The sequence below is a fragment of the Muntiacus reevesi genome, chromosome 2 (assembly GCF_963930625.1).
Source record: "Muntiacus reevesi chromosome 2, mMunRee1.1, whole genome shotgun sequence".
Taxonomy (NCBI): domain Eukaryota; kingdom Metazoa; phylum Chordata; class Mammalia; order Artiodactyla; family Cervidae; genus Muntiacus; species Muntiacus reevesi.
Window position 1 is genome coordinate 282,557,310 of NC_089250.1, and position 70,868 is coordinate 282,628,177.

Here is a 70,868-nt window from a genome sequence, read left to right on the forward strand (position 1 = left end):
TTATGCCTTCCCAGGTGTTCAGCTAACTGGACCCCACTGCTGTCAGTGTTAAGGGGGGAATGAGTACATAGTCTGGGATTCAGATTTGTTTGGAGACAAAATTTATTAGTAGAGGAGACCTAAAAAACCACGAAGGCAATTGGCCTGAACATCTCCAGAACACCTAAGGAACCCTCTGCGGTTTATATCCCTCCTCTCCTGTCATGAAAGTGGAAAGTCTATTTAACAAATAATTCTGTGCTTATCACACGCTTTCTTTAAAATATTTATTATATATTTATTAATTTGGCTCGGCTGTGTCTTAGTTGCAGCATGTGGGAGCTAGTTCCCCAAGCAAATATTGAACGTGGGTCTCTGCATTGGAGTTTTGACCCCTGGACCACCTGGGAATTATCTCCTCATACTCGTGGGGACAGTAAGGGGTCACAGGCCTCCTCTGAGGCCCCCTTAGAGCTGAGGCATGGGGTGGCTGCAGAAATCCTCCTGTGGCTAAGGTGTGGTTTGCTGCTCATGACTCACATACACTCCCTGCAAACAGGGCTTCTCCCCCGTGTGTCCTCTGGTGTCTGATGAGGACGGACTTGTGACTGACGCTTTGCCCACACTCCCTGCAAACATAGGGCTTCTCCCCTGTGTCTGTCCTCTGCTGTCTGATGAAATCTGACTTCTGAATGAAGCTTTGCCCACACTCACCGCAAACATAGGGCTTCTCCCCTGTGTGTGTTCTCTTGTGTGAGATGAGATGGGTCTTCTGACTGAAGCTTCGCCCACGCTCCCTGCAAACATAGGGCTTCTACCCTGTGTGTGTCCTCTGGTGTCTGATGAGGGTTGATTTCTGACAGAAGCTTCGCCCACACTCCACGCAATCATAGGGCTTCTCCCCTGTGTGTGTCCTCTTGTGTGAGATGAGATTGGCCTTATGATTGAAGCTTCGCCCACACTTCCCACAAACATAGGGCTTCTCCCCTGTGTGTATCCTCTGGTGTGTGATGAGGACTGACTTATGACTGAAGCATCGCCCACACTCCCTGCAAACATAGGGCTTCTCCCCTATGTGTGTCCTCTCGTGGGTGATGAGGTGGGACTTCCGACTGAAGCTTCGCCCACACTCCCTGCAAACAAAGGGCTTCTCCCCTGTGTGTATCCTCTGGCGTGTGATGAGGACTGACTTATCACTGAAGCTTCGCCCACACTCCCCACAAGCATAGGGCTTCTCCCCCGTGTGTGTCCTCTGGTGTCTTATAAGGACTGACTTATCGCTGAAGCTTCGCCCACACTCCCTGTAAACAAAGGGCTTCTCCCCTGTGTGTGTCCTCTGGTGTCTGATGAAATTAGACCCGTGATGGAAACTTCGGCCACACTCCCCGCAAACATAGGGCTTCTCCCCTGTGTGTGTCCTCTTGTGTGAGATGAGATTTGACTTATCACTGAAGCTTCGCCCACAATCCCTGCAAACATAGGGCTTCTCCCCTGTGTGTATCCTCTGGTGTGTGATGAGATGGGACTTCCGATGGAAGCTTCTCCCACACTGCCCGCAAACATAGGGCTTCTCCCCTGTGTGTGTCCTCTCGTGTGTGATGAGACTTGACCTGTCCTTGGAGCCTTGCCCACACACTCCGTACGTGACCCTCATAATCCCTGAGACCCCTGCCACCGTGAGCAATGTGCCTGTGTCCTCTGGATTCAGTTTCTGGCTTGTGCTGGGCTCGTCTGTCATTCTCTCATGCACCCCAGAACCCCCCATTTGTCCTCCGGGTGAGTTGGAAGAGGCCCTTGAAATCCTCTTCAGCCTTACGCTTTTCAGCAATTGTTGGGGCCTGTCCTTGGCCTCGTAGCCCTCAGGTTTGTCGCTCGGGCTGTGTGGATTGGAATATCTCCGATTTTGACTGCCTGGGCAGGGATCCTCTAGTTGGAGGCGGTCTCTTTCAGATGGTCTCAGGAAGGTCTGAGAGAAGTGACTACGTTGGATGTGTTGGCTGAGGAATTTCTGGCTGGAGAAGGCCAGAGAGCAGGAGGCACATGGGTGTATCTTGGTCGTCGGTTCTGCTGAAAGAGGAAGCTTTTGGTCAGGTAGCTGGTTTGCCGTGGTCAGGCCTTCCCCACTCATCATCTAAGTGTTGACAGTGCACGATCTGTCGCCCATCAAGTGCCTTTACAGTCCACTCTTCCATTCCACTGTTATGTTCTACATCTACAGAAATCCAGGAAGCGGGTGTCAAGAGCCTTTTCTACATATCACCCAGATAGGGACCTTCCAGCTGCATCAGAGGCAGCGTCTCTCCTGATAGAGATGGATCTGCAGGGACTTTCCCTGCGTGTAAGTGTCTGAAAAGTGACATCACAGTGGCCCCAGGTATTTACCCTACTGAGGGATAAGACTTGATGACTTAGGTGGAATCTCCTGAGTGGCTCCCTGTGAGGGGAAAGGGTCTATTAAGTTAGGGGCGCCTGGCCTGGAGCTCTCTGCATATGGGAGGCAGCACGAGGGGTGGTTAGAGCAGGTGTGGCTAAATCTGACTTTGGTTCCTTGTTCAAAGTGCAGCCTTTGTGCAGATCTCTGCAGGAAGTGGGTTTGAGACTGGATGAGACCGAGCGGCCCAAGTCCCACTGACTACAGGTCTGGCTCCTGCTGCCCAAACTGGTTCACAAATTGCTCCTCTCTCAGTTTCCCATAAATCATAAAATAAAGGCATATCCTTTCTCCAGCCTCACCAGTACTCATACCTCATTTATTTCATTCAGGCTTAATCCACTTAACATGCACTAGGAATCCCTGTTTAAAAATACATGTCCAGTCAGACCCTTCACACCCTCACTCCCAAGCATCTTCAGACAGCCCACTCTCCCCTCATGTCTGGCAATGAACTGATCTCTGAGGGGACTCCCCGCTGCTGTCTCTTCCCCAAAGTGAACCAAAGCATCGTCTTAGCACAGAGAACATGCTGCTTGCAGCTGAAAGCCTGGCGGTTGTTCTGTGTCACCCAGGAGGACCCCTGGGGCCTGCACGTGGACACAGGCCCTGAGGCTTCTGTTTCCCGTCCAGCCTCCTTCCTCTCCCTCTGTGCTTCCTCCTGCGACCCCTGGCATGGCCTCGCTTGCCGGTCCTGGGGCTGCGGCACGGGCTGCTCCCCTGCCTGGAGTCCTTCCCCGCAGGTCTTATCTCTGCAGAGACCCTGTCACACCGTCCTGCACCACACCCCACCCTCTGCTCACGCTGACCCGAGGCACGTTCCCTGCGCTGGTTTTCCTCAGCACCAGCCCCTGTCTGGTGTGAAGCCCCTGCTGCCCCAGGGCAGTGGTTCTGTCTGTTTCGGGGCGTGGATCCCCGTCTGGCACAGAGCGTGAACTCACATGACAACAGACTGGAACAGGAACTGAATGCGCATCACTGTACACGTGTCGCTTAGAAATGGAGGAAATGAAACAGAAACAAATAAAGGGCAGAGAGGTGGTAGGTGCTCGAAATGTTGCTTTTGCTTCTCAGCCTTTTAGCAGAAGGTGATGTTGCACATTTTTTTGCATGAAATATTAAAAATTAGAACTAACATTTTCAATATAAAATTTCTCCTAACAGTCATATGAAAAGAATCAAATTCTGAGGCATTTTAATTGCAACTCAACTGACTTAGGACTGGATTGTCCTCTGCTTCGATATCAGACCACGGCGGCTCCCAGGATGGGGTGGGGTGCTAGAAGAGGGGAGACACTCACCTCTCCCCGCCGCGAGCTCACTCTTCCCCCTGCTGTTCCGCTTGATGCCAAGGTCCTGACCGTACTCGTCCCCGTACCAGACCAGCAGCTCACAGCCCGGCCTGACCACCTGGCAGGTTCGGTAGAAGATCTGCCCGTGATACTGGAAGGCCACCAGGTTCTGTTCCTCATCGTCCCGGGCACAGTTCACATACCTGGGGTCGAGGCCGGGAAAGGGAAAGAAACCTCAGGTGACGAGTGCCCTCCACTGTCCGCCCATGCCCAGCTCCTTGCCTTCCGCCTCTGAGGCCGCCCCTCATGTGGACCTTCTGTTCACACCTTGGACCAGGCCATGTGAATTCCCATGCTTTTCTCTCCTTACCTAAGTAGTCATTTTCCGGAACCCAGTTCCAGACTCATCTCCACCTGGACTGTCCGTGAGGCTGGTGACCTCCAGCTCCTCTAAACTCTGAATTAAGTTCTCTTTCATCCACAGGACTTGGTGCTTCTTGGCTAACATGCAGCCCTCAGCACTCACCCCAGCCTGCCTTCTCTCCCGAGTCTTTCTGCCATCTCCCCACGTGTATCCAGGGTCCTATTAGCTTGCCCACCCCCTCCTTGGAGAGACCTCTGATATAGCTTGAGACACGGAACAATAATAGTGTGTTCACTGTCTGCCTGCCCTGATGAAAGGAGAGGCCCTCAGAGAATGGCCCTGCTCAGGGCCAAGCTGCCCCCCATTCCTTCTGAGGCCTCAGGGCCCGCTTCTCACTGGAACCAAGCCTGAGGAGGTTTTTGCCCACAGAGAGTCAAGGTCTCCTGTGTTAGGTCATCCTGGCGTGTGCACTTACTCAAAGATAGAAAAAATAAGGTTACTGCTCCTAAAATCAATTGGCTAATGTCTGTTTGCAGTATGTTCTCCAAAAGGACATGGGTTGTGTGATCTGCTTCAGTACCGATGTTCACTGTCTAAACTGAAACATAAAGGGCGTGGTAAGTGTCCATTAAGTGAGTTAAAGTGTCCCTGGTGAATCTAGACGCTTCAAGTTGTTTTCAAGTCCACCAGTTTTGTTCAGCATATAGACTTGTATCTTGACGGCACATGCCATATTTTTATTTCCTTCTTTTCCGTGTCTTTTGAAATGAAAGAGCATGATATGCAGGGAAAAGAGGGCAAGAGATGTGAAACCTCTTGAGGGAGCCGGGTTGAGAAGGAAAGGGGCGTGGGACGAAGGGAGTATCAATGTCTACACACCGCAGACTCACTGCACTCACCTCATCCAGTTGGCCCAAGACGTGTCCTTTCCATCCACATACTCGTAGCAGTTCCTCCCTTTGGTGATCTGAGTGTCAGAGAAAGAGTTACAAGCATTCCTCCTTTTTTTTTTTTTTTTTTTTTGGTAGGAAACAACAGAAGAGCTATTTCCCTGTGTAGTCATTGGTGCTTTTCAGCCTGCATGGATTCAACTGCCAGTCGAACCACACGGTAAGCTCCTTACTCATCATTCCAAGTCTGAGTCTCTTGGTTCATTGAAGGCAAGGGCTCCACAAGGGAGGAGTCACTTCTGTGTATCTCTACACTGTGCTCCCACCTCTCCTCTGACCTTAGATAGAGGTCTAAGTGTCTGTAGACTGTGTTCCCACCTCTCCTCTGACCTTTAGTTAGAGGACCTGAGTGTCTGTACACTGTGTTCCCACCTCTCCTCTGACCTTTAGATGGATGACATGAGTGTCTGTACACTGTGTTCCCACCTCTCGTCTGACATTTAGATGGAAGTCCTGTGTTCACGCCCATGGCACACAGTACACAGGGCTGACTGTGTCATTGACGACCATGTTATCACCATCTGCATCCTCATATGTAGACATGAAGTACCCCCCACCACGTACAAGTGATTAGAGGCCAGAGGACAGGGAAACGGGTGCTTCTCACCAGCCAGGCGTATCCACTGTTGGCGGCCTCTTCATCGTCTGTGATCTGGCCCTCATAGGGGCCAAAGTGCAGGCCCAGCGGCAAATCGGACGCCTCGTTCCACACTCCAAGCCCAGCGTCAGGGATGCCCGACAGTCTGATGCTTAACCCAGGGGGCAGCGTGAGGGCTGAGCGGTTGGCATGCCCCTTTTCCACTGCACAGTCCTTTACAAAGGTTGGGGGCCCATGGGCAGCACAGCTGTCGATGAAGAAGTTCTGACACTCCTCACAATCTGGAGGTGAGAACAGGGATGAGAGGAGGTATCGTGATGTTTCTGGTCGTGAAGACCTTCAGAAAGACCTGGGGCATTCATGGCCTTTGACCTCGATCCTGCACCGCAAGTCATAGAGGAAGTGGATGGCCGGGGGACCAAATGGTGAGCTGAGGTTAGTGGACCAAGGCCTCGTAGCCCCTTCTCCGTGAGTGGGCCAGCGGGGTCACTCACAGAGGTAGTCGTCATCCTGGGGCTCGCTGACCTCTTAGTACACGTGGCCCTTTCTTTCTCGTAGACTGTACCTCTTCACTCCAGTCTCCTTTCTTCTGAGTTCTAAGATGGACAACAGAAGCTAAGCAAGGCTGGTGGGGTCTGTGGAGTTAGTCCCATTTTATCAGCAAGTGTGAGATCTCCTACCTGTCCATCTCTACACTTTGTTAAAACTTTCTTACAGGTATTTTTCAAACTTTTACTTTTGTAATTTTATGTTTTCATGTTCCATTATTTATTTCTTGGCCGTACTGCATGGCTTGTGGGATCTTAGTTCCCTGACCAGGAATGGAACTCACACCTCCTGCAGTGGAAGCGTGGAGTCTTAACCACTTAACCACCAGGGAGTCCCTTCTCTATATTTTCTTTCTTCTCCCTTTAACTACAGGTTCAAGAGACTGAGGCTCCCCTGACCACAGATGCCCAGTTCAGTGATAGCATCCTTGCACTTCCCGTTAGTAGGTTTAACTTCCCAACCTTCCTACTTAGGTAATAGTTCATCGACATATCTACTCAGAAAATATGTGTTAAGCGCACATGACAAGTAAGGCATTGAGCAGAGGTCTGGACATGAACACTAACAAAGCACGGTTCCTCTTATCACAGTTGCATTTATTGTACTACTTGTAGGTGTCAGACTTTTGCATTTAATGTAAGGCTTTCAAGCACTGTATGAGTTATGTATCCTTATTCTCACTTTACAGATAGCATTCAGGATCTCAGAAAATGTATAAGATTTTCCCAAGGCCCCAGTGCTAACTTCATGTTTCAGATCAGTCTAGCTGAAACCCCGCCTACCCAAAGTCCATGCCACACACGTAGGCCATGCTTATTAGTTTTTCTACAGGAATTAGAGGAACTAATTAGAGGAACTCCCCGAATTTCTCTTACCGGCTTTTTGTCTGGGGTGCTGTCCAGGGGTCCTTGCTTTTCTGTGATGGGGCCCTGGATTCTGAGCCTGCTTGGAGCCACTTGTCTTCAGCGATTCTGCTGCTCCCGGCAATTCCTTCAAACTAGATTCATTATTTAATGGTGCCCTGGACATTCTCTTCTATGTGAGTAAAAGACAACATGCATTTCTTTAGTTCTTTAGGACTTTATGAAGTGTTTTCACATGCATGACTTTAGTTAATACTTTGACAATTCTTGGAAATACCTGATATGGGGGGAGGGGGTCTGAACACTGGAGTGTAAAATAAGGACCTAGGTGGAGAGTGAATCAAAACTAGAATTCATATCTTAAGGTTCTTCCCCTTCAACTTTCTGCATAAAAGTGAGAGCAAGGCAGGGAGATAAGCTGGAGGTCAGGGAAAGAAGAGGGTAAGGGCTGGTAGAGAGATCCGGAGGTTTTCTCTTAATAGTGGCCCTTTGACGGACGAGGACGTATGGAAAATTACAGAGGGGACAAAACACATGTGGAAAACAAGGTGACAAAGCAGTGAGATTAAGAAGAGAAAAGACGATCGGCAGAAACATATTCAGACAATAAAGCAAATGAGATGAAAGCTGCAGGTTGCCTTGTCCTAGCGACAATGTTTGGAATTAAAGCAGCTGGTCTCATCAGTTCTCCTCGAACAAGGCTGTATGACTAGCTGTTCTACTCAGTTTCCTGATCCATGAATTGGTATACAGGCTAATTCTTAATATTATAGTGGACATGAAATTTAATAACCTTCAACAAATTGTTGTGTGAGGTATTTAGTACAGTAAGAACGTGAGCATACATCCCTGGTATCAATTTATTCCCTAAACTGCATCTATATTTCAAGTGCAGCTCACAGATACTATCTTCAGCATCCTTTGACCTTTCTACTCCTAGATGAATGCTTAAATGTGGAGTCACTCACTCACGAACAATTCAGGGGGCACTTAGGTTCTTTGAGGTGGGCCTGGATTTCTGAGAATGAATGGGTGTGGGCTAGCATCTCAAAGCTCACAACACAGGGGCAGGCTAAACAAATGATTGCAAACAGGAGAGTTGCTAATGAGAGCTCAGTGGAAGGAGTTGTTACTCCCTCCTACAAGAATGAGCATTTGAAATGATGCCCAGATGATGAGTTTCTACTCAAAAGCAGGTAATCTATGTGAAGTCCTTCTGTTGTTCTCTTATTTGTTGCTTTTCAGTCATAAACCTGAGGCTTATCAGGGTTGCAAGTTGCTTCCTCTTATTGGAGTGAGAGGCTCTGAGGTAGGGATCCTGTCTCCTTCTTCATCTTGGAGTGTCCATTCTACACACTGCCCAGCATGTCCGTAAGCTTCCCTTAGTCAGATGTCTTAGCATATCCCTCCCTAGCAAAGCACAAAAAACTGAGGTTGAAAACATCTCTCACATGAATGATATAAAGATGTATGAATAAGCTTCATAGAACTATGGAAGTTTTAATCAGTTTGTAAGGGGTTTAGAGAAAGTGCTTTGGTTTAGTTTGCACTTCCAGTGATACTGTGACCTCAGGTATATAATCAAATGTTTCTTACCTTTTTTTTTTTTTTTTTTTAATCTATAATGGTGATAGTTATGTACCTACTTATAGGTACTGTAGGATTGATTTAAGGTTTAAGTAAGTTTATTCACATAAAATGCTTAAAGTCTGAAATATTATGAAAATAATGTAACAACAGAACAACCTATTAATGTTGTTGTTCTTACTAACTGCAAAGATGGTGATGATATCAGACATTGTGCTAAAGATTCAGGACAGGAAGGCAGCCGTCTCCAGGATCTCTGTGTTTTCTCCTATTCTCACCTGTGACTGGATCCATGAGGAGGATAATTTTGCAACAGGATTTGGGAAATACTCACTTTCTGGTGTTTACTGTGCTCCTCTCTGAAGGGCATCGAAGAAGGTTTATCTAAAAAACGATGAGAATCAGTGTTTTGGTTGGTAAATATTTCCAAACTCTGGGTATTCTAATTAAGGAGACATAATTCTAAGCCAGAGAGTGACAAAGACAATGATTACCAAAGGAGGAATAGAGAATGATTTCTGTATCATCAACTCCCATGGTTCCACTGGGAGCATTACGTAATTTTCTTAAAAAAAAAATATGAAACTTCATCCGTGCCTCATCTGATGTTCATAAAATATCTAATAAATTTAATAGCCTTTCATGACAAAAGTACTCAACAATGTAGGAATAGGAGGAAGTGACTGCAATATAATAAAGGTCATATATTGAAAGTCGACCTCTAACATCATAGTCATCAGTGATAAAGATCAAGAAAAAAAGCCAAGGATGCCTGTTATCAACATTTCTGTTCACCATAATATTAGAACTCCTAGGCAGCGCTGTAGGTTAGAAATGTAAACAAAAGGCTTCCGTTTGGAAAGAAAGAAGTAAAATTCTGTCTGCTCACAGGTGCATGGTTTCATGTGCAGAAAAATCTTTAAATCCACACACAAAATTCCTGCACAGAAAGTTGCATGGTACAAAATCAACACTCAAATATCTTTCCGTGCATGAAGAATGACCATTTCACAAAGGAAAATAAGAAAACAATCCTAAATGTTTTTATTTTTTGAAGCTATAGTTAAGAGCTAGATTAAAAAAAATATTTATTTTTATTTATTTGTTTGTGTCAGGACTTTGTTGCGGCTGTGGGATCTAGTTCCCTGACTAGGGACTGAACCCAAGTTCTCTGCATTGGGAGTGTGCAGTCTTAGCCACTGGACAAAGAATGTTATTTATGATAGCATTGAGAAGAATGAAGTAATTAGGAGTAAACTTAAGGAGATGAGACTTATATGTTGAAAACTAAAAAATATTGCTGAAAGGATTCTGATAGAAATAAGTAGATAGGTGTCTCATGTTTATGAATTTGGAGGCTTCATATTATTAAGCTCTTCATACTACCCAAAGCAATTTAAAGATTCAAAATAATTCCTACTAAAATTCCACGGAAGTTTTCTCGGATATAGAAAATCCATCCAACAGTTAACACGGAATCTCAGAACACCCCAAATAGGCAAAGCAATCTTAGAAAGAACAGCAAAGCTGGAGGTCTCTGATTTCAGAACACACTACAATGGCAGAGGAACCAAAAGAGTGTGGATTTGGCAAAATGTGTGTGCTTAGTCGTTCAGTCTTCTTGACTTTCTGTGACCTTTTGTACTGTAGCACACCAGGCTCCTCTGTCCAGGGGATTTCTCAGGCAAGAATACTGGACAGGGTTGCCATTTCCTTCTCCAGGGGATCTTCTTAACCCATGGACTGAACCCGCATCTCCTGTGTCGCCTGCACTTAAGGCAGATTCTTCACCTTCTGAGCCACTGAGGAAGCTGGCTGGCATAAAGACAGATATGTCAATCAATGGAACAGAATAGACAGCCAGAAATTAACTCTTGGATACATGGTCTAATGATCTTCATCTAGGGTGTCAAGAAAATGGGGAAAGTTTACTGCCTGTAATGAATGGTGCTGGGGAAACAAAATAACCATATGCAAAATAGTGAACATCTTACATCTTGAAGAAAAATCAACTCAGAATGGATTAAAGACCTAAATGCAAGACTTGATAAGACCCTTAGAAGACAAAAAGGGTGAAGCTTCATGACATTGAATCAGCAATGATTTGTTAGATATGGTGCCAAGCGCACAAGGATTAGGAAAAAAGTTAAAATAGACAAATGAGATTAATCTTAAAACCTCTGGGCAGCAAAGGACACTGAGTAGAATTGAAAAGGCCACCTAGAGGATGGTAGAAAATATTTGTAAAATATGCATCTGATAAGAGGTTAATAAGCATAACCAGTATGAAGGCTACCTGTACGCCAGGAAGAGAACCTGATTGACCATGATGGTACTTTGATATCAAATTTTCATGCTCCACATTGTAAGGAAACAAATTTCTGTGGTTTAAAGAATGCAGTCTGTTATGTTATGGCAGTCTGAGCTGACTAACAGTGAGAGAAGGTATCGAATAGACATTTCTCCAGAGAAAATACACAAAAGGACAACAAACACATGAAAAGATGCTCAATATTACTAATCAATAGGGAAATAGAAATTGAGACCTTCTGTGATGGACAATATGTATAAGAAGTCAATAGCAAGTTTGGTAAGGATATGGGTAAATTGGAACACTTATACACTATTGTTGGCAATGTAAAATGTTGCAAGCTTTATAGAAAACAGTTTGGAATTTCCACAGAAAGCTAGAAGTGTTGTATGATCTAGCAATCCCACTCAAGAGTGTGTTTTCATAAAAAATTGAAAGCAAGATATTGACTAAATAGTGGGCAAACGTATGGTCCTTGCCGCATCATTCCCAATGGGCAAGATGTGTGAGCAATCTAAATGTTCATTGGTGGATAAAAGATAAAGATTATGTACGAGATATATGTTATAACTCTTATATCCACATGCACACAATGGGATGTTTTGAAGCCTTAAAAAAGAATTCTGTCATATGCTACATCATGAATGGGCCTTGATGATATTATACTAAGTGAAATGAACCAATCAAAAAAGGTAAATATTGCCTGATTCCACTTCTATGAGGTATCTAAATTAATCAAATCCATGGAAACAGAAAATATAATCATGGTTGCCAAGGGCTATGAGGAAAAGGATTGGAGAAATGTTCCTCAGTGGGTTAGGGCTTCAGTTATGCAAGATGTAATATTTCTACAGATTTGTTGTACAGCATGCGTGTATATATCCCCGGTGACTCAGCAGTAAAAAATCCACTTGCAATGCAGGAGATGCAACAGATGCAGGCTCAATCCCTGGGTTGGGAAATCACCTGGAGCAGGACATGGCAACCCACCACAGGATTCTTGTCTAGAGAATCCCATGGACAGAGGAGACTGGTGGGCTCCAGTCTATGGGGACTCAGAGTCAGCCATGACTGAGCGTTTAGCACTGTGGCCACTAACACTAACGTGTACATAGTTAGCAGCGGTGTGCCATACACTCAGAAACTGTTAAAAAGGTAAATAAAGACGAGCAGGCGTATGGTGAACCGAGGCGTATGTATTCCCTATGAAGAGTCTCTCCTTATGTCAAAACCTTTGCAGACAAACAAATGTTTGATTCTCATGTCCCTTTCCCTAGTTTAAATAACCTCAGGGAACAGAGGGACTTCCCTGGTGCACAGTGGATGAGAATCTGCCTGCCAATTCAGAGGACACAGGTTCGATGGCTGGTCCAGGGAGAGGCCACTGTCTGCGGGGCAGCTAAGCCTGTGTGTCAAAAACTACAGAGCCTGCACGTGCTCTGCAACGAGAAGACACTCACCGCAACCAGAGAAAGGCCGTGCACAGCAACAAAGACCCAGTGCAGCCAAAGCTAAATAAATAATTTTTTAAAATCTGGGAGAACAGAAATCCATAGTTGGGGAATCATAAAACTATCTAAATTGTTTTCTCCAATCTAGGCAGATTAATCCTTCTAAACAGTTTGAGCAGCAGAAGAGGAAGTGAGCTGCTCACTTCTATTTTATAATAAGTGTACTTCATTTAATTTACCTGATGCCATCTCCGGTCAGTGAAATGTGTGAAAGATCATGGAGAATAAATAGTTCTCTCCAAGCCTTTCCCAGAATCAAAATAAAGAATTAGTTTAACCTTAGGGTAAGAAGATCACGGGTTTTGTTTTATATACATACATAAATAATATATCTTGACGTAATATGTTAATGATTTCCTCTTTGAAGACACTTAATCCAATAACCAATAACCAATCTGTTTGGTGAATTTATTTCTAAGGTTTGTTTAACTGCCTTTCACTAAGAATGTTTAGCAAGATAATTCTTTTTTAAAATAATGATAAATTTTGACCATAAAACTTTTGAGAATTACACTGGAACACCTATACATTCATCTTCATTCAGGATAATGTCAATACTCAGCCACAGCCACTTGGGAATGCTGAAAATTATGTTTTCCTTCCTACTGGCTGAGATGTAGTTGAGACCTAAGTCCAGGCTGGTTTCAGGAAGACACGTCCACACCCTCCTGGCCTCTCACCTTGCTGCCTTGGTGTCCATTCTTCATCAGAATCCTCAGTGTCATCTACCTGGAGCTTGATGCCCTGCCTGCGGGGATGCATGAAAGTTGGTCGAGTGGCTCTGAAACCTGGAAAGAAGCAAAACATTTGTTCTAAGAAGGGGAAACAAAGCACAGAAGCAATGGGAAGTGTCACAAAGTCAGGGAATCAATAGGATGCGCTGGGGGAATCTAGAACAAGGCAAGAGGTGAGCTCTGCACTGCAGGTCACCCTCCCTCTGGTACAGAACTGTAAACATTTCCTCCAGGTTAGTCTCCACACAAAAGGGAACTGTGAGCAGATGTGGCCACCTAAGAGCGGGCCAAGTGAACACTGAGGGTGAAGACCTGTTTCATGTTTCCCAGGCTCACAGGTGCCCAGCACTTCCTGTTACCTATAGCAATCAGCGCTTCGTAGTTTCTTTTCACATTCCTATATCGGATTTTTTCCCATTCTCCCATCTCTTCCCATTCTTCCTTGGAGAAGTATACGGAGATGTCTTTGAAAGCATCTTTGGCCTAAGGAAAATAATAGATTTCATCAGTGATTTACTAATCCAAGTCAGACCTTAGAGCTGAGCCTTCTCCTCCACCTTTTGTGCAGGGAGTAGCCTGAAGCTCCTGGATGGGCTGTGTGAGACAGGGATGAAGACTTTCCTTCCCGACTGTGTCCTGCTTAACTGAACAAACTGAGCATTTTCCTAGCTCTCCCTGGACACAGAGCAGTTGAGAAGCTAGTGTCCTGTTTTGTCCCACTCCACCCCACCATCTCAGACAGGACCAGGCATTGCCATCCTGTGTATGGTCACAGGAAAGTTCACTCAGCTGCCAAGGCAAGCAGTCTGTGGTGCTTCAGGGACCAGCGCCATGTCCTTCCCATAGAGCTGGCTTCGAGCCCAGCTTTGCCGCCTCCACCTCTCACCGTGGGCTTCCGCTCTGTTCTCCTGGCATCTCCCTCAGTGCTCTCCTCTGGAGACCTGTTCGGCCTCATGGCCATTGGAGTGCTCAAGGCCAAGGTGCCTGTGGAAGAAGAAGGTGCTGAGATACCCCAGACCACTGTCCAGAGCCTGAGCTGCCTGCCTTGGGTGGAGTGTCCAGGGCAGTAAGGCGAGGGGAAAATCAGGGTGAGGGTATTGGTGGGATGGACGGATCCTGACTAGATATGACAGATCAGCCTAATATGAACTAGATTTGGTTTCTTTGGTTCCCCTACAATTCAGCCCCTCTGAGGGAAGGCACTGGGAGGGATGTGACTGTGGGTGACGGAGGGATTCTCGAGGAGACCCGGAAACCCCTAACTGCTGGACTGGGGTCACGCTGAAATCAGGGCTCTGTTCCAGTGAAGCAGAGGGAATGTTTCTCCAAGAAGGGTTTTGAGGATCACCTCCTGGGGACTCAGAAATATCTGGGCATAACGTAGGTTCTACGTCTAAGGGAGAAGTCGCTCGGCTTGAGGAGATCTGGGTCCCACGGGCTGAAGTACCTGGGGTCCTCAGTCAGAGGGGACTGGGGATCTTTTGTCTGATGTAGAATGCGCAGGGTGAGAAAACTTGGGATCTGTGAGGCTGAGGAAATCGGGGGTTTCTTATTAAGGGACTTTAGGGCTCCGATAGGCAGGACAGTTAGGGTCTTGAGGAGGAAGAGTTTTAAGAGCTCCCAGGCTGAGGTATTCAGGGTCTCCGAGGTTGTGGAAATTTGGTCTCTCTGCGGGTGTTATTTTTAGGGTGCCTCAGGCTGAGGGGAACTGGGGTTAATCTAGGTATTTGAGGGTCGCAGCACTAGGGGATTTGGTGTTTCTGTGGGTGAAGGGACTTGTAATCCCTGAAGCTGAGGAGACGCAAGCCCCCTTCAGATTAGGACTCAGGTTACTCAAAGTTGACAGGATTTCGGGCCTCCTACCCTGGAATTTGAAGCCATCAGGCAAAGGGTTTATGATGGCTGCCCAGGACGCGTTCCCTTCAGCCTCCCTGCTGTCCTGCCGCGCTGCCCACCCTGTCCCCAGGAGCGCTAGAGGTCCAGCGAAGTCCAGTCCTTCGGCGCTGAGGTGAAGTGAAGGGCCAGCAGCCTGCCTGTACCCTGTCAGGCACAAGCGACCAATCGGCGTTGTGACTGAGGCGGTCTGGCCAATAGGCGCCCGGAGGGTGGGGAGCGTGATGGAGGCCCCGCCCCACCGCTCGGGGATTGGCTGCTCTGTGGGCGTGCCTGTCACGCCTCCAGTGCGCAGGCGCAGCTTGGCTGGTCTCTTTGTTTTCAGGCATGGCCTCTGAGGCCTGGATCCTCAGGTGGGCGGGCTGTCCTCAGGCTGAATGTTTCTTTCCAGTGCCCTCAACTGGAATCTCGGGTCCACCAGACTGAAACCGCGCTCCCGGAGTTTATCCTAGGCCCACTGTGCCCTGCCTTATCAAATCCAGTTTTGGCGAGAACTCTTATGTGGTGAGTACTGCATTATTCAAGGGAAACGGTGTAATAACTACATTCTGATGAGACCCAAGATAAACACCGTATGGTCAAAGATTTAAAAACAACGCTTGGAATAAGGATGTTAGAAAAAACTTGGAGGATTTTTAACCTGAAAGTAGAAGTGGCACTGATGAGCCATCTGTTTATTTAATGTGTGTATGAAAAGTCTTCAGAAATGAGGTATAAGTAAAACCTCAAAGCCTTGCAAGTGTTTTCTGTAAGCCAAGGCATCGATCTGGAGGACTGTGGATCCATAGAGCTGAGTTTGCCTGACACCTACTGGTTTCGCAAGATAAAATAGGGACAGTGTTTCTGGCCCTTAGGTAGCATTGCTCTCATAAAAATAATGTGATTTCCATGTATTAGAAGGAAAGCAACTGACTGTAGAATTAGAATGAAGTGGTGGTTGGGAGTCTGGATGGAGATATGTTATCAGAAAAGCGAGTTTACGTCTTGGTGGGTATAGAGCCAGAAGGTACAACGCAGCCAAAGCTCATGGGAAGGAAAAGTGTATTACTTGCAGAAATATGGAGAACACCATGGAGCTTTCCAGAGCAGTGTCTTTGTAAACCACAAAGTTGGGGAAGCTTTAATCTATGAGTACAGGCATGTTGCAGCTTCTGAGGTGACTCAGATGGTCAACAATCTCTGCATTGCAGAAGACCCGGGTTCAACCCCTAAATGAGGATGATCCCAAGAGGAGGGCAGGGCAGTCCACTCCAGTATTCTTGCCTGGAGAATCCCATGGACAGAAGAGCCTGGTGGTCCATGGGGTTGCAGAGAGGCAGACATGAGTGAGTGACTAGCACTTTAACTTGACAGACATGTTCATTAATGGTCTTGGGCTGTGGGAGACTCCAAGCTTCATTTGATTGAAGTCTTGAGAGTCAGAACCAGTCACCATCAGCATCTCTGACATTCCAGCTGGTCTGGTATACATATAGCTATCTATTCTTGGTATAGATATAGATATCTATTCTTCTTCATATTCTTTCCCCTTATCAGTTCAATTCAGTCACTCAGTCGTGTCTGACTCTGTGCAGCCCCATGGACTGTAGCACCCCAGGCCTCCCTGTCTATCAGTAACTCCCGGAGTTTACCCAAACTCGTGTCCATTGAGTCGGTGATGCCACCCAACCATCTCATCTTCTGTTGTCCCCTTCTCCTCCTGCCCTCAATCTTTCTCAGCATCAGGGTCCTTTGAAATGAGTCAGCTCTTCACATCAGGTGTCCAAAGCATTGGAGTTTCAGCTTCAACATCAGTCTTTCCAATGAACACTCAGGTCTGATCTCGTTTAGAATGGACTGGTTGGATTCCCTTGCAGTCCAAGGAATTATCGACCCTTCTCCAACACCGCAGTTCAAAAGCATCCATTCTTCAGCACTCAGTTTTCTTTAGAGTCCAACTCTCCCATCCATACATGACCACTGATAAAACCATAGCCTTGACTAGACAGACCTTTGTTAGCAAAGTAGCATCTCTGCTTTTTAATATACTGTCTAGGCTGGTAATAACTTTTCTTCCAAGGAGTAAGTGTCTTTGAATTTCATGGCTGCAGTCACCATCTGCAGTGATTTTGGAGTACCCCGAAATAAAGTCAGCCACTGTTTCCCCATCTATTTGCCATGAAGTGATCTGACCCGATGCCATGATCTTAGTTTTCTGAATGTTGAGCTTTAAGCCCACATTTTCATTCTCCTCTTTCACTTTCATCAGGAGGCCCTTTAGTTCTTCTTCACTTTCTGCCATAAGGGTTGTGCCATCTGCATTGCTGATATTTCTCCCGGCAATCTTGAATTTAGTTTGTGCTTCCTTCAGCGTGGTATTTCTCATGGTGTACTCTGCTTAGACTTTAGATAAGCAGGGTGACAATATATAACCTTGATATGCTCCTTTCCCGATTTGGAACCAGTCTGTTTCTCCATGTCTGGTTCTGACTGTTGCTTTTTGACCTGCATACAGATTTCTCAAGAGGCAGGTCAGGTGGTCTGGTATTCCCATCTTTTGGGAATTTTCCACAGTTTTTTGTGACCCACACAGTCAAAGGCTTTGGCATAGCCTATAAAGCAGAAATAGATTTTTTTTTTCTGGAACTCTCTTGCTTTTTCGATGATGCAGTGGATGGTGGCAATTTGAACTCTGGTTTCTCTGCCTTTTCTAAAACCAGCTTGAAGATCTGTAAGTTCACAGTTCATGTATTGGTCAAGCCTGTCTTGGAGAATTTTGAGCATCATTTTGCTAGTGTATGAGATGAGTGCAATTGTGGGGTAGTTTGAGCATTCTTTGGTTTTGCCTTTCTTTGGAATTGGAATGAAAACTGACCTTTTCCAGTCCTGTGACCACTGCTGAGTATTCTAAATTTCCCGACAGATTTAGTGCAGCACTTTTACAGCATCATCTTTTAGGATCTGAAATAGCTCAACTGGAATTCCATGACCTCTGCTAGCTTTGTTTGCAGTGATGTCTCCTAAGGCCCACTTGACTTCACATTCCAGGATGTCTGGCTCTAGATGAGTGATCACACCATCATGTCTATGTGGTCCATGAAGATCTTTTTTGTTCAGTTCTTCTGTGTTTTCTTGCCACCCCTTCTTAATATCTTCTGCTTCTGTTAGGTCCATACCATTGATGTCCTTTACTGAGCCCATCTCTGCATGAAATGTTCTCATAAGCGTGTTTTAAGGTTCCTATTGCAGGGAATGGCCACAAGGGGTCAGGACTTTTTCATGCTCAGTTGTAATTGCCTTGAAATTGAAAACCTTGCAAGTTTTCACTCAAGACTGTAATTCAGTATGGAATGTACCTGAAGAAACACCCAAAAGCCTGCGTGTTCTTTCGGGACATTCTTTTTTATTTATTGTAATAATTTTTTTAAATTTACTGGCAGTGCCATGTTGCATGTGGGATTTTTAGTTCCCCGACCAAGTGTCGAACCCTTGCCCCCTGCATTTGAAGCACAGAATCTTAACCACTGGACTGCAGGGAAGTCCCCTTAAGCATTATTTTTTTAAAGTAACGTTTATTTCATATTGTAGTAACAGTGATATACCATGTATTGTGCGTGGCAGGTGAACCGAATGTATTTTCTATTTTGTTTTTTTCAGTTGCCGAGTCAGGTCTTTTGGTCGGAGCGTTCCCTTTTCTACAGGCCCTGTTATACTGGTAAGGCATCTATTTGTATATACATAAGTGTACATAAATGTAAATATCTAGGTACATAGGTATGTAAATGTCCAGAGAGAGAGATAAATGTCTAGGTACATAGATATACAAATGTTTATATGCATAGAAATATACATTCTAGGTACATAGATATATAAATCCCTAGGTTCATTGAGACATCAATATCTATATACATAAACATATAAATATATATGTACATATAGACATAACTATCTATGCAAAACAGAAAAAGAGACACAGATGTACAGAACAGAGTTTTAGAGTCTGTGGGAGAAGGCGAGGGTGGGATATTTTGAGAGAACAGCATCGAAACATGCATATTATCTATGGTGAAACAGATCACCAGCCCAGGTTGGATGCATCAGACAAGTGCTTGGGCCTGGTGCACTGGGAAGACCCAGAGGGATCGGGTAGAGAGGGAGGTGGGAGGAGCGATCAGGATGGGCAATACATGTAAATCCATGGCTGATTGATGTCAATGTATGACAAAAACCACTACAATATTGTAAAGTTATAGCCTCCAACTAATAAAAATAAATGAAAAAAAAAAAAAAAGAATTCTTTTATTTTAAACCATGGGCCCCACCCAAACCCGATTAATGAGAAAATTTTGAATTGATTTTCAGTTGATGGTGATGCACATGAAATTTGGGAACCTCAGTGGCTGTTTTTTAAAATCAACTTGGACAGGGAACCCTCTTACACTGTTGGTGGGAATGCAAACTAGTACAGCCGCTATGGAGAACAGTGTGGAGATTTCTTAAGAAACTGTAATTAGAACTGTCCTATGACCCAGGAATCCCACTTCTGGGCATATACACCGTGGAAACCAGATCTGAAAGAGACACATGCACCCCAGTGTTCATCACAGCACTGTTTATAATAGCCAGGACATGGAAGCAACCTAGATGCCCATCAGCAGACGAATGGATAAGGAAGCTGTGGTACATAAACACCATGGAATATTACTCAGCCATTAAAAAAAATTCATTTGAATCAGTTCTATTGAGATGGATGAAACTGGAGCCCATTATACAGAGTGAAGTAAGCCCGAAAGATAAAGACCAATACAGTATACTAACACATATATATGGAATTTAAAAAGATGGTAACAACAACCCTATATGCAAAACAGAAAAAGAGACACAGATGTACAGAACAGACTTTTGGACTCTGTGGGAGAACGCGAGGGTGGGATGTTTCGAGAGAACAGCATCGAAACATGTAAATTACCTAGGGTGAAAGAGATCAGCAGCCCAGGCTGGATGCATGAGACAAGTGCTCGGGCCTGGTGCACTGGGAAGACCCAGAGGAATTGGGTGGAGAGGGAGTTGGGAGGGGGTATCGGGATGGGGAACACATGTAAATCCATGGCTGATTTATGTCAATGTATGACAAAAAACACTACAATATTATAAAGTAATTAGCTTCCAACTAATAAAAATAAATGGAATAAAAAAGAAATATACATTCTAGGTACATAGACGTATAAATACATAGGTTCTAAGAGGCATAAATATCTATGTATATACAGATATAAATATCTATTATAGATACATATAGAGATAGATATCTATATCCATAGACATGTAAATATCTGTATACACGGAGGATGGTTACACAGTGGACAATGAAGGAGACCACCTTATAGACAAAATAAGTGATACAGATAGTGGCACTTATAAGAGCATACTAGGAGAGAGAAACATAAACAATTTCAAACAAAGAGAACACAGCTAAGCAAGATGCATGTGACTAGTTTTAATCTGAGGGCACTAAACCAACAAGTCCACAGGGGGTCAGTAGATGTTGTCAAAGTCTGGAAGGGTGAGATAGTGAAAACGAGTTAAATGTTTCATCTTTGTTTGCAAAGTATACCTTATACATTTTTGGATTCATACTTTTTACCTCCTAAAGTATGTATCATCCTATATATCCTCATATGCCCACATCCAAACTGTTTCAACTCAAATCAAGCATAAGTCCAACTTGTTTCAACTCTTGTTAGTCAATTGTTGCAATTTCATGAAAAAGACATATTGTGATTCTTTTGTATAGACCAGTAATGGTTAGGATTTCTGTCTAATATTTTTTTTTTTAGTGTCCTTAGAGATCATTTAAAATTTCAACACTTCTCCCTGCTTCACCTTGTTCTGATTCAATTGACATTGGAAAAGTTATGGAAAGAGTGTTTAATATAATCTGAACTCACCAGATATCTACTGTTTTCTGTACATAAAGATCTGAGAAGTAGACTTCAATGGATGTAAAAATAAATATTGTGGATATAGAACATAATTTGAAATTGTGAGAGTCATTTGACCAGAGAGCACTCACAATGGATCCACTTCATCTCCCACACCCATGAGGACAAGTTCATCTTGGTAATAATATCAGCAACTGATGAGTTAAAGTATTATCACTGTGAAAAATGATTATGAAAAGAAATTTATGGAATGTTTTCATAGATAGGATGCAACTTTCCAAGAGGCTTTAAATTTCAGGTGAATGTTTTATTATTTGAAATCTTGAGTGGATTACAGACTCTGTAAGTTTTACAGACTGTTCAGAGTTACATTCTGTCCCATCCCGGAATGAATGCATTACCTTTTGGTTCATGCACTTGTGACGGACTTAATCACCTTAGAGGCAATCTGTGTTGGAGAGTTTTCTAAACCAATGTGTGCGTACCAGCTGCAGGTCTGACAAGAAACATTTACTCTCATGTTGTTGTAGTTGCTGTTCAGTGGCTAAGTTGCGTCTGACTCTTTGTGACTCCATGGACTGCAGCACGCCAGGAATCCCTTCCCATCACCAACTCCCGAAGCTTGCTCAAATTCATGACAGTTGAGTCAGTGATGCCATCCAACCATCTCTTCCTCAGCCATCCCCTTCTCCATTTCCTTCAACCTTTCCCCGCATCAGGATCTTTTCCAGTGGCTTGGCTCTTTGCATCAGGCGGCCAAAGGATTGGAGCTTTGGTTTCAGCGTCAGTCCTTCCTATGAAAGTTCAGGACTGATTTCCTTTAGCATTGACTGGTTTGATCTCCTCGCAGACCCAGGGACTCTCAAGAGTCTTCTCTAGCACCACAGTTCAAAAGCATTTGTTCTTCAGTGCTCTGCCTTCTTTGTGGTCCTCCTCTCACGTCCGTACATGACTATTGCTAAAACCAGTAGCTTTTACTCTCACATATGGGATATCAAATTTGTTTTTACATGTTGCCTGCTATGTTTAGGCTCTTTGTTCATACTTCATGTACCCATGTAGTGTTGCATTTCAATCCAGTTTGAAACAGAGCTTTATTTGAAGAACGTTTTGCCCACCAGCAGCGTTCTATTCTCACCAGCACCTCTTGCCTTGGTGTGACATCTCAAAACTCAGAAATTCTTACATGTTATATGAATATCAATTTCATCTTAGCAGAGTTTAAACAGAGAAGTGAAAGAATCAGGGTGCCTATTTTATCAGGTTTCTCCAGGCAGAAAATTGAAGCTTGATGTGGTTCAGTTGCTCAGTCGTGTCCAACTCTTTGCAACCCCATAGACTGCAGCATGCTGGGCTTCCCTGTCCTTCACCATCTACCAGAGTTTGCTCAAACTCCTGTTCATTATGTTGGTGATGCTATCCAACCATCTCATCCTCTGTCATCCCCTTCTCCTCCTGCTCTCAGTCTTTGAAATTGAAACTGTTAGAAGGCAGAGTTCATATAGCTTATGGGCTCCTTGACTCCATTTTTTTTTTTTTTTTTGCCAAAATTTTCTTATGTACTTTTTCAAATGTGACCTTTCATTCATATAATAGCGAATAACAGAATTAGAAGAAACCAATTTGAAACAACGGGTTGTTTCTACCCTGACAATCTGAACACAAAGGAACCAGTGGGAACTGCAAAGATGTGGGGGCCAAGCTTTTAAGAATATTTTAGGTTGGCAAATGCTAGCTAGTATGCTTTCCCTTTCAACAAGTTTTATTCTGATAAAGAATATTCTTTTCCAGAACGCTTCCAGTGTGGCTGCCTCCTGCTGGAAGCATGGGAGAAGGAATCAGGGCAGTTTCTGTCTGTCTTTACAAGACACTGGACTCAACTCTAAGAAATCCCTAGATCTTCCCTGGATCCTGACCACCACACGGCCAAAGATACTGGTAACAGTTTTGTTTTGCCTGTTAAAGTGTTTAATGACAAAGATTCTTTCGGTTTCCTGATGTGGGTGACATTTGGGACCCAGTGATGATTTTTTCTTTAAGAAACTTACTTGCTAGTTCCCACCTGAGGGTGAGGCCCCTGTCCAGTGATGAGAGACCCTGCATGTGTGTGACCTGTGCCTCCAGGAGAGCAACTTTGCGCTAGTTTAAACCTGGCCAAGTTCTGTTTGCATGGTAGATTTAGACCTCTCTGTCTTGTCTAGGGGCTTCCCTGGTGGCTTAGATGGTAAAGAATCTGCATGCAGTGCAGGAGAACTGGGTTCTTCTCTGGATCGGGAAGTCCCCTGGAGAAGAAAATGGCAACTGAATCCAGTATTCTTACCTGCAGAATCCCATGGACAGAGGAGACTGGAGGGTTCCAATCCATGTGGTCATAAACAGACATGTCTGAAGGATGAATACTTTGACTTTTCAATCCTGTCTGCACTGATTAGGTTTAGACAAGACTGCTTACTTTCTGCAATGAAAATATTGACACCTGACCGTGTTCTGTGTGCACGAGGACGTGGAGACCTGGGTGCGCACTGGGCCTGGCCTCCGTCCTGGAAAACTCCATGCCTGTGTCTGAATGTCAGTGCTCAGAGGTCTGGGGTCTGGAGCTGAGGGGGGCTTCTCTGGGTAATGTGTCCTGCTCTGAGAGGGATTCCATGGCCCTCCCAGGGGTCAGTTCTGCAGTAGGGGTCATAGTCTTTCCTCCTGCCAGGCTCACCTGCCCTGAGGCTCATGGAGACTCCTCAGGTGGGCTACTTGGTAATTATTCCAGTTTTTCAGCGCATTCAGTTTGAGTAGGGAGGCAGGTTCACCTGGCTCATTGATTCCAGGGTACAAGGTTCAGGCAAAAAATCAACGGGCAGCAGGTGAGATTGCTATGTGATCGCCTTCCCTTCAGCCATCCCTGCTTAGCAGACAGCAGACCTGCCCCTCGTGTTCTAGCCCTGCGCCTGGTGTATTTTCTCAACATCTCAGAGGGAAAACAAAGAACGGAGCCTGCTGGAACCAAGGCAGTGTGTTCAACATTATCGTGACAGCTGTCAAAACAGTTAGTATCAGACAGAACCAAAGGGCAGGAGAGGTGGACTTCTCTGGGCCGAGAAAAGTTTCCAGGAACCCAGTCGTTTCTGCCTTTGGGGCCCAGCCATCAGGGACCTGGTGTCCTAACCAAGAGTCATGCAGCCGCAGATGCAGGGTTTGGGGACTGTGTGGGTCTCACCCCATCCACACGGGTCCGGATCCTGTGCCCAGAGACCCCGTGTCTGCTCTTCACCTCTGTGTGTCTTGCCCCTTGGAGATCCCCAAAATCTGAATTGAGTGTCTTGCCCTGACTAACCTGTGGTCCTTTCCCTTCTCTTCATCTTGGGACATTCACATGAGGTCAGGCATCTTTGAATGGGTTGCTGCTCTGTGTTCTGCTGGGTGAAAAGCTTTGGCGGTGTCATATTAACATCATAGTGTATCACAGACCTAATCTGTAGGGTCACCACTGTCTGGGGTCCCCTAGATGGATTTTCTGTAATTTAATTTTTATTTTCTATTGGAGTCAGGTTGATTTCCATTGTTTTATTAGTTTTAGCTGTACAGGAACTTAATTTGATTTTACATAGAAGTGAATCTATTCTTTTTCCATTTTTTCCCTCATATAGATGATTACAGTCTCTGTAGTAGAGTTGCCTATTCTTTTCAGTAGGTCCTACTTGCTTATCAATTTGTTAGATCTTAGTGTGTATATAAATCCTAAACTCTTTATCCCTTCTTTCTTTCGTTTGATACTCATAATTTGATTTTCGCAGGGTGTGAAGTCCGTTTTGTACTTTAGGTCATTGGTATGAATTTATAGGCTACCCCTGTAAGTGATATCTCATGATGTTTGTCTTTCTGTCTCTGAATTTCCTCACTTGGAGTGATGATTTCTTCGTACACCATACTGCTGACAGCATCCTTGTTTCACTCTGTTTTACCGTTGAGTGGTGTTCCAGGTATAGGTGTTCCGCCTTATCTTCACTTTTCTTCCACTGGGCCTTTTGGTGGATTCTAGGTCTTGCCTGTTGAAGGAGTGCTGCCCTGAAAATCAAGGTGCACGTGTCATTTTGAATGGTGATTTTCTGTGGACCTGCGCTTTCCTTTATAGCTCAGTTGGTTAAGAACTTACCTGCAATGCCGGAGACCCCAGTTCGATTCCTGGGACCGGAAGATCCCCTGGAGAAGGGATGGGCTACCCACTCCAGTATTCTCCGGCTTTCTTTGTGGCTCAGCTGGCAAAGAATCTTCCTGCAATACAGGAGAGCTGGGCTTGATCCCTGGGTTGGGAAGATCCCCTGGAGTAGGGAAAGGCTACCCACTCCAGTGTTCTGGCCTAGAGAATTCCATGGACCGTATAGTCCATAGTGCTCCAAAGTGTTGAACACGACAGCGTGACTTTCACTTCACATTCTCTGGACCTAGGCCCATGAGTGGGAGTGCAGGGTCATAGGATACCTCTGTGTCTTTTATTTCTTGGAAGCTCCATGCTGTTTTCCATAGTGCCTTCACCGTTTACATTCCCAAAAAGATTGTAGGAGGATTTCATTTTCAGTATATTCATTGCAGATGTTTTATTTTATTTATTTATTTAATCTTTATTCATTGTAGATCATTTTGATGATGGCCACTGTGAGCAGCGTGAGGTGGTACCTTAGTGTAGTTTTGATTGGCATTGATTTAGTAATTATTGATGTGGACTATCTATCCACGTGCTTTTATTATTTTATACTTTGTGAGTACAATTTATCTCTTGAAACTGGCCTCTTACAACTTGGCCCTGTTTGGAATTCTTTTCTGATGAAATACCCCAGGACATTTCTTGAGGGCAGATGTCATTTAAAGCCCTGTCAAACTTGTGACTATTTAGAGCCCTTCAGCACCTGTTTTATGGCTTCCCTGCTCACTCGGTGGTAAAAGAATCCACCTGCAATGCAGGAGACTTTCAGGAGACCTGAGCTCGATCCCTGGGTTGGGAAGATTCCCTGAAGAAGGAAATGGCAAACCACTCCAGTTTTCTTGCCTGGAGAATCCCATGGGCATCGGACATCCTTTGTCCTGGTAGGCTACAGTACATGGGATTGTAAAGAGTCAGACATGACTGAGCAACTAAACAACAAAAACCGCACCAGTTTTGACATGTAAATATTGACCTGTACCAGCTAATTACTCCCCCCACCCCCTGCCACCTTTCCATTTTGGTAAGCCTAAGTTTCTGAGTCTGTGAATCTGTTTGCATTTTGTAATGATGCTCATTTGTATCCATTTTTAGATTCCACTGAAGTGATACTCTCTAATATTTTCCCTTTCTCAGTTATTTCCCTTAGTTTGATCACCTCTAGTTCCATCCCTATACCTGGGAATGGCATTATTTCATCCTTCTTTATGTCTGAGCCATATTGCATTGTGTATATGTGCCTCATTTTCTGTATCCATTCGTCTGTCCTTGTACACTTAAGTTGCTTCCCTGTCTTGGCTATTGTACCTAGTGCTGCCATGATCTTTGGAGTGCAGGTGTCTTTTAAAAGTTTGCCTTTTATTCTGAATCTACTTCTAGGTATTGGATTTCTGGGTCACTGGGTACTTCTGTGCTTAGTTTTTCAAAGAACCTCCATAATGTTCTACCTAATGAGTGTACCAATTTACATTCCTACCAACAGTGTAGGAGGGTTTCTTTCTTTCCACACCCTCTGCATAATTTATTGTTGTAGGTTTTTGATGTGGTCATTCTGACCAACGTGAGGTGATACCTCATGGTATATTTGATTTGCCTTTCTCAAAGAACAAGTGATGCTGAGCATCTTGTCATATGTTTTTATCACCGACTCTATGACCTCTTTAGAGAAACATGCATTTGGACCTTTGGTTGATTTTTTTTTTTTTTTTTTTTTTTGGTGAGTTTTTTTTTTTTTAATTGAGCTGTACTAATAATTTGTATGTGTTGAAGAGAAAGTTCTTGTGAAATCAACCCTGAATATTCACTGGAAGGACTGTAGCTCCAATCTTTTAGCCACCTGATGCAAAGAGTTGACTCATTGGAAAAGACCCTGATGCTGGGAAAGATTGAGGACAGGAGGAGAAGTGGGCAGCAGAGGATGAGATGGTTGGATGGCTTTACCCACTTAACAGACATGAGTTTGAGCAAACTCCCAGACATAGTCAGGGACAGAGAGGCCTGGCATGCTGGAGTCCATGGGGTCACAAAGAGTCAGACAAGACTTAGCAACTGAACAGCTACAAAAACCTGAATCCTCCTGAATATTAACTGCCTAGCAATTCAGCTGGCATTTAGTATTCAGTTGTCCAGTATGAAAAGACAAAAAGATATGACACTGAAAGATGAACTCCCCTGGTTCGTAGGTGCTCAATATGCTACTGGAGAAGAGTGAAGAAGTAAATCCAGAAGGAATGAAAAGGCTAAGTCAAAACGGAAACAGTTGTGGGTGTGTATGGTGGTATAAGTAAAGTCTGATGCTGCAAAGAGCAATATTGCATAGGAACGTGGAATGTTAGGTCTATGAATCCAGGTAAGTTAGAAGCGGTCAAGTAGAAGATAGCAAGAGTGAACACTGACATTTGAGGAATAAGTGAACTAAGATGTGCGGGTTAGGGTTAAGGTTAGAGTGTGGTCCACTGGAGAAGGGAAGTGCAAACCACTTCAGTGTTCTTGCCTTGAGAACCCCATAAACAGTGTGAAACGGCAAAAAGTTAAGACATTGAAAGAGGAACTCCCCAGGTGGATGGGTGCCCAATATATTACTGGAGATTTGTGGAGAAATACTGCCAGAAAGAATGAAGGAATGGAGCCAAAGCAAAAACAACACCCAGTTGTGGATGGGACTCGTGATAGAAGCAAAGTTCGATGCTATAAAGAGCAATATTGCAAAGGAACCTGGTATGTTAAGTCCATGAATCAGGTCAAATTGGTAGTGGTCAAACAGGAGATGACAAGAGTGAACATCAACATTCTAGGAATCAGCAAACTAAGGTGGACTGGAATGGGTGAATTGAACACAGATGAGCAATTATATCTACTACTGTGGGCAGGAATCCCTCAGAAGAAGTGGAGGAGCCGTCATAGTCAACTAACGAGTCTGAGATGCAGTCATTGGATGCAATCTCAAAATCAACAAAATGGTGTCCTTTTCATTAAAGGGGACTGGAATATAAAAGAAGGAAGTCAAGAAACACCTGGAGTAACAGGCAAATTTGGCCTTGGAGTACAGAATGAAACAGGACAAAGGCTAATAGAGTTTTGCCAAGAAAATGCACTGGTCATAGCAAACACCCTCTTCCAACAACAAAAGAGAAGACTCTACACATGGACATCAACAGATGGATGACACCGAAATCAGGTTGATTATATTCCTTGCAGCCAAAGATGGAGAAGCTCTATACAGTCAGCAAAAACAAGACCAGGAGCCAACTATGGCTCAGATCATGAACTACTTATTGCCAAATTCAGAGCGAAAGGGAAGAAATAGGGAAAACCACTAGATCATTCATGTATGACCTAAATCAAATCCCTTATGACTATACAGTGGAAGAGAGAAATAGACTTAAGGGACTAGATCTGATAGACAGACTGCCTGATGAACTAAGAATGGAGGTTCATGGCATTGTAGAGGAGACAGAAATCAAGACCATCCCCAAAAATACAGAAAAGAAAAAGAAATACAAAAATCAAAATGGCTGTCTGAGGAGGCCTTACAAATACCTGTGAAAAGAGGAAAGTGAAAAGCAAAGGAGAAAAGGAAAGATATCACCATTTGAATGCAGAGTTCCAAAGACGAGCAAGGAGAGATAAGAAAGCCTTCCTCAGTGATCAGTGCAAAGATATGGAGGAAAGCAATAGAATGGGAAGGACTAGAGATCTCTTCAAGAAAATCAGAGATACCAAGGGAACACTTTATGCAAAGATGGGCTCAATAAAGGACAGAAATGGTAGGGACCTAACAGAAGCAGAAGACATTAAGAAGAGGTGACATGAGTGCACAGAAGAACTGTACAAAAAAGATCTTCATGACCCAAATGATCATGATAGTGTGATCACTCACCTAGAGCCAGATATCCTGGAATGTGAAATCAAGTGGGCCTTATGAAGCACCACTATGAACAAAGCTAGTTGAGGTGATGGAATTCCAGTTGAGCTATTTCAAATCCTAAAAGATGATGCTGTGAAAGTGCAGCACTCAATATGCCAGCAAATTTGGAAAACTCAGCAGTGGCCACAGGCCTGGAAAGGTCAGTTTTCATTCCAATCCCGAAGAAAGGCAATGCCAGAGAATGCTCAAACTACCCCACAATTGCACTCATCTCACAGGCTAGTAACGTGATGCTTAAAATTCTCCAAGCCAGGCTTCAGCAAGACATGAACCTTGAAATTCCAGATGTTGAAACTGGATTTAGAAAAGGGAGACGAACCAAAGATCATATTGCCAACATCCCCTGGATCATCAAAAAAGCAAGAGAGTTCCAGAAAAAGATCTATCTCTGTTTTATTGACTATGCCAAAGCCTTTGTGTGGGTCACAAGAAACTGTGGAAAATTCTGAAAGAAATGGGAATACCAGACCACCTGATCTGTCTCTCGAGAAACCTATATGCAGGTCAGGAAGCAAGAGTTAGAACTGGATATAGAACAACAGACTTGTTCCAAATAGAAAAGGGGTATGTCAAGGCTGTATATTATCGCCCTGCTTATTTAGCTTATATGCGGAGTACATCATGAGATACGCTGGGCTGGAGGAAGCACAAGCTGGAATCAAGATTGCCGGGAGTAATATCAATAACTTCAGATATGCAGCTGACACCACCCTTATGGCAGAATGAGAAGAAGAATTACAGAGTCTGTTGATGAAAGTGAAAGAGGAGAGTGAAAATATTGTCTTAAAGCTTAACGTTCAGAAAACTAAAATCATGTCATCCGGTCCCATCACTTCGTGTTAAATAGATGGGGAAACAGAGGTTGACTTTATTTTTCTGGGCTCCAAAATGACTGCAGATGGTGATTGCAGCCATGAAATTAAAAGACACTTGCTCCTTGGAAGAAAAGTTATGAGCAATCTAGACAGCATATTAAAAAGCAGAGACATTACTTTGTCAACAAAGTTCTGTCTAGTCAAGTGTATTCTTTTTCCAGTGCTCATGTAGGGATGTGAGTATTGGATTTTTTTTTTTTTTTTCATTTATTTTTATTAGTTGGAGGCTAATTACTTTACAATGTTGTAGTGGGTTTTGTCATACATTGACATAGATCAGCCATGGATTTACATGTATTCCCCATCCCGATCCCCCCTCCCCACTCCCTCTTTACCCGCTCCCTCTGGGTCTTCCCAGTGTAAGAGGCCTGAGCACTTGTCTCATGCATGTAACCTGGGCTGGTGATCTGTTTCACCCTAGATGATATACATGTTTCAATGCTGTTCTCTTGAAACATCCCACCCTCGCCATCTCCCACAGAGTCCAAAAGTCTGTTCTGTACATCCATGTCTCTTTTTCTGTTTTGCATATAGGGTTATCATTACCATCTTTCTAAATTCCATATATATGCGTTAGTATACTGTATTGGTCTTTATCCTTCTGGCTTACTTCACTCTGTATAATGGGCTCCAGTTTCATCCATCTCATTAGAACTGATTCAAATGAATTCTTTTTAATGACTGAGTAATATTCCATGGTGTATATGTACCACAGCTTCCTTATCCATCCATCTGCTGATGGGCATCTAGGTTGCTTCCATGTCCTGGCTATTATAAACAGTGCTGCAATGAACATTGGGGTGCACGTGTCTCTTTCAGATCTGGATTCCTCAGTGTGTATGCCCAGCAGTGGGATTGCTGGGTCATATGGCAGTTCTATTTCCAGTTTTGAAAGAAATCTCCACACTGTTTTCCACAGTGGCTGTACTAGTTTGCATTCCCACCAAGAGTGTAAGAGAGTTCCCTTTTCTCCACACCCTCTCCAGCATTTATTGCTTGTACACTTTTGAATAGCAGCCGTCCTGACTGGCGTGTAATGGTTCCTCATTGTGGTTTTGATTTGCATTTCTCTGATAATGAGTGATGTTGAGCATCTTTTCATGTGTTTGTTAGCCATCTGTATGTCTTTTTGGAGAAATGTATATTTCGTTCTTTGGCCCATTTTTTGTTTGGGTCATTTGTTTTTCTGGAATTGAGCTGCAGGAGTTGCTTGTATACTTTTGAGGTTAATCCTTTGTCTGTTGCTTCGTTTGCTATTATTTTCTCCCAATCTGAGGGCTGTCTTTTCATCTTGCTTATAGTTTCCTTTGTTGTGCAAAAACTTTTAAGTTTGTTTAGGTCCTATTTGTTTATTTTTGCTTTTATTTCCAATATTCTGGGAGGTGCTTCATAGAGGATCCTGCTGTGATTCATGTCGGAGAGTGTTTTGCCTATGTTCTCCTCTAGGAGTTTTATAGTTTCTGGTCTTACATTCAAGTCTTTAATCCATTTTGAGTTTATTTTTGTGTATGGTGTTAGAAAGTGTTCTAGTTTCATTTTTTTTACAAGTGGTTGACCAGTTTAACCAGCACCACTTGTTAAAGAGGTTGTATTTTTTCCATTGTATATCCTTGCCTCCTTTGTCGAAGATAAGGCATCCGTAGTTTCTTGGCTTTATCTCTGAACTTTCTATTCTGTTCCATTGATCTATATTTCTGTCTTTGTGCCAGTACCATACTGTCTTGATGACCGTGGCTTTGTAGTGTAGCCTGAAGTCAGGCAGGTTGATTCCTCCAGTTCCATTCTTCTTTCTCAAGATTACTTTGACTATTTGAGGTTTTTTGTATTTCCACACAAATTGTGAAATTATTTGTTCTAGTTTTGTGAAAAATACCGTTGGTAGCTTAATAGGGATTGCATTGAATCTGTAGATTGCTTAGGGTAGTATAGCCATTTTGACAATATTGACCCTTCCAATCTATGAACGGGGTATATTTCTCCATCTGTTTGTGTCCTCTTTGATTTCTTTCATCAGTGTTTCATAGTTTTCTATGTATAGGTCTTTTGTTTCTTTAGGTAGGTATACTCCTAAGTATTTTATTCTTTTTGTTGCAATGGTGAATGGTATTGTTTCCTTAATTTCTCTTTCTGTTTTCTCATTGTTAGTGTATATGAATTCAAGGAATTTCTCTGTGTTAATTTTATATCCTGTGACTTTACTGTATTCATTGATTAGCTCTAGTAATTTTCTGGTAGAGACTTTAGGGTTTTCTATGTAGAGGATCATGTCATCTGCAAACAGCGAGAGTTCCACTTCTTTTCCTATCTGGATTCCTTTTACTTATTTTTCTGCTCTGACTGCTGTGGCCAAAACTTCCAAGACTATGTTGCCTAGTAGTGATGAGAGTGGGCAACCTTGTCGTGTTCCTGATTTCAGGGGAAATGCTTTCAATTTTTCACCATTGAGGGTAATGCTTGCTGTGGGTTTGTCGTCTATAGCTTTTATTATGTTGAGGTATGTTCCTTCTATTCCTGCTTTCTGGAGAGTTTTAATCATAAATGGGTGCTGTTGGATTCTGTTTGCTAGAATTTTGTTAAGGATTTTTGCATCTATGTTCATCAATGATATTGGCCTGTAGTTTTCTTTTTTGGTGGCATCCCTGTCTGGTTTTGGAATTAGGGTGAAGGTGGCCTCATAGAATGAGTTTGGAAGTTTACCTTCTTCTGCAATATTGTGGAAGAGTTTGAGTAAGACAGGTGTTAGCTCTTCTCTAAATTTTTGGTAGAATTCAGCTCTGAAGCCAACTGGTCCTGAGCTTTTGTTTGCTGGAAGATTTCTGATTACAGTTTTGATTTCCTTGCTTGTAATGGGTCTGTTAAGATCTTCTCTTTCTTCCTGGTTCAGTTTTGGAAAGTTATACTTTTCTAAGAATTTGTCCATTTCTTCCAAGTTGTCCATTTTCTTGGCATAGAGCTGCTAGTAGTAGTCTCTTATGATCCTTTGGATTTCAGTGTTGTCTGTTGTGATCTCTCCATTTTCATTTTTTTTAATTGTTAATTTCGTTCTTCTCCATTTGTTTCTTAATGAGTCTTGCTAATGTCTTGTCAATTTTGTTTTTTTAATAAAAACCAGTTTTTAGCTTTGTTGATTTTTGCTATGGTCTCTTTAGTTTCTTTTGCATTGATTTCTGCCCTAATTTTTAAGATATTTTTTCCTCCTACTAACGCTGGAGTTCTTCATTTCTTCCTTCTCTAGTTGCTTTAGGTGTAGATTTAGGTTATTTATTTGACTTTTTTCTTGTTTCTTGAGGTAAGCCTGTAATGCTATGAACCTTCCCCTTAACACTGCTTTTATAGTGTCCCGTAGGTTTTGGGTTGTTGTGTTTTCATTTTCATACATTTCTATGCATATTTTGATTTCCTTTTTGATTTCTTCTATGATTTGCTGGTTATTCAGAAGCATGTTATTAGCCTCCATATGTTTGAATTTTTACCATTTTTTCCCCTGTAATTGAGATCTAATTTCACTGCACTGTGGTCAGAAAAGATGACTGGAATGATTTCAAATTTTTTGAATTTACCAAGAGTAGATTTATGGCCCACGATGTGATCTATTCTGGAGAAGGTTCCGTGTGCACTTGATAAAAAGGTGAAGTTGATTGTTTTGGGGTGAAATGTCCTATAGATATCAATTAGGTTTAGCTGGTCCATTGTGTCATTTAAAGTTTGTGTTTCCTTGTTGATTTTCTGTTTAGTTGATCTATCCATTGTTGTGAATGGGGTTTTAAAGTCTCCCACTATTATCGTGTTGCTATTAATTTCCTATTTCATACTTGATAGCATTTGCCTTACATATTGTGGTGCTCCTATGTTGGGTGCATATATATAATTAAGATTGTTATATCTTCTTCTTGGATTGATAGTTTGACCATTATGTAGTGTCCTTCTTTGTCTTTTTTCACAGCCTTGATTTGAAAGTCTATTTGTCTGATATGAGTATTGCGACTCCTGCTTTCTTTTGTTCTCCGTTTGTGTGAAATAGTTTTTCCAGTCGTTCACTTTTAGTCTGTATGTGTCTCTTGTTTTGAGGTGGGTCTCTTATAGACAGCATATATAGGGGTCTTGCATTTGTATCCATTCAGTCTTTTTTTTTTTTTTGGTTGCGACATTCAACCTATTTACATTTAAGGTAATTGTTGATTGGTATGTTACTGTTGCCATTTACTTTGTTGTTTTGGGTTCACGTTTATACAACCTTTCTGTGTTTCCTGTCTAGAGAAGATCCTTTAGCATTTGTTGAAGAGCTGGTTTGGTGGTGATGAATTCTCTCAGCTTTTGCTTGTCTGTAAAGCTTATGAATTCTCCTTCATATCTGAATAAGACCCTTACTGGATACAGTAATCTGGGTTGTAGGTTATTCTCTTTCATTACTTTAAGTATGTTCTGCCATTCCCTTCTGGCCTGGAGAGTTTCTATTGATAGGTCAGCTGTTATCCTTATGGGAATCCCTTTGTGTGTTATTTGTTGTTTCTCCCTTACTGCTTTTAATATTTGTTCTTTGTGTTTGATCTTAGTTAATTTGATTCATAGGTTTCTTGGGGTGTTTTGCCTTGGGTTTATCCTGTTTGGGACTCTCTGGGTTTCTTGGACTTGGGTGCCTATTTCCTTCCCCATTTTAGGGAAGTTTTCAGCTATTATCTCCTCGAGTATTTTCTCATGGCCTTTCTTTTTGTCTTTTTCTTCTGGGAGTCCTATGATTTGAATGTTGGGGCGTTTCACATTGTCCCAGAGGTCCCTGAGGTTGTCTTCATTTCTTTTGATTCTTTTTTCTTTTTTACTCTCTGCTTCATTTATTTCCACCATTTTATCTACTACCTCACTTATCATATCTTCTGTCTTCATTATTCTACTTTTGGTTCCCTCCAGAGTGTTTTTGATCTCATTTATTGCATTATTCATTTTTAATTGACTCTTTTTAATTTCTTCTAGGTCTTTATTAATCATTTCTTGCATCTTCTCGATCTTTGTCTCCAGGCTATTTATCTGTAACTCCATTTTGTTTTCAAGATTTGGATCATTTTTATTATCATTATTCTAGATTCTTTTTCAGGTAGATTCCCTATCTCTTCCTCTTTTGTTTGACTTGGTGGGCATTTTTCATGCTCCTTTACCTGTTGGGTATTTCTCTGCCTTTTCATCTTGTTTAGATTGCTGCATCTGGAGGGGGCGTTCTGTATTCTGGAGGTCTGTGGTTCCTTTTTATTGTGGAGGTTTCACTCAGTGGGTGGGGTTGGACGATTTGCTTGTCAAGGTTTCCTGGTTAGGGAAGCTTGTGTCGGTGTTCTGGTGCGTGGAACTGGATTTCCTCTCTCTCAAGTGCAATGGAGTGCCCAGTAATGAGTTTTGAGATGGGTCTGTGTGCTAGGTGTGACTTTGGGCAGCCTGTATGTTGACGCTCAGGGCTATGTTCCTGCGTTGCTGGAGAATTTGCGTGGTATGTCTTGCTCTGAAACTTACTGGCTCTTGGGTGGTGGTTGGTTTCAGTGTAGGTATGGAGGCTTTTGGACGGTCTCTTGTTACTTAATGTTCCGTGTAGTCAGGAGTTTTCTGGTGTTCTCAGGTTTTGGGCTTAAGTCTCCTGCCTCTGGATTTCAGTTTTATTCTTCCAGTATTCTCAAATCTTCTCCAACTATACAGCACTGATAATAAAACTTCTAGTTTATTGGAGAAAAGATTCTCCACCATGACGGACACCCAGAGAATTTCAAAGAGTTACATGAAGAAAAGTAGAGGGAGGAGGGTGATAGAGATGAGCAGGAGGAGAAAAAGGGGCACTCAAGAGGAGACAGGTCTACACAGTTGTCTGATCCCACAGTGTTCTCCGTAGCCCAGACACCCACAAAGAGTCACAGAATTGGATTTGGAAAGGAAGGGGAAAGGAGGAAACAGAGGTGTTCTGAGACAGAATATGGATAGTCAAAAGTGGGAGAGAGTAATCAACATACTCCTGAATAAAAATGGGAACTGAATATTGGATTATTAATTATCCAAAATTGATATCACATACTGAAAAACAAAGATTAAAAATCTAGAGTAGAGGTTTAAGAGTAGACTCTTAAAAATACAAAATTAAAAACAAAAACAAAAAGTTTTAGAAATATATATGAAGTTTGGTTTAAAAATAGGGCTTCTCTCTCTTTTTTTTTTTTTTTTTTTACAAGGTTATAGTGAAATGAAAATGAAAATTAAGGAGTAGTAGAGGAGTAATAGAGGACTTTAAAAGAAAATAAGAGGAAAAAAAAAGAAAAGAGAGAAAAACAAGAAAAAAAATTTGTTGGTCCTATCACTTCATTGCAAATAGTTGGGTAAACAGTGGAAACAGGGCTCCAAAATCACTGCAGATGGTGATTGCAGCCATGAAATTAAGAGACGCTTGCTCCTTGGAAGGAAAGTTATGCGCAACCAAGACAGCATATTAAAAAGTAGAGACATCATTTTGCCAACAGAATTCCGTCTAGTCAAGGCTATGGCTTTCTCAGTAGTGTGTATGGATGTGAGAGTTGGACTATAAAAAATGCTGAGCACCGAAGAATTGATGCTTTTGGACTATGGTGTTGGAAAAGACTCTTGAAGAGTCCCTTGGACTGCAAGGAGATCCAACCAGTCTATATTAAAGAGATCAGTCCTTGATGTTCATTGGAAGGACTGATGTTGAAGCTGAAACTCCAATACTTTGGCCACCTGCTGCAAAGAGCTGACTCATTGGAAAAGACCCTGATGCTGGGAGGGAATAGGGGCAGGAGGAAAAGGGGACGGCACAGGATGAGATGGTTGGATGGCATCACCAACTCAATGGACATGAGTTTGGGTAAACTCCGGGAGTTGGTGATGGACAAGGAGGCCTGGCGTGCTGAGGTTCGTGGGGTCGCAAAAAGTTGGAGACGACTGAACAACTGAACTAAACTGAGGATAATAACTTGTTGTAGGTGTAATGCACTGAAGTTAAGTAAGAATCAAGCTGTTGTTTTAGTAAAACCTGTGTCAGCATAGGATTTGGAGGAGGCAATGGCACCCCACTCTAGGACTCTTGCCTGGAAAATCCCATGAATGGGGGAGCCTGGTAGGCTGTGGTCCATGGGATCGCGAAGAATCAGACACGACGGAGTGACTTCACTTTCACTTTTCACTTTCATGACTTGGAGAAGGAAATGGCAACCCACTCCAGCGTGTTGCCCGAAGAATCCCAGGGACGGAGGAGCCTGGTGGGCTGCCGTCTATGGGGTTGCACAGAGTCAGACACGACTGAAGCAACTTAGCAGAAGCAGCACAAGGTTATACAAAACAGGTCCACACCCCCCCGACCCTGCTTTCTCACATCCACGCCCCGTGCCCTGCATCCCCACATCCACGCAGTGCAAGCCAGCAGTCTGCCTCCTCTTTCCAGTCAGTCTTTGGTCTTCGCTGAGGTGTTTTGGCCCTGGGGAAGGAAATGGCAACGCACTCAAATGTGGCTGCCCGAGGAATCCCATGGACTGAGGGGCCTGGGGGGCTACAGTCCATGGGGTCGCAAAGAGTCGGACACAGCTGAGCGACTGAGGTGTTATACAAAATTGCTTCTAGTGCCGCTGTGTTTGCATCTGCCGTCCACACCACCATCCAATGAGCAGGAAGGACATAATCCCTGCTCCTTCTCAGCCAGTAAGTAATTGGAAGAGATTATTAGTGGTAACAAGAATTCGTATTGTAACAAGGAAAAGGAGTGTTTGAAGAATCAGTGAATGTTGCAGTCTGAGTGAACGGATCGTATTGCGAAGTCTCTAATTGATCATATGACAAGTAGGGCCACCAGCACACATTATTGAGAAATAATCTATTTAGAACTGAATGATAGCTTAAGGGTTTGTAGTCTGATTCAGTACCAGGTTGAGATAATTATCTCTTGGCCTGTATACATGAATATTATTGTTGGAATTAAGCTAATTGTGAAGGCATATGAGATAATCTTACATATAGAGGGTATGTGGTGGTTTTTATCAATGTTAGAGCTTGTTGTTACGATAGATGATATACATAGTGAGGCTAGAGTGAAAGAGGAAATTTAATCTATCACTTTTATTTGGAGTTGCACCAATTATTTGGTTCCTAACACAAATGGATAAAAGTTTGAAAAAGCCATGCTGTTAGTCATGGGAGTATAGAAACAGCAATTCTTATATACTTCTGTGGTAAATAAGAAGGTATTGTCTCCTCTTACTAGATTCACAACCAAGTGTTTTTTTCTAAACTATATATACAGTATAGGGGGCCTAGAATGATTTTTGGGTTTAAGGATAGGAGTAGAAGAGGTAGGATGGGTAAAGATATGAGAGCATTTTCTCATGTAAAAGATGGAGAGATACAGTTTAGGTGGTGAGTCTATTTGCCTCACTGTGTTGTAATGAGTATATATAAAGAGTATAGGGCAACAATTACTATATTAATTTCTATTAAAATAATTGCAATGTTTGATCACGAGAAGGATATTGCTACAGATAGCTCTCCAATCAAGTTAATAGTTGGGGGTAGAGCTAGGTTTGTTTCACTTGCTGATAATTATCAGGTTGCCTTTAGCAGGAGGAACATTTGTAGGCTTTAGGCTAGGATTATCGTTTTTCGATGGACCTGGTAATTAGAATTTGCCAGGGAGAACAATGCAGAGGATGTAAGACCATGGGCAGTTATCAGGGCTGTGGCTCCTGTACAACCCCAAGGTGTTCGGGTGAGGATGGCAAAGTGCTGTGTGGCTGACAGAAGAGTACGCAGTGAGTGACTTCAGGTCTGCCTGGCATAAGCAAATGGAGCTGGCTATAATTATGCCTCATAAGGACAATAGAATGAGTGGATACCCTGTGAAGTCTGTTAGTGGGTTTCAAATTATTGTAATTCGTAACTCATATTATATCATAGCATCCAAATTTTAGTAGTGCTGGCAGCATAGCCAGAACTATGAAGCCTGCATAGGGGCCTCTTCATGTGCTTTAGGTAGTCACAGGTGGAGGCCATAAAATCGTATTTTTACTATAAAGGCAACTATGCATACCAACCGTATGAAACCATTGGATCAAGAGTTGGATACTCATTGGGCTCAGCATTAGAATAATGTAAGGTCCTATAAAAGCTACATCTGCTGACCCCAGCCTCCCATTCCATCCCTCCACCTCCCCCTCCTCCTCGGAGAGCGCCAGTCTGTCCCCTCTGTCCCTGAGTCCATTTCTGTTTCATGTGTGTGTTCAAGCGCTCAGTTGTGTCTGACTCTTTGTGACCCCATGGACAGTAGCCCACCAGGCTCTTCTGTCCATGGGATTCTCCAGGCAAGAATTCACCGCTGGGTGAATGCAGGCTCGTAATCATCATGACCCATCACGGACCTCTCAGATGCCATCCGCTGGGTGAGTGCATGCTTGTGGTCACTCTGAGCTGTCACAGACCTCTGAGAGACTGTCTGCTGGGTGAAAACACACTTGTGGTCACTCTGCTCTGTCACAGACCTCTTAAAAGTCATCTGCTGGGTGAATGCAGGTTCGTGGTCACTCTGGTCTGTCACAGACCTCTCAAAGGCTGTCCACTGGGTGAGTGCAGGCTCGTGGTCACTCTGGTCTGTCACAGACCTCTCAGAGGCCATCTGCTGGGTGAATGAATGCTTGTGGTCACTCTGGCCTGTCACAGAGCTCTCAGAGACTGTCTGCTGGGTGTACAGGCTCATGGTTGCTTTAGTCTGTCACTGACCTCTCAGAAGCCATATGCTGGGTGAATGTGGGCTCCTGGTCACTCTGGTGCAGAGTTTCCACAGGCCTGTCGAGAGGCACCATGTGGCTGCCCCAGCTGGGTGCCACTTATTGCACTCTTGCTGCCCCGAAGCTATGTCTGGAGAAGGCTAATCCCAATGAGAAGCTACATTCAGACTTCAGCTCACATCCCAGGAACTAGTCTTCCAGCCTTAGCAGGTCACACGGGGTTTCCTGTGTTAGTGGTCACAGCTCACAACCCCTAGAGAGTGGGCCGGATCTGGGGACACATGTCCTCTGCTGCTAAAAGTGACAGTAGACTGTGTTCCCAGGGATGGACCACAAGGGGTGATGGGAGAATGTCTGCCCTACCTGCTTGGAGGCACTGTGCCCCCAGCCCCTGCCTTCTCCCCACTCAGGTGTGGAATGTGGGAGAGCCAGAGGGGGAAGCTGGGTCCCCAGTGAGACCCTCTCAGCAGAGCTGGGCCTGGGTCAGGCTTGGAGGGTGTGACCAAGAGTTTGCTGGACAGGACGGCACATTTAGAGGGCCTCCTGCAGTGCAGGTTTCAGGGCTAGATAGCAACTAAATGCAGAGCATGGTTGCTGAGCTGATGGCTATGGATCCTGCAGGCTGAATGCTGAGCCCTGAACATTGGAAGGTTGTCTGGAGTGACAGGACGTGCTTGCTCTCTCTTCTGAGATCATCTCAATGGGGACCCAGGTTCCCCCCCCCCTACTGTCTAGAAGCAATCAAACTAAAGCCACTCCCCACTGTGATCCCTGGGGAAACTCAGGAAAGAAAAGAATACCTGCTTTCCAGCAGCCATCAGGTTGCAGCCACTCCCCACTGTGAGCCCTGGGGAAATTCAGGAAAGGAAAGAATACCTGCTTTCCAGCAGCCATCAGGCTGCAGCCACTCCCCACTGTGATCCCTGAGGAAACTCAGGAAAGAAAAGAATACCTGCTTTCCAGCAGCCATCAGACTGCAGCCACTCCCCACTATGAGCCTTGAGGAAACTCAGGAAGGAGAAGACAGGATGCTGGCCCCAGATGGTGAGGTGTGTATCAAAGGGGCTGATTTCAGTGAGATGGCTGGTGCATCTTCCCACACACAGAAAAGTGCTAAATTTCTTAACTTTAGATGCTGCCCCCTGGTTTTGGAATCCTAAAAGATTTGTACTGAATAAAACAACTCTCAACACCTGTATTATAGTATTATGTCTATACATATGAAGTAGAAACTTTCCAAAGAACAACCGAAGACCAATCTGAACATTCAGCACACTGGCAGCAGTGGTGGGCACTCCCCAAAAGATGCAGCTAGTGGAGCAATTAGAACACTCATCACCCTTTTGCCATAAGATTGTGGAATGGACGCTGACCCTGGGGAATTATTAGGGGAAGAACAAAATCTGACTCCATGTTGAATGTTTTACTTCAACTTTTACTTCCTATTGGTCTGTTTGCTACAGAGATGCTGTCCATATGTAATGGCCTGCCTCAGGAAGCCCTGCCCCTCTGCCTCTGTCCAGGACCTGTCCACCTGTGGATGGCTATAGCAGGGAGAAAGTAACACATCTCCTCCCGAGGCTGGCCATTCCAGATATTTGCCAGATTAATGGCCTTTTTACTGTATTTCCTCACCTCCCAGCTCTGTGTTCTATAAGACACTGGCATCCAGATCCTGACATGATGGTTTCTTGGAGATATTAGCCTGCTATCTTCTCAGTCTTCTGGCTTTCCAAGTAAAGTTATATTCCTTGCCTCAGCACCTCGCCTCTGGTTCATCGGCCTGTTGTGAGGCATGCAGAGCGAGCTTGGACTTGGTAACAATCCCACATGCCTTGCAGTCAAAAAATCAAAACATAAAACGGAAGCAATATTGTAAGAGATTCAATAAAGACTCTGAATATGGACCATACAAAAAGATCTGAAACCAAAAACCAAAAGGAACTCAGTGGTTGTCTGAAATATTTAGAAAGGAGTTTGAGCCCCTCTTGCCCATACCCCATGAGGCCACAATGGACAGTTAGCCCTGTCCATTCAGGACAGCCTCTCCAGACCCCAGGTGGAGGTGCTCTGCACCCACTGTCCACCTGGGTGCCAGGGGTAGAAGAGACACAGCCGAGGAGGTGTCTTTTCTGGTCCAGGGGAGCGTCACACCAGCCATCCTCTCTCCCTTCCCATAATAAATAAGGAGGCTTGTCAGCACCTGGGCGAGTGATGCTGTGGGCACCTGGACTGCCTCGTCCTTGCGAGATCTGGTGTGAAGACAACACAGAAGGGGAACCAACCAAGAGGGATCAAGGGAGCAGTAAACCCCTCTTCACATGGACCCTGTGAGACCCAAGACTCACTCTGCCCACCCTGCTCCCACTTTTGGAAACTGGCCTGTGTCATTCTCTGGGCAGGAGGTGGGAAGGACAACCCAGTCTCTTCCACCTCCTGAGACGCAGGTGGGCCGTGGGAGCAGCAGCACCTCCACCTGGGGTCCAGAGAAGGTGTCCCGAATGCACAGGGCCTAACCGGTCAGTGAGGCCGGCCCTCGTCCACAGTGTCCTGACCTGCTGCGGGGTCTCGGGTTCCCTGGCATCCAGCTCCCCCATCGCCAACCCCAGCTTGGTGTCCTGGGAGCCCCTCACTGGCGGGCACCCCGGAGGTGAAAGCTGCATGCCCGGCGAGAAGAAGGAGAAGCCGGTGGGAGAGGGGTCCAGCATGGAGTGTCCAAGGCCCCTCTGCTCCCCCAGGAACACCCAGCCCCGCCTGCCGTGGCCTTTCTCCTCTTCAGTATGTCTCTTTGTGGCTGATGTTGCCAAAAACCTTCCTCTGGAACAGAAGGCTCCATGACCATGGAAGGGGTAGAGGTGAGGAGGCGCTGTAGCCCTAAACCCAGAGAGCTTCAGAACTAGCTTCCCTGAGCCCTGAACGTACTGCCTGTTACATCTGTACCAACCGAGGCCGAGATCCAGGCAGATTCTCTGTGGAAACACTTTCCATGTCCAATAAGAGAACCAAACTAGGCCAAGATCTGGGCAGATTCTCTGTGGAAACACATTTCTGTCCAACAAGCGAGGACTTGTTAACCCACAACTGAACCCCGAGACGTGGGATGTGCGTAACTCTGGAGACTGCAAGGAAGGTGCTTGAGAGGTTTCTTCCCGGGCGGCTCCCCGAGGCTCCTAGAGTTGCTGGACCCAGAGGGGGAGCACTCTTGCTTCTCTCCTCACTGCAGGCCAGACGGTGCCCCCAACCGCACAGCCCTACTCCACCACCTCCCTGAGTTCAACAGAAATCCCCCCCGTCACGAGGCCAAAGAGCAGTCTTCTCGGTGAGCAGAGCAGAGGCTGGTGCGAAGGAGGGTGGAGGCTGAAAGCTTCTTTGCAGAAGAAAAACACGGACGTGTGTTCCCGTGTGTGGTGGCCAGATGCTGCAGTAATTGATGTTCCCCACACATTTATGGGTGGGTTTTAGTTTCTGTATTTTCTAAATTTCTTTTTTTCAAACAGCTGCATATTATGAGCAAATTTTTGCAATGAACCATGAGCACTTGCAAAATAAAATCTTTTTTTTTTTTTCTTTTCCTAAAATGTTGCAGTTTTCTCTGGTGACAGATGAAGAGCCTCCTACTTTTAAGTATTCATTTAATTGGCTGCGCTGGGTCTTAGCTGTGGCATGCAGGGCCTTCAGTTGCAGCATATGGGATCTAGTGCCCTGACCAGGGATTGAACGTGGCCCCCTGTGCTGGGAGCTCAGAGTCCTAGCCTCTGGATCAGCAGAGAATGCTGCGATCTCCTACTTAAAGAAAGATTAGTTATTTATATTTGGCTGTGCTGGGTCTTCGCTGCTGTGCGGGCTTTTCTCTTGTTGTAGGGAGTGGGGGCTGCTCTCTCGTTTCTGTGCTGAACTTCTCCCTGTGGTTGCTGCTCTGGTTGGGAAGCAGAGACTCTAGGCTCTTGGGCTGCAGTAGTTGTGAACGGACTTTTTTGCTCCACGGCACGTGGGGTCTTCCCAGATCAGGGATTGAACCCGTGTCTCCTACATTGGCAGGTGGATTCTTAACCACAACACCACAAAGGGAGTCATTTCCCTCCACGGTTCCTGCCAACAACCCCCTGAAGAAAAAGACTAAAAATAACCTGTTTAGTAAGTTTTCAGGAGTCTGAGCTCTGAGGTCAGCGTCTGTGGTGTCATTCTCCCAAAGGCATCTTGGCTTCAGATACTGGCTGGACTCATGAGTCCCGTAAGCAGGGCAGGGCTGGTGGCTGAAGACAGGCTTGGCCTCTGGAGCTCTGCCCTCACCGACTCACCCAGGGTCCCCAAGCCCTGACAGCCAAGCAGAGCCGCGCGCAGGCGGGGCTGGTACAGCCACGGGGCCGCTGTGGTCAGGGTGGAGCGTGCTGCGGAGGCAGCTGGGTGTCCGCACCATGACTGCTGGCGCCCTGTGGGCCCGAGCAGGGCAGTCACGGTGTCAGGTGGGGCCTGGCCACTGTCCTGGGGACAGGACGGAACCTCACAGAGGTCGCATCCCCACTCCCTATCTCCCAGCTCCTCTTCAGATCACGGCTTGTGGCTGCTGGCAGCTCCCTGGGCTGGGAGGCTGTGTAATGCATCAACCCACTTGCTCAAGGTCAGCTGAGACCTCCAGCTCTGGGGTCACACAGCATCCCTGCCACCATCCAGGTCATCCCACTTCTGTGAGGGAGGGCCTGTGTGGCGCTGTGGGTGATGGGGGGATTGGGCGTGTTGTGGGCTGGCCCCAAGAGTCAGCTTCTTGAGGGGAGGGGAACAGATGGGAGGGGAGGGAGAAGCTTTGACCTGCTCAGCCTTCCCGGGGATTCCAGGCCCAGCTCTGGTGGGAGGTGCAGGTAAGAAGCCCCTGCAGGTTTCTGGGTCCCCACCATTTTCAGTTGAAGCCCCTCTGCCTACACCACCCCTAACTCTCCCTCCCGTGGCCCCGGCCTGAAGCCACAGAACATGGGGAGTTTACGTGGCTTCCCTTCCTGTAGGGAAACCAAGCCACAGACAAACACGTTCCTTTAAGAAAGCATAGAAACCGGGAAATAATAGTGGGTGGTTATCACTGACACGGTTCATGTAGAGACGCTTCACAAGCCTGGGACACGGAGGGAACTGAGGGCCGTTGCCCCGAGTCCTGGAGCTCGCACCCTCCGCCCCCCGCCCCGTGGCCCACTCTCCCCTTGGTGTCTTCTGGTGGCTGGGCGGACTTCAGCCTCCTGAACCCCTTCTGGAAGGATCAGGCCAGGGCAGAGGTCATTCACAGAGGGGAGAGTGTGGTCGACCTTAAGAACCCCATTGCCCCCACTCTGTGTCGGAGCTCAGTTCCGGGTCTGAGCAAGCGTGGCTTCCTGGTGCTGTCCCCACCCTCACTCACCCAGGGTGGGGGCTTTGTGTCCACCTTGTCCCCTCGTCCAGCCTGGTCACCCCGGGACGCGTGCTGCGTGAGCGTCTGCACTGCTCACAGCGCACCCCGGGGTCCATCAGACTTCACTCATGAAAGGGAAGTGTAAGGATGAACTATTCCATGGTTAAGAATTTCAAGGTCGCGACAGCGATGACCAGAGCGCTCAGACACATGTACGAGGCCCATGCATAGAGAAGCCGCGGTGTGGGCTTCAAGGACCCTCCGTGTGGGGGTGGGATGGGGGCCGGACGGGGATTTCCTGCAAACGCGGCTCCAGGCTCTGTGCTCGGCAGGGGGACGACTGTGGGCCCTGCCTGTCTGTGGAGGGGCCCTGGGGCTGCCCAGCTCAGCAGGAACGGCAGGGGTGCGAAGGGAGGTCACCTTCCCTTAGCACACCTGACCTCACACCCCCTCATCAGGGCATCATAGTGCCTGAACAGCCCCTTCTTCGTCTAGCTCTGAAGACCTGGACGGTGTGGGGGCTGGAGGACATGCAAGAAACAAATTCTGTAAAGCAATTATCCTTCTATTAAAAAATAAAAAATATTAAGGAGAAAAACACAAAGGACAGCAAAGATGGGGCTTGCGTTCTCAGCCAGCTTCTGCCAGATTCCGCCTGTGCTGACACATCAGACCAAAATGCTGGTGCTCCCACCCTGTATCACAGATGAGAATAGAGACACAGAGAGGTTGAGCATCTTGCCCCAGCTTAGCAGCTGCTGGGGGCAGGGCTGAGACCTGGACCCCTGTGGTCGCATCTGGAGTCCAGATGCTGTGATGACCCCGAGGGAGCGGCAGAGACCAGACGGCCCATGCTGAGCCAGGCTCGCGAGCACACACACACACACACACACGCGCGCATGTGGCCTTCACCTTTGCGGCTACAGAAGTCAGAGGGAAGCAGAGGGTCACCAGGAGAGGCCAAAGGAGAGCCGGGGTCTATAAGGAGGAGAGGCCACACTTCCCAGGAGGCCGGAAATTCCCTTCCCTGGTGATTCTGATTCCACTCTGCATTCCTCTCCCTGGACCCAGGATTGACTGTCCAGTGACCTAACTGAGTTGGCTCCAGAATTATGCCTTCCCAGGGGTTCAGCTAACTGGACCCCAATGCTGTCAGTGTTAAGGGGGGAATGAGTACATAGTCTGGGATTCAGATTTGTTTGGAGACAAAATTTATTAGAAGAGGAGACCTAATAAACCACGAAGGCAATTGGCATGAACATCTCCAGAACACCTAAGGAACCCTTTGCGGTTTATATCCCTCCTCTCCTGTCATGAAAGTGGAAAGTCTATTTAACAAATAATTCTGTGCTTATCACACGCTTTCTTTAAAATATTTATTATATATTTATTTATTTGGCTCGGCTGTGTCTTAGTTGCAGCATGTGGGAGCTAGTTCCCCAAGCAAATATTGAACGTGGGTCTCTGCATTGGAGTTTTGACCCCTGGACCACTTGGGAATTCTCTCCTCATACTCGTGGGGACAGTAACGGGTCACAGGCCTCCTCTGAGGCGCCCTTAGAGCTGAGGCATGGGGTGGCTGCAGAAATCCTCCTGTGGCTAAGGTGTGGTTTGTTGCTCATGACTCACTCACACTCCCTGCAAACAGGGCTTCTCCCCTGTGTGTGTCCTCTGGTGGGTGATGAGGACGGACTTGTGACTGAAGCTTTGCCCACACTCCCTGCAAACATAGGGCTTCTCCCCTGTGTGTGTCCTCTGCTGTCTGATGAAATCTGACTTCTGAATGAAGCTTTGCCCACACTCACCGCAAACATAGGGCTTCTCCCCTGTGTGTGTTCTCTTGTGTGAGATGAGATGGGTCTTCTGACTGAAGCTTCGCCCACGCTCCCTGCAAACATACGGCTTCTACCCTATGTGTGTCCTCTGGTGTTTGATGAGGGTTGATTTCTGACAGAAGCTTCGCCCACACTCCCCGCAATCATAGGGCTTCTCCCCTGTGTGTGTCCTCTTGTGTGAGATGAGATTGACCTTATGACTGAAGCTTCGCCCACACTCCCCACAAACATAGGGCTTCTCCCCTGTGTGTGTCCTCTTGTGTCTGATGAGATTGGCCTTATGACTGAAGCTTCGCCCACACTCCCCACAAACATAGGGCGTCTCCCCTGTGTGTATCCTCTGGTGTGTGATGAGGACTGACTTATGACTGAAGCATCGCCCACACTCCCCGCAAACATAGGGCTTCTCCCCTGTGTGTATCCTCTGGTGTTTGATGAGGACTGACTTATCGCTGAAGCTTCGCCCACACTCCCTGCAAACATAGGGCTTCTCCCCTGTGTGTGTCCTCTGGTGGCTTATGAGGAGGGACTTTTGTCTGAAGCTTCGCCCACACTCCCTGCAAACATAGGGCTTCTCCCCTGTGTGTATCCTCTGGTGTTTGATGAGGACTGACTTATCACTGAACCTTCGCCCACACTCCCCACAAGCATAGGGCTTCTCCCCTGTATGTATCCTCTGGTGTCTGATGAGGACTGACTTATCACTGAAGCTTCGCCCACACTCCCTGCAAACAAAGGGCTTCTCCCCCGTGTGTGTCCTCTGGTGTGTGATGAGATGGGCCTTCTGACGGAAGCTTCGCCCACACTCCCCACAAACATAGGGCTTCTCCCCTGTGTGTGTCCTCTGGTGTGTGATGAGATGGGACTTCCGATGGAAGCTTTGCCCACACTCCCCGCAAACATAGGGCTTCTCCCCTGTATGTGTCCTCTCGTGTGTGGTGAGACTTGACCTGTCCTTGGAGCCTTGCCCACACTCTCCGCATGTGACCCTCATAATCCCTGAGACCCCTGCCCCCGTGAGCAATGAGCCTGTGTCCTCTGGATTCAGTTTCTGGCTTGTGCCGGGCTCGTCTGTCATTCTCTCATGCACCCCAGAATCCCCCATTTGTCCTCCGGGTGAGTTGGAAGAGGCCCTTGAAATCCTCTTCAGCCTTACGCTTTTCAGCAATTGTTGGGGCCTGTCCTTGGCCTCGTGGCCCTCAGGTTTGTCGCTCGGGCTGTGTGGATTGGAATATCTCCGATTTTGACTGCCTGGGCAGGGATCCTCTGGTTGGAGGCGGTCTCTTTCAGATGGTCTCAGGAGGGTCTGAGAGGAGTGACTGCGTTGGATGTGTTGGCTGAGGAATTTCTGGCTGGAGAAGGCCAGAGAGCAGGAGGGACATGGGTGCATCTTGGGCTTCGGTTCTGCTGAAAGAGGAAGTTTTTGTCAGGTAGCTGTTTTGCCACGGTCAGGCCTTGCCCACTCATCATCTAAGTGTTGACAGTGCACGATCTGTCGCCCATCAAGTGCCTTTACAGTCCACTCTTCCATTCCACTGTTATTCTCTACATCTACAGAAATCCAGGAAGCGGGTGTCAAGGGCCTTTTCTACCTATCACCCAGATAGGGACCTTCCAGCTGCATCAGAGTCAGCGTCTCTCCTGATAGAGATGGATCTGCAGGGACTTTCCCCGCGTGTAGGTGTCTGAAAAGTCACGTCACAGTGGCCCCAAGTATCTACCCTACTGAGGGATAAGACTTGATGACTTAGGTGGAATTTCGTAAGTGGCTCCCTGTGAGGGGATAGGGTCTATTAAGTTAGGGGAGCCTGGCCTGGAGCTCTCTGCATATGGGAGGCAGCACGGGGGGTGGTTAGAGCAGGTGTGGCTAATTCTGACTTTGTGGTTCCTTGTTCAAAGAGCAGCCTTTGTGCCGATCTCTGCAGGAAGTGGGTTTGAGCCTGGATGAGACCGAGCGGCCCAAGTCCCACTGACTACAGTTCTGGCTCCTGCTGCCCAAACTGGTTCACAAATTGCTCCTCTCTCAGTTTCCCATAAATCATAAAATAAAGGCATATCCTTTCTCCAGCCTCACCAGTACTCATACCTCATTTATTTCATTCAGGCTTAATCCACTTAACATGCACTAGGAATCCATGTTTAAATATACATGTCCAGTCAGACCCTTCACACCCTCACTCCCAAGCATCTTCAGACAGCCCACTCTCCCCTCATGTCTGGCAATGAACTGATCTCTGAGGGGACTCCCCGCTACTGCCTCTTCCCAAAAGTGAACCAAAGGATCGTCTTAGCACAGAGAACATGCTGCTTGCAGCTGAAAGCCTGGCGGTTGTTCTGTGTCACCCAGGAGGACCTCTGGGGCCTGCACGTGGACACAGGCCCTGAGGCTTCCGTGTCCCGTCGAGCCTCCTTCCTCTCCCTCTGTGCTTCCTCCTGCGACCCCTGGCATGGCCTCGCTTCCCGGTCCTGGGGCTGCGGCACGGGCTGCTCCCCTGCCTGGAATCCTTCCCCGCAGGTCTTATCTCTGCAGAGACCCTGTCGCACCGTCCTGCACCACACCCCACCCTCTGCTCACGCTGATCCGAGGCACGTTCCCTGCGCTGGTTTTCCTCAGCACCAGCCCCTGTCTGGTGTGAAGCCCCTGCTGCCCCAGGGCAGTGGTTCTGTCTGTTTCGGGGCGTGGAGCCCCGTCTGTCACAGAGCGTGAACTCACATGACAAAAGACTGGAACAGGAACTGAATGCGCATCACTGTACACGTGTCGCTTAGAAAAGGGAGGAAATGAAGAAGAAACAAATAAAGGGCAGAGAGGTGGTAGGTGCTCGAAATGTTGCTTTTTGCTTCTCAGCCTTTTAGCAGAAGGTGATGTTGCACATTTTTTTGCATGAAATATTAAAAATTAGAACTAACATTTTCAATATAAAATTTCTCCTAACAGTCATATGAAAAGAATCAAATTCTGAGGCATTTTAATTGCAACTCAACTGACTTAGGACTGCATTGTCCTCTGCTTCGAAATCGGACCACGGCTGCTCCCAGGATGGGGTGGGGTGCTGGAAGAGGGGAGACACTCACCTCTCCCGGTCGCGAGCTCACTCTTCCCCCTGCTCTTCCGCTTGATGCCAAGGTCCTGACCGTACTCGTCCCTGTACCAGACCAGCAGCTCACAGCCCGGCCTGACCACCCGGCAGGTTCGGTAGAAGATCTGCCCGTGATACTGGAAGGCCACCAGGTTCTGCTCCTCGTCGTCCCGGGCACAGTTCACATACCTGGGGTCGAGGCCGGGAAAGGGAAAGAAACCTCAGGGGATGAGTGCCCTCCACTGTCCGCCCATGCCCAGCTCCTTGCCTTCCGCCTCTGAGGCCGCCCCTCATGTGGACCTTCTGTTCACACCTTCGACCAGGCCATGTGAATTCCCATGCTTTTCTCTCCTTACCTAAGTAGCCATTTTCCGGAGCCCAGTTCCAGACTCATCTCCACCTGGAATGTCCGTGAGGCTGGTGACCTCCAGCTCCTCTAAACTCTGAATTAAGTTCTCTTTCATCCACAGGACTTGGTGCTTCTTGGCTAACATGCAGCCCTCAGCACTCACCCCAGCCTGCCTTCTCTGCCGAGTCTTTCTGCCATCTCCCCACGTGTATCCAGGGTCCTATTCTCTTGCCCACCCCCTCCCACATATACTTGGAGAGAGCTCTGATATAGCTTGAGACACGGAACAGTAATAGTCTGTTCACTGTCTGCCTGCCCTGATGAAAGGAGAGGCCCTCAGAGAATGGCCCTGCTCAGGGCCAAGCTGCCCCCCATTCCTTCTGAGGCCTCAGGGCCCACCTCTCACTGGAACCAATCCTGAGGAGGTTTTTGACCACAGAGAGTCAAGGTCTCCTGTGTTAGGTCATCCTGGCGTGTGTATTTACTCAAAGATAGAAAATATAAGGTTACTACTCCTAAAATCAATTGGCTAATGTCTGTCTGCAGTATGTTCTCTAAAAGGACATGGGTTGTGTTATCTGCTTCAGTACCGAAGTTCACTGTCTAAACTGCACGATAAAGGGCGTGAGAAGTGTTCACTAAGTGAGTTAAAGTGTTCCTGGTGAATCTAGATGCTTCAAGTTGTTTTCAAGTCCACCAGTTTTGTTCAGCATATAGACTTGTATCTTGACGGCACATGCCATATTTTTATTTCCTTCTTTTTAGTGTCTTTTGAAATGAAAGAGTATGGTATTGAGGGAAAAGAGTAAGGAAGATGTGAAAGCTTTTGAGGGAGCCGGGTTGAGAAGGAAAGGGGCGTGGGATGGAGGGAGTCTCAATGTCTACACACTGCAGGCTCACTGCACTCACCTCATCCAGTTGGCCCAAGACGTGTCCTTTCCATCCACATACTCGTAGCAGTTCCTCCCTTTGGTGATCTGAGGGTCAGAGAAAGACTTACAAGCTTTCCTCTTTTTTTTTTTTTTTTTTTTTTGGTAGGAAGCAATAGAAGAGCTATTTCCTTGTGTAGTCATTGGTGCTTTTCAGCCTGCATGGATTCAACTGCCAGTCGGACCACACGGTAAGCTCCTTACTCATCATTCCAAGTCTGAGTCCCTTGATTCATTGAAGGCAAGGGCTCCACAAGGGAGGAGTCACTTCTGTGTATCTCTACACTGTGCTCCCACCTCTCCTCTGACCTTAGAGAGAGGTCTAAGTGTCTGTACACTGTGTTCCCACCTCTCCTCTGACCTTTAGATAGATGACATGAGTGTCTGTACACTGTGGTCCCACCTCTCCTCTGACATTTAGATGGAAGTCCTGTGGTCACGCCCACGGCACACAGTACACAGGGCTGACTGTGTCATTGACAACCATGTTATCACCATCTGCATCCTCATATGTAGACATGAAATACCCACCACCACGTACAAGTGATTAGAGGCCAGAGGACAGGGAAACGGGTGCTTCTCACCAGCCAGGCGTATCCACTGTTGGCGGCCTCTTCATCGTCTGTGATCTGGCCCTCATAGGGGCCAAAGTGCAGGCCCAGCGGCAGATCGGACGCCTCGTTCCACACTCCAAGCCCAGCGTCAGGGATGCCCGACAGTCTGATGCTTAACCCAGGGGGCAGCGTGAGGACTGAGCGATTGGCATGCCCCTTTTCCACTGCACAGTCCTTTACAAATGTTGGGGGCCCATGAGCAGCACAGCTGTCGATGAAGAAGTTCTGACACTCCTCACAATCTGGAGGTGAGAACAGGGATGAGAGGAGGTACAGTGATGTTTCTGGTTGTAAAGACCTTCATAAAGAACTAGGGCATTCATGGCATTTGGCCTCGATCCTGCACCCCAAGTCATAGAGGAAGGGGATGGCCGGTGGACTAAATGGTGAGGTGAGGTTAGTGGACCAAGGCCTCATTGCCCCTTCTCCGTGAGTGGGCCAGCGGGGTCACTCACAGAGGTAGTCGTCATCCTGGGGCTCGCTGACCTCTTGGTACACGTGGCCCTTTCTTTCCCGTAGACTGTACCTCTTCACTCCAGTCTCCTTTCTTCTGAGTTCTAAGATGGAGAACAGAAGCTAAGCAAGGCTGGTGGGGTCTGGGGAGTTAGTCCCATTTTATCAGAAAGTGTGAGATCTCCTACCTGTCCATCTCTACACTTTGTTAAAATTTTCTTATATGTATTTTTCAAACTTTTACTTTCGTAATTTTATGTTTTCATGTTCCATTATTTATTTCTCGGCCAGACTGCATTGCTTGTGGGATCTTAGTTCCGTGACCAGGAATGGAACTCACACCTCCTGCAGTGGAAGCGTGGAGTCTTAACCTCTTAACCACCAGGGAGTCCCTTCTCTATGTTTTCTTTCTTCTCCCTTTAAATACAGTTTCAAGAGACTGAGGCGCCACTGACCACAGATGCCCAGTTCAGTGATAGCTTCCTCCACTTCCCATTAGTAGGTTTAACTTCCCAACCTTCCGACTTAGGTAATAGTTCATCGACACATCTACTCAGAAAATATGTGTTAAGCGCACATGACAAGTAAGGCATTGAGCAGAGGTCTGGGCATGAACACTAACAAAGCATGGTTCCTCTTATCACAGTTGCATTTATTGAACTACTTGTAGGTGTCAGACTTTTGCATTTAATGTAAGGTTTTCAGGCACTGTATGAGTCATGGATCCTTATCCTCACTTTACAGATAGCATTCAGAATCTCAGAAATTGTATAAGATTTTCCCAAGGCCCCAGTGCTCACTTCATGTCTCAGATCAGTCCAGCTGAAACCCCGCCTACCCAAAGTCCCTGCCACACACCTAGGCCATGCTTATTAGTTTTTCTACAGGAATTAGAGGAACTAATTAGAGGAACTCCCCAAGTTTCTCTTACCGACTTTTTGTCTGGGGTGCTGTCCAGGGGTCCTTGCTTTTCTGTGATGGGGCACTGGATTCTGAGCCTGCTTGGAGCCACTTGTCTTCCGCGATTCTGCTGCTCCCGGCAATTCCTTCAAACTAGATTCATTACTTAATGGTGCCCTGGACATTCTCTTCCATGTGAGTAAAAGACAACATGCATTTCTTTAGTTCTTTAGGACTTTATGAAGTGTTTTCACATGCATGACTTTAGTTAATACTTTGACAATTCTTGGAAATACCTGATATGGGGGGAAGGGGTCTGAACACTGGAGTGTAAAATAAGGACCTACGTGGATAGTGAATCAAAACTAGAATTCATATCTTAAGGTTCTTCCCCTTCAACTTTCTGCATAAAAGTGAGAGCAAGGCAGGGAGAAAAGCTGGAGGTCAGGGAAAGAAGAGGGTAAGGGCTGGTAGAGAGACCGGGGGCTTTCTCTTAATAGTGGCCCTTTGACGGACGAGGACGTATGGAAAATTACAGAGGGGACAAAACACATGTGGAAAACAAGGTGACAAAGCAGTGAGATTAAGAGGAGAAAAGACGATCGGCCGAATCACATTTAGACAAGAAAGAAAATGAGATGAAAGCTGCAGGTTGCCATGTCCTAGCGACAATGTTTGGAATTAAAGTAGCCGGTCTCGTCAATTCTCCTCGAACAAGGCTGTATGACTAGCTGGTTCTACTCAGTTTCCTGATCCATGAATTGGTATACAGGCTAATTCTTAATATTATAGTGGACATGAAATTTAATAACCTTCAACAAATTGTTGTGTGAAGTATTTACTACAGTAAGAACGTGAACGTACATCCCTTACGTATCAATTTATTCCCTAAACTGCCACTATATTTCAAGTGCAACTCACAGATACTATCTTCAGCATCCTTTGACCTTTCTACTCCTAGATGAATGCTTAAATGTGGAGTCACTCACTCACGAACCATTCAGGGGGCACTTAGGGGCTTTGAGGTGGGCCTGGACTTCTGAGAACTAATGGGTGTGGGCTAGGATCTCAAACCTCACAGCACAGGGGCAGGCTAAACAAATGATTACAAACAGGAGAGTTGCTAATTAGAGCTCAGTGGAAGGAGTTGTTACTCCCTCCTACAAGAATGAGCATTTGAAATGATGCCCAGATGATGAGTTTCTACTCAAAAGCAGGTAATCTATGTGAAGTCCTTCTGTTATTTTCTTATTTGTTGCTTTTCAGTCATAAACTTGAGGCTTATCAGGGTTGCAAGTTGCTTCCTCATATTGGAGTGGGAGGCTCTGAGGTAGGGATCCTATCTCCTTCTTCATCTTGGACTGTCCACTCTACAAACTGCCCAGCATATTTTTAAGCTTCTTCATCTTGGACTGTCCACTCTACAAACTGCCCAGCATGTCCTTAAGCTTCCCTTATTCAGATGTCTTAGCATATGCCTCCCTAGCAAAGCACAAAAAACTGAGGTTGAAAACATGTCTCAAATGAATGATATAAAGATGTATGAATAAGCTTCATAGAACTATGGAAGTTTTAATCAGTTTGTAAGGTGTTTAGAGAACGTGCATTGGTTTACATTACACTACCAGTGATACTGTGGTCTCAGGTATATAATCAAATGTTTCTTACCTTTTTTTTTTTTTTTTGTATCTATAATGGTGATAGCTCTATACCTACTTATAGGTACTGTAGGATTGATTTAAGGTTTAAGCAAGTTTATTCACATAAAATACTTGAAGCCTAAAATATTATGAAAATAATGTAACAACAGAACAACCTACTACTGCTGTTGTTCTTACTAACTGCAAAGATGGTGATGATATCAGACATTGTGCTAAAGACTCAGGACAGGAAGGCAGCGGTCTCCAGGATCTCTGTGTTTTCTGCTATTCTCACCTGTGACTCGATCCATGAGGAGGTTATTTTGGCAACAGGATTTGGGAAATACTCACTTTCTGGTGTTTACTGTGCTCCACTCTGAAGGGCATCGAAGAAGGTTTACCTAGAAAACGATGAGAATCAGTGTTTTGGTTGGGAAATGTTTCCAAACTCTGGGTATTCTAATTAAGGACACATAATTCTAAGCCAGAGAGTGACAAAGACAATGATTACCAAAGGAGGAATGGAAAATGATTTCTGTATCATCAACTCCCATGGTTCCACTGGGAGTATTACATAGTTTTCTTAAAATTAAAAAAAATATATGAAACTTCATCCGTGCCTCATCTGATTTTCATAAAATATCTAATAAATTTAATAGTCTTTCATGACAAAAGTTCTCAACAATGTAGGAATAGGAGGAAGTGACTGCAATATAATAAAGGTCATATATTGAAAGTCTACCTCTAACATCATAGTCATCAGTGATAATGATCAAGAAGAAAAGCCAAGGATGCCCGTTATCAAATTTGTGTTCACCATAATATTAGAACTCCTAGCCAGCGCTGTAGGTTAGAAATGGAAACAAAAGGCTTCCATTTGGAAAGAAAGAAGTAAAATTATGTCTGCTCACAGGGGCATGGTTTTATGTGCAGAAAAATCTTTAAATCCACACACACAAAATTCCTGCAGAGAAAGTTGCACGGTACAAAATCAACACTCAAATATCTTTCCATGCATGAGGAATGACCATTTCACAAAGGAAAATAAGAAAACCATACTATTTATTTTTTATTTTTTTAAAGCTATATTCAAGAGCTAAATTATAAAAAAATATTTATTTTTATTTCTTTGTTTTTTCCAGGACTTGTGTTCCGGCAGGTGGGATCTAGTTCCCTGACTAGGGACTGAACGCAAGTTCTCTGCATTGGGAGTGTGGAGTCCTAGCCACTGGTCAAAGAATCTTATTGATAATAGCATTGAGAAGAATGAAGTAATTAGGAATAAACTTAAGGAGATGAAAGACTCATATGTTGAAAACTACAAAATATTGCTGAAAGGAATCTGACATAAATAATCGATAGGTGTCTCATGTTTATGGATTTAGAGGCTTAATATTATTAAGCTGTTCATACTACCCAAAGCAATTTAAACATTCAATGCAATTCCTATTAAAATCACAATGGAATTTTTTTCAGATATAGAAAATCCATCCAACAGTTAACACGGAATCTCAGAGCACCCCAAACTGGCAAAGCAATCTTACAAAGAACAGGAAAGCTGGAGGCCTCTGATTTCAGAACACACTACAAAGGTACAGGAGCCAAAAGAGTGTGGATTTGGCAAAACATGTTTGCTTAGCTGCTCAGTCTTCTTGACTTTCTGTGACCTTTTGGACTGTAGCCCTCCAGGCTCCTCTGTCCAGGGGATTTCTCAGGCAAGAATACTGGACAGGGTTGCCATTGCCTTCTCCAGGGGATCTTCTTAACTCGTGGATTGAACCCACATCTCCTGTGTCTCCTGCACTGAAGGCAGATTCTTCACCTGCTGAGCCACTGAGGAAGCTGGCTGGCATAAAGACAGATATGTCAATCAATGGAACAGAATAGACAGCCAGAAATCAACTCTTGGATACATGGTCTAATGATCTTCATCTAGCGTGTCAAGATAATGGGGAAAGCTTAATCCCTGTAATGAATGGTGCTGGGGAAACAAAATAACCATATGCAAAATAACGAACATCTTACATCTTGAAGAAAAATCAACTCAGAATGGATTAAAGACATTTATGCAAGACTTGATAAGACCCTTAGAAGACAACAAGGGTGAAGCTTCACGACACTGATTCAGCAATGATTTCTTAGATATGGTGCCAAGTGCACAAGTATTAGTAACAAAGTAAAAATAGAGAAATGAGATTAATCTTAAAACCTCTGTGCAGCAAAGGACACTGAACAGAGTTGAAAAGGCCACCGACATGATGGTAGAAAATATTTATAAAATCTGCACCTGATAAGGGGTTATTAAGCATACACCAGTTTGAAGGCTACCTATAAGCCAGGAAGAAAATCTGATGGACCATGATGGCACCTTGATATCAAATTTCCATGTTCCAGGATTGTAAGAAAACAAATTTCTGTGGTTTAAGGAATGCAGTCTGTTTTGTTATGGCAGTCTGCGCTGACTAACAGTGAGAGAAGGAATTGAATAGACAATTCTCCAGAGAAAATACACAATGGCCAACAAATATATGAAAAGATTCTCAATATTACTAATCGGTATGGAAATACAAATTGAAACCTTCTGGGATGGGCAATATGTATAAGAAGACAATAACAAGTTTGGTAAGGATATGGAGAAATTGGAACCCTTATACACTATTGTTGGCAATGTAAAATGTTGCAAGCTTTCTAGAAAAGACTATGGAGTTTCCACAGAAAATTAGAAGTGCTGTATGATCTAGCAATCCAAGTCAAGAGTGGGTTTCGGTAAAAAATTGAAAGCAAGATAATGAGTAAATAGTGGGCACATGTATAGTCATTGCCGCATTATTCCCAATGGGCAAGATGTGTGAGCATTCTAAATGTTCATTGGTGGATAAAAGATAAAGATTATATATAAGATATATGTTATAGCTCTTATATCCACATGCACACAACGGAATGTTTTGAAGCCTTAAAAAAGATGTCTGTCATATGCTACATGGATGGGCCTTGATGATATTACACTAAGTGAAATGAACCAATCAAAAAAGACAAATATGGCCTGATACCACTTCTCTGAGGTATCTAAATTAAATCCATGGAAACAGAAAATATAATCGTGGTTGCCAAGGGCTATGAGGAGGAAGGATTGGAGAATTGTTCCTCGGTGGATTAGGGCTTCAGTCACACAAGATGTAACACTTCTACAGATTTGTTGTACAGCAATGTGTATATATAATCCTGGTGGCTCAGGGGTAAAAAGTCCACCTGCAACGCAGGAGATGCAACAGATGCAGGCTCAATCCCTGCGTTGGGAAGATCACCTGGAGCAGGACATGGCAACCCACCCCAATATTCTTGCCTAGAGAATCCCATGGACAGAGGAGCCTGGTGGGCTCCAATCTATGGGGACACAGAGTCAGCCATGACTGAGCGATTAGCACTGCGGCCACTAAGACTAACGTGTACATAGTTAGCAGCGGTGTGCCATACACTCAGAAACTGTTAAAAAGGTAAATAAAGACGAGCAGGCGTATGGTGAACCGAGGCGTATGTATTCCCTAAGAATCTCTCCTTTTGTCAAAACCTTTGCAGACAACCAAATGTTTGGTTTTCATGTCCCTTTCACTAGTTTTAATAACCTCAGGGAACAGAGGGACGTCCCTGGTGCACAGTGGATGAGAATCTGCCTGCAAGTGCAGAGGACACAGGTTCGATGGCTGGTCCAGGGAGATGCCCCTTTCTGCGGGGCAGCTAAGCCTTTTTTTTCAAAAACTCCAGAGCCTGCACGTGCTCTGCAACGAGAAGACAGTCACCGCAACCAGAGAAAGCCTGTCCACAGCAACAAAGACCCAGTGCAGCCAAAACTAAATAAGTAATTTTTTAATATCTGGGAGAACAGAAATCCATAGATGGAGAATCATAGAACTATCTAAATTGTTTCTCCAGTCTAGGTAGATTAACTCTTCTAAGCTGAGCAGCAGAAGAGGAAGTGAGCTGCTCACTTCTATTTTATAATAGGTGTACTTCATTTTATTTACCTGATGCCATCTCTGGTCAGTGAAATGTGGGAAAGATCATGGAGAATAAATAGTTCTCTCAAACCCTTTCCCAGAATCAAAATAAAGAATTAGTTTTACCTTAGGGTAAAAAGATCATGAGTTTTATTTTGTATACATATATACATAATGTATCTTGAAATAATATGTTAATCATTTCCTCTTTGAAGGGATTTAATCCAATAACCAATAACCAATCTGTTTGGTGAATTTATTTCTAAAGGATCTTTAACTGCCTTTCACTAAGAATGTTTAGCAAAAATAATTCTTTTTAAAAATAATGATAAATTTTAACCATAAAACTTTTGAGAATTACACTGGAAAACCTATACATTCATCTTCATTCAGGCTAATGTCAATATTCAGCCACAGCCACTTGGGAATGCTGAAAATTATGTTTTCCTTGCTACTGGCTAAGATGTAGTTGAGACCTAAGCCCAGGCTGGTTTCAGGAAGACACGTCCACACCCTCCTGGCCTCTCACCTTGCTGCCTTGGTGTCCATTCTTCATCAGAATCCTCAGTGTCATCTCCCTGGGGCTTGATGGCCTGCCTGCGGGGATGCATGAAATCTGGTCGAGTGGCTCTGAAACCTGGAAAGAAGCAAAATATTTGTTCTAAGAAGGGGAAACAAAGCATAGAAGCAATGGAAAGTGTCACAGAGTCACGGAATCTGTGGGATGTGCTGGGAGAATATAGAACAAGGCAAGAGGTGAGCTCTGCACTGCAGGTCACCCTCCCTCTGGTACAGAACTGCAAACATTTCCTCCAGGTTTGTCTCCACACAAAAGGGAACTGTGAGCAGGTGAAGCCACCTAAGAGCGGGCCAAGTGAACCCTGAGGGTGAAGACCTGTTTCATGTTTCCCAGGCTCACAGGCGCCCAGCACTTCCTGTTACCTATAGCAATCAGCGCTTCGTAGTTTCTTTTCACATTCCTATATCGGATTTTTTCCCATTCTCCCATCTCTTCCCATTCCTCCTTGGAGAAGAATACGGAGATGTCTTTGAAAGCATCTTTGGCCTAAGGAAAATAATAGATTTCATCAGTGATTTACCAATCTAAGTCAGACCTTAGCGCTGAGCCTTCTCCTCCACCTTTTGTGCAGGGAGAAGCCTGAAGCTCCTGGATGGTCTGTGTGAGACAGGGATGAAGACTTTCCTTCCCGACTGTGTCCTCCTTAACTGAACAAACTGAGCATTTTCCTAGCTCTCCCTGGACACAGAGCAGTTGAGAAGCTAGTGTCCTGTTTTGTCCCACTCCACCCCACCATCTCAGACAGGACCAGGTATTCCCATCCTGTGTACAGTCACAGGGACGTTCACTCAGCTTTCAAGGCAAGCAGTCTGTGGTGCTTCAGGGACCAGCGCCATGTCCTTCCTATAGAGCTGACTTTGAGCCCAGCTTTGCCGACTCCACCGCTCACCGTGGGCTTCCACTCTGTTCTCCCGGCATTTCCCTCAGTGCTCTCCTCTGGAGACCTGTTCGGCCTCATGGCCATTGGAGTGCTCAAGGCCAAGGTGCCTGTGGAAGAAGAAGGTGCTGAGATAGCCCAGACCACTGTCCAGAGCCTGAGCTGCCTGCCTTGGGTGGAGTGTCCAGGGCAGTAAGGCGAGGGGAAAGTCAGGGTGAGGGTATTGGTGGGATGGACGGATCCTGACTAGATATGACAGATCAGCCTAATATGAACTAGATTTGGTTTCTTTGGTTCCCCTACAATTCAACCCCTCTGAGGGATGGCACTGGGAGGGATGTGACTGTGGGTGACGGAGGGATTCTCGAGGAGACCCGGAAACCCCTAACTGCTGTACTGGGGTCAGGCTGAAATCAGGGCTCTGTTCCAGTGAAGCAGAGGGAATGTTTCTCCAAGAAGGGTTTTGAGGATCTCCTCCTGGGGACTCAGAAAAATCTGGGCATAACGTAGGTTCTACGTCTAAGGGAGAAGTCGCTCGGCTTGAGGAGATCTGGGTCCCACGGGCTGAAGTAACTGGGGTCCTCAGTCAGAGGGGACTGGGGATCTTTTGGCTGATGTAGAATGCGCACGGTGAGAAAACTTGGGATCTGTGAGGCTGAGGAAATCGGGGGTTTCTTACTAAGGGATTTTAGGGCTCAGATAGGCAGTACAGTTAGGGTCTTGAGGAGGAAGAGTTTTAAGAGCTCCCAGGCGGAGGTATTCAGGGTCTCCGAGGTTTAGGAAATTTGGTCTCTTTGCGGGTGGTATTTTGGGGGTGCCTCAGGCTGAGGGGATCTGGGGTTAATCTAGGTATTTGAGGGTCGAAGCACTAGGGGATTTGGGGTTTCTGTGGGTGAAGAAACTTGTAATCCCTGAAGCTGACGAGACGCAAGCCCGCTTCAGATTAGGACTCAGGTTACTCAAAGTTGACGGGATTTCGGGCCTCCCTCCCTGGAATTTGAAGCCATCAGGCTAACGGTTTATGATGGCTGCCCAGGACGCGTTCCCTTCAGCCTCCCTGCTGTCCTGCCGCGCTGCCCACCCTGTCCCCAGGAGCGCTAGAGGTTCAGCGAAGTCCAGTCCTTCGGCGCTGAGGTGAAGTGACGGGCCAGCAGCCTGCCTGTACCCTGTCAGGCACAAGCGACCAATCGGCGTTGTGACTGTGGCGGTCTGGCCAATAGGCGCCCGGAGGGTGGGGAGCACGATGGAGGCCCCGCCCCACCGCTCGGGGATTGGCTGCTCTGTGGGCGTGTCTGCCAAGCCTCCAGTGCGCAGGCGCAGCTTGGCTGGTCTCTTTGTTTTCAGGCATGGCCTCTGAGGCCTGGATCCTCAGGTGGGCGGGCTGTCCTCAGGCTGAATGTTTCTTTCCAGTGCCCTCAACTGGAATCTCGGGTCCACCAGACTGAAACCGCGCTCCCGGAGTTTATCCTAGGCCCCCCTGTGCCCTGCCTTATCAAATCCAGTTTTGGCGAGAACTCTTATGTGGTGAGTACTGGATTATTCAAGGGAAACGGTGTAATTGACTACATTCTGATGAGACACAAGATAAACACCGTATGGTCAAAGATTTAAGCACAACGCTTGGAATAAGGATGTTAGAAAAAACTTGGAGGATTTTTAACCTGAAAGTAGAAGTGGCACTGATGAGCCATCTGTTTATTTAATGTGGGTATGAAAAGCCTGCAGAAATGAGGTATAAGTAAAACCTCAAAGCCTTGCAAGTGTTTTCTGTAAGCCAAGGCATCGATCTGGAGGACTGTGGATCCATAGAGCTGAGTTTGCCTGACACCTACTGGCCTCACAAGATAAAATAGGGACACTGGTTCTGGCCCTTAGCTAGCTTTGCTCACAGAAAAATAATGTCATTTCCATGTATTGGAAGCAAAGCGACTGATTGTAGAATTAGCATCAAGTGGTGGTTGGGAGTCTGGATGGAGAAATGTTATCAGAAAAGCGAGTTTCCCTCTTGGTGGGTGTAGAGCCAGAAGGTACAACACAGCCAAAGCTCATGGGAAGAAAAAGTGTATTACTTGCAGAACTATGGAGAACAACATGGAGCTTTCCAGAGCAGTGTCTCTGTAACCACAAAGTTGGGGAAGATTTAATCTATGAGTACAGGCATGTTCCAGCTTCTGAGGTGACTCAGATGGTCAACAATCTCTGCATAGCAGAAGACCCGGGTTCAACCCCTAAATGAGGAAGATTCCAAGAGGAGGGCGGGGCAGTCCACTCCAGTATTCTTGCCTGGAGAATCCCATGGACAGAAGAGCCTGGTGGTCCATGGGGTTGCAGAGAGGCAGACATGAGTGAGTGACTAGCACTTTAACTTGACAGACATGTTCATTAATGGTCTTGGGCTGTGGGAGACTCCAAGCTTCATTTGATTGAAGTCTTGAGAGTCAGAACCAGTCACCATCAGCATCTCTTACATTCAAGCTGGTCTGGTATACATATAGCTATCTATTCTTGGTATAGATATAGATATCTATTCTTCTTCATATTCTTTCCCCTTATCAGTTCAATTCAGTCACTCAGTCGTGTCTGACTCTTTGCAGCCCCATGGACTGTAGCACGCCAGGCCTCCCTGTCTATCAGTAACTCCCGGAGTTTACCCAAACTCGTGTCTATTGAGTCGGTGATGCCACCCAACCATCTCATCTTCTGTTGTCCCCTTCTCCTCCTGCCCTCAATCTTTCTCAGCATCAGGGTCCTTTGAAATGAGTCAGCTCTTCACATCAGGTGGCCAAAGCATTGGAGTTTCAGCTTCAACATCAGTCTTTCCAATGAACACTCAGGTCTGATCTCGTTTAGAATGGACTCTTGGATCCCCTTGTAGTCCAAGGAATTCTCGACCCTTCTCCAACACCGCAGTTCAAAAGCATCCATTCTTCAGCACTCAGTTTTCTTTAGAGTCCAACTCTCCCATCCATACATGACCACTGGTAAAACCATAGCCTTGACTAGACAGACCTTTGTTAGCAAAGTAGCATCTCTGCTTTTTAATATACTGTCTAGTTTGGTAGTAACTTTTCTTCCAAGGAGTAAGGGTCTTTTAATTTCATGGCTGCAGTCACCATCTGCAGTGATTTTGGAGAACCCCGAAATAAAGTCAGTCACTGTTTCCCCATCTATTTGCCATGAAGTGATCTGACCCGATGCCATGATCTTAGTTTTCTGAATGTTGAGCTTTAAGCCAACATTTCATTCTCCTCTTTCACTTTCATCAGGAGTCTCTTTAGTTCTTCTTCACTTTCTGCCATAAGGGTTGTGCCATCTGCATTGCTGATATTTCTCCAGGCAATCTTGAATTTAGTTTGTGCTTCCTTCAGAGTGGTATTTGTCATGATGTACTCTGCTTAGAATTTAGATAAGCAGGGTGACAGTATATAACCTTGATATGCTCCTTTCCCAATTTGGAACCAGTCTGTTGTTCCATGTCTGGTTCTGACTGTTGCTTTTTGACCTGCATACAGATTTCTCAAGAGGCAGGTCAGGTGGTCTGGTGTTCCCATCTTTTGGGAATTTTCCACAGTTTATTGTGACCCACACAGTCAAAGGCTTTGGCATAGCCTATAAAGCAGAAATAGATTTTTTTTTTCTGGAACTCTCTTGCTTTTTCGATGATCCAGTGGATGGTGGCAATTTGATCTCTGGTTTCTCTGCCTTTTCTAAAACCAGCTTGAAGATCTGTAAGTTCACAGTTCATGTATTGGTCAAGCCTGGCTTGGAGAATTTGGAGCATTATTTTGCTAGTGTATGAGATGAGTGCAATTGTGGGGTAGTTTGAGCATTCTTTGGCATTGCCTTTCTTTGGGATTGGAATGAAAACTGACCTTTTCCTGTCCTGTGACCACTGCTGAGTATTCTAAATTTACTGACAGATTGAGTGCAGCACTTTCACAGCATCATCTTTTAGGATCTGAAATAGCTCAACTGGAATTCCATAACCTCTGCTAGCTTTGTTTGTAGTGATGTCTCCTAAGGCCCCTTTGACTGCACATTCCAGGATGTCTGGCTCTAAATGAGTGATCACACCATCATGACTGTCTGGTCCATGAAGACCTTTTTTGCACAGTTCTGCTGTGTTTTCTTGCCACCCCTTCTTAACATCTTCGGCTTCTGTTAGGTCCATACCATTGATGTCCTTTACTGAGCCCATCTCTGCATGAAATGTTCTCATAAGCGTGTTTTAAGGTTGCTATTGCAGGGAATGGCCACAAGGGGTCAGGACTTTTTCAGGCCCAGTTGTAATTGCCTTGAAATTGAAAACCTTCAAGTTTTCACTCAAGACTGTAATTCAATATGGAATGGACCTGAAGGAACACCCAAAAGCTTGCGTGTTCTTTCGGGACATTCTTGTTTTTTTATTGTAATAATTTTTTTAAATTTACTGGCAGTGCCATGTTGCATGTGGGATTTTTAGTTCCCCGACCAAGTGTCGAACCCTTGCCCCCTGCATTTGAAGCACAGAATCTTAACCAGGGGACTGCAGGGAACTCCCCCTAAGCATTATTTTTTTAAACTAACCTATATTTCATATTGTAGTAACATTGATATACCATGTGTTGTTGGTGGCAGGTGAATCGAATGTGTTTACTATTTTGTTGTTGTTCAGTTGCCGAGTCAGGTCTTTTTGTAGGAGTGTTCCCTTCTCTAAGGCCCTGTTATACTGGTAAGACATCTATTTGTATATACATAAGTGTACATAAATGTAAATATCTAGGTACATAGATATGTAAATGTCCAGAGAGAGATATAAATGTCTAAGTACGTAGGTATACAAATGTCTATATGCATAGAAATATAGATTCTAGGTACATAGATGTATAAATACCTAGCTTCATAGAGACATAAATATCTAAATACATAGACATATAAATATATATGTACATATAGACATAACTATCTATGTATATACAGATATAAATATCTATTATAGATACATATAGGCATAGATATCTATATACATAGACATGTAAATATCTGTATACACAGAGGAGGTTTACACAGTGGACAATGAAGGAGACCACCTTATAGACAAAATAAGTGATATAGATAGTGGCATTTATAAGAGCATACTAGGAGAGAGAAACATAAACAACTTCAAACAAAGAGAACACAGCTAAGCAAGATGCATGTGACTAATTTTAATCTGATGGCACTAAACCAACAAGTCCACGGGGGGTCAGTAGCTGATGGCAAAGTCTGGAAGGGTGAGATAGTGAAAACGAGTTAAATGTTTCATCTTTGTTTACAAAGTATAACTTATAAATGTTTGGATTCATAGTTGTTACCTCCGTAGGTATGTATCATCCTATATATACTCATATGCCCACATCCAAACTGTTTCAACTCAAATCAAGCACAACTCCAACTTGTTGCAACTCTAGTTAGTCAATTGTTGCAATTTCATGAAAAAGACACATTGTGATTCTTTTGTATAGACCAGTAATGGTTAGGATTTCTATCTAATATATATATATATTTTTTTAGTGTCCTTAGAGATCATTTAAAATTTCAACTCTTCTCTCTGCTTCACCTTGTTCTGATTCAACTGACATTGGAAAAGTTATGGAAAGAGTGTTTAATATAATCTGAACTCACCAGGTATCTATTGTTTGGTGTACATAAAGATCTGAGAAGTAGACTTCGATGGACATAAAAATAAATATTGTGGATATAGAACATAATTAGAAATTGCTAGAGTCATTTGACCAGGGAGCAATCACAATGGATCCACTTCATCTCCCACACCCATGAGGACAAGTTTATCTTGGTAATAATATCAGCGACTGAGGAATTAAAGTGCTGAAAGGTTGTTGCTGAACAATAAGACGCTGGAATTCTTGGCCTCAGGAGGAGACGAATTCATTCCAGGGCCAGAGACGATGAAGAAGGAATTCTTAGGGCCTGGACTCCATCTCAGGCCTGTCTGTGCTGATCGTGCTCGGCCAGCTCTCCCGTGGACTCTGAACTCTCTGCTTAGTGCCTGTGGGAACGACAATGGAAGGATAAGACTCCCTCCAGACAGGGGAACCCTGAAGATCACATCCAGGTTACTCATCACCTAAGAGAAAACAGACACTAATCACCACTGCCTCCGGACACTATCTATCAGAATGCAAGCACAGGCCTGTCGGTTATTAACTGGTTGGAATGTAACCGCGGGCTTATTGATTATTGACTGTTTGAACACATAACACGTGAATGATGGGGTTATTGTGACTGTATTTACCCTACCTTTGTAAGCATCAAGGGATTGGGGTACACATGGGGTATAAAAGATTTTCACAAATGCTGGTCGGGGCCCTTGGCTAAGAAGAACCGCACTCCACTATCTGCATTGTCCTTCTGAGTGAGTTTGTTTCCCGGAAAGTGTGGCTACAACATTTGGTGCGTTGGCCGGGAAGCTCCTCACTTTGAGGAGACAGGTCTCATTTGAGGCCACCCCGAGGCTTTGTAGCTTGAATCTCCTAGAGGGGGGAAGGCGCCTCGCCCCTCTGGAAGGATTCTGCTTCTAAACGCCCAGACCTTTCATGTCAGCAGGTAGTGGACCGCACCAGGGTAACTGAGCGCTCAGGTGAGGAGGAACCCACCCAGCAGGGTGGAAGAGGGGGCCTGATCACCCCCCTGGGAGGGACTAGAAGGAGTGGGGACCCACAGGAGCCTGGAATAGGCAGGCGGCGATTGCTTGGTACATAGGTTGACGAGCGTGCTAGGGTTTAGGAAGGAAGTTTGTGAAGGTCATTTAGGAGGCGTGTCCACGCCATCTTGGGTAAAATTATTACCAGTGATCGCCAGGGGATTTTTAGGATAGGAAACTGGTCCTTGTATGCTCGTAATCTGCCCTCCCCCAGGAGGTGTCCTGTTTGCTGTGAAATTCTTGACCCCCTCGGAATTGTTAGGCTAGAAGGAGGGGGATTCAGAAGTGAGTATAAATTGGCTTTTCCGGAGATGGCCTGGGACATGGGATATTTAACCCATCTGTGTTTTCATTCGCATCTGATCAAGCCCACCAAGGCAGAATGGACTTTGAGGGAGAAACAGTCTTGGACCATGTGATGTTCTGGTTCAGCTATGCTGACCGACAGGTGAAAACATGCCGATCCCCCTTCTCCCGCTGGGGTCTGGCAGGAAAGGCTCTTCTCACCCCAATTAGGAAGGAGGCAGAATGGCAATTTAAGTGTCACTGAGTGAAAATAATGAGAAGTACTTAGGGTACTGAGAACTTCGTAGACAGAACGAAAAGGAAAAGTACAAGAAGGCCTGAGAAGTTAAGCAAGATGGTGCGAAGTGAATCTAAGGCAACTGTATTGGAGTGAAAATTTTAAACAAGGGATTAGGAGGAGACTACGGGGTGAAGATGAAGCCTAACTACCTCCACATACTCTGTGGTCGAATGGACTCCTACGGGAGCAGGAAGGCAACGAGAGAACGTCATGAACTCAAAAATAGTGGAAGCAATCTATACAGTAGTCATAGGAGAGCCGGGACACCTGGGTCAATATCTATCTATTGACTCATGGCTAGGGTTAGCTTGAGACCCTCCTACTTGGACAAGGTTCTGTATCCAGAAGGGAAAGGGAAAAATGTTAAGGGCACAAAAATTGACTGATGATAAAAAAGGAGATTCTACAGGATTTGGACGGGGATGACCTGACCCCTCCCCCATGCTGGATAATGACGCGCCTGCCTCCCAGTGCTTCACCAGGACCGGAGGCCGCCTTCATGCCTGATCCAGGGCCAGGTGAAGTTCCTGCAGCAGCCGCTGCTCCTCCGCCAGCTCTGCCGGAGTTCGTAGAGCCGCCGTTTGGGCAGGCTCTGATCCCGGTGACAGAAGCCTCTGGCCAACACTTCCAGGATCCGGCTCCAGCCCAAGCGCCCAAGCTATGCCCGCCTCTCCCTGTGAGTACTGACAAGAGGGGGAGGGAGACGCTGGAATTAAGCAGAGACTGCGCTCTGCCAGAGGGCTGGAGGAAATGAAAGGGAACAAACAAGAGACTTACAGCGCTAGCTGCTGCTCTGGGAAAGCCTATCTCGGGCCCTCCGGAAAACCTCACCTGCCCCAGGGACAGGACAGTCCTTCAACCGGCCCCAAGGGAGGCCCCGGGCCCATTACAGCCAAACCAGTGTGCCTGGTGCAAGCTTTTGGCCACTGGAAGAATGAATGCCCTAAGGCACGGAAGGAAGAGGAAGCTCCCGCAGTTGTGGGGCTTGCTGACTTGGAAATTGACTTGGGTTGCCAGGGCTCAGAGATATCAGGTCCCTGAGAGCCCATGGTAACCGTAAAAGTGGGGGACCAAAACATTGACTTCGTGGCAGATACAGGAGCAGAACTGTCGGTAGTAACAAAACCTGTGGCTCCACTGTCCAAAAAGACTACCGCTGTAACTGGGTGATCGGGAGAAGAGATGATTAAACCGTTTTGCCAGCCCAGGAATTGTCAGATGGGGGGGGGGGCACCAAGTGATTCATGAATCCCTCTACATTCCTGAGTGCCCAGTACCCCTGTTGGCAAGAGACTTGCTCTCCAAACTAGGAGCACAGGTGACTTTCTCGCCTGAGGAGAGGCCCACCTTCTGGGCGGACCTATGACTTTTTTGCCCTCTCTCTCATCTCCAAGATGAGTGAAGGTTACCTGAGTGTCCGAAGGAAGAACTGGGTGGGCCAGAAGAGCATGACAGAGAGCTAACTCAATTATTCCCTGAGGTCTGGGCAGAAGTCAGCCCCCCCCCCCCCAAGGCTGGCTAAACATCACGCCCCAGTGATAACAGAGCTCAAACCAGGCACCAACCCGGTTAGAGAGTGCCAGTACCCGCTACAGATGGAGGCCTGAACTGGCATATTGCCCCATATCAATAGACTGAAACAAGCGGGCATTCTGATAGAGTGCCAGTTGGCTTGGAATACGCCGATCTTGCCAGTCAAAAGGGTATGAGGACAGGACTATAGGCCTGTACAAGATATCAGGCTAGTCAACCAGGCTACTGTGACTTTACACTCCACTGTTCCAAACCCACTATACCTTCCTTAGCCTCCTCCCGCCGAGGACTAAAGTTTACACTTGCCTAGATCTTAAGGATGCCTTCTTCTGCATACGCCTCACCCCAGCGTCACAGTCCATCGTTGCCTTTGATTGGGAAGATCCAGTCGGGAGCACCAAACAACAGCTCATCCGGACTCCCCCACAAGGTTTAAGAACGCCCCAGCCATCTTTGGGGAAACCTTGGCTTCTGACCTGGACTCATTCCATCTGGAAGAGTATGGATGTTGGCTCTTACAATAGGGGGAGGACCTGCTGCTGGCTGCCGAGACCAAGGAAAAATGCTGGGAAGGGACTAAAGCACTGCTCCAGCTGCTGATGGAAGCAGGTTACCGGGTGTCAAAGAAGGCACAGATCTACAAAGAGGAGGTAAGTTATCTGGGGTTTCTTTTAAAGAAGGGCTCAAGGTTCCAGACCCCAACTGGGTCCTATATACTGATGGCACTAGCCTGATAAAACAAAGACAATGGCTGTCAGGTTAGCCAAAGCGGAAGGGGCCATCAAGACTGAAAAGGGATGGTGGGAATTGCCAAGTGGCAAATTATTGGTACCGGAGGAGCTGGCGCACACTCTGGTAAGCCAGACACACCAAGCGACCCACCCAGGCCATGCTCCCTGCTCAGAGGTTAATGCTGCCTCTCGGGGATTCAGACAAAATCCTCCGGGTGTTCAGCTGAAAGGCACACTGCCCCTTGAACACCTGGGAGTGGACTTCACTGAAATGAAACCTCACCAACACCACCATTATCTGCTGGTCATGGTATGTACGTTCTTGAGATGGGTAAAAGCTTTTCCTACCTGGACTGAAAGAGCACCAGAAGTAGCCTGGTGCCTGCTTACGGAAATGGTTCCCAGATTTGGATTTCCTACCAGCATTAGTTCAGGTAATGGCCCGGCTTTTGTAACTGATTTAGTACAACAAGTAAGCAAAACTTCAAACATCAAATGGAAACTGCACACTGCATATAGGCCTAGAGTTCTGAGATGGTGGAAGGAACCAACCGGACACTTAAAGAGACTCTCCAAGTGGATCAGAGAGACTGACTGCTCCTGAGTGGACTTGCTTCCGACGGTTCTGCTCAGACTCAGGATGACCCCACAGTCCCAAGGTTATTCTCCATGTGAAATTGTGCATGGGAGGCCCCCTCCCATAATAAAACAGGTGTCAAGAAATTTGCCTCAGGTGAGGGGGGATAGGATTTCACAGCAGATGGAACTGGGTAAGGTAATAAATCGGGTAACTAAGTTTGTACAAGAAAGGGTGCCGTTCCCCCTTGGGGAACAGATTCATGAGTTTACGCTTAGTGACCAATTATGGGTCAAAGATGGGAAGCATGATTTGCTAGCCCCTCGGTGAAAGGGTCCTTATGTTATTCTAACTACTCCTGCTGCAGTTAAAGTTGCAGGTATTATTCCTTAATCCATCATACGAG

At 45.5% G+C, this 70,868-nt stretch overlaps 1 protein-coding gene and 1 pseudogene across 1 annotated transcript; both read right to left on the minus strand.

Moving 5' to 3' along the window:
- The window catches only part of LOC136157744 (histone-lysine N-methyltransferase PRDM9-like), an 8,930-nt pseudogene extending 2,276 nt beyond the window's left edge, over window positions 1-6,654 (minus strand).
- A 36,324-nt stretch (window positions 6,655-42,978) lies between these two features.
- On the minus strand, window positions 42,979-60,440 carry LOC136157745 (histone-lysine N-methyltransferase PRDM9-like). The gene is made up of 17 exons (XM_065919523.1): window positions 60,366-60,440; window positions 59,839-59,962; window positions 59,426-59,533; window positions 55,253-55,302; window positions 53,293-53,449; window positions 52,364-52,465; window positions 51,879-52,150; window positions 51,275-51,342; window positions 50,012-50,205; window positions 47,563-48,343; window positions 47,274-47,478; window positions 46,817-46,851; window positions 46,014-46,021; window positions 45,111-45,190; window positions 44,910-44,963; window positions 44,018-44,209; window positions 42,979-43,062 (listed from the first exon to the last, which is right to left on the minus strand). Exons 1-17 carry the CDS (start codon window positions 60,438-60,440, stop codon window positions 42,979-42,981), a joined length of 2,589 nt encoding a protein of 862 aa, XP_065775595.1.
- Between the last annotated feature and the right edge of the window lie 10,428 nt (window positions 60,441-70,868).

Coding starts and splice junctions, on each gene's coding strand:
- LOC136157745 (XM_065919523.1), bottom strand. CDS start 60,440: ATGGCCATGAGGCCGAACAGGTCTCCAGAGGAGAGCACTGAGGGAAAT. Junction 53,450..55,252: donor AGCACAGTAAACACCAGAAA/GTGAGTATTTCC, acceptor CTCACATGGAAG/AGAATGTCCAGGGCACCATT. Junction 52,466..53,292: donor GCACCCCAGACAAAAAGTCG/GTAAGAGAAACT, acceptor TCTCCATCTTAG/AACTCAGAAGAAAGGAGACT.